This window comes from Rattus rattus, chromosome 17 (assembly GCF_011064425.1).
Source record: "Rattus rattus isolate New Zealand chromosome 17, Rrattus_CSIRO_v1, whole genome shotgun sequence".
NCBI classification, from domain to species: domain Eukaryota; kingdom Metazoa; phylum Chordata; class Mammalia; order Rodentia; family Muridae; genus Rattus; species Rattus rattus.
In genome coordinates this window covers 45,499,814-45,571,902 of record NC_046170.1, presented here as the reverse complement: position 1 = coordinate 45,571,902, position 72,089 = coordinate 45,499,814, and the positions used below count along the sequence as shown (strand labels likewise).

General features: G+C 47.9%; 1 protein-coding gene across 1 annotated transcript; it reads right to left on the bottom strand.

Annotated features, from left to right (window-relative positions):
- Positions 1–25,487: 25,487 nt before the first annotated feature.
- Kcnk1 (potassium two pore domain channel subfamily K member 1) lies at positions 25,488–63,159 on the bottom strand. The gene is made up of 3 exons (XM_032887602.1): positions 62,535–63,159; positions 30,934–31,329; positions 25,488–26,886 (listed from the first exon to the last, which is right to left on the bottom strand). The coding sequence occupies exons 1-3, from the start codon at positions 62,887–62,889 to the stop codon at positions 26,627–26,629; spliced, it is 1,011 nt and encodes a 336-aa protein (XP_032743493.1). The 5' UTR covers positions 62,890–63,159; the 3' UTR covers positions 25,488–26,626.
- Between the last annotated feature and the right edge of the window lie 8,930 nt (positions 63,160–72,089).

Sequence of the window (72,089 nt, the reverse complement as noted above, 5' to 3'; positions counted from 1 at the left end):
CCAGAGAGACTCCAAATGGTGGAAATAAAGCTCACACACGGACTGAATGAGCATAGAGACGAGATGGGACCAGCGTCTGAGAAGCCTCCACTCACTTTGCCTCATGGCCTGAGACTGACAGGCTTGCACGTTTGGACCCCTGACCCCAGAATAAGTTTCCAGTGGCAGCCAAACTCGTGTTTGAAGATGTTGACAAGTGAGTCTAGCTAGCGCCCAGCCATCGACCTTCCAAAATGATGCCTCGGGCACGGGAGGGCAAGGACGCCCCACACCTCTGCATCCTGTCTGGTGCGGAAAGTATTTAGCAAAGCAAGGTCTCCAGTGTGTTGGTCCAGCGTGATCGTTGACTCTGAGGGATTTAGAATCACCCTGGAAACACATACCTGGGGTACTTCTGTGCTGGTGTTTCCAGAACGATTAAACTGAAGAGGGACAGCCCATGCCAAACGGACCTTCCCAAATCCTGTGAGCCTGGGCCTTAGACTGAATATAATGTGGAAAACCAGGGGAGTGCATTGGAGGCGTTAGAGGAAGGATTGAAGGAGCTGAAGGGGTTTGCAACCCCATCAGAACAACAATGCCCACCAACCAGAGCTCCCAGGGACTAAACCACCACCCAAAGAGTACAGGTGGACAGACCCATGTCTCTAGTTGTGTATGTAGCAGAGGATTGCTTTCTTGGGCACCAATGGGAGAAGAAGTCCTAGGTCATGCCAAAGGTCCATCTCCCACTTTAGGGGAATGTGAGGGTGGGGATGCAGTAAGGTGTGGGTAGATGGGTGGGGGAATACCCTCATAGAAGAAGGGGGAGGGGGATAGGATAGGGGGTTTATGGATGGGAAACTGGGGAAGGGGACAACAGTTAAAATGTAAATAAAATATACAATAGAAAAGTTAAAAACAAACAAACAAACCAAAACCAAAACCAAAACAAAACAAGGGAGTAAACTGGTGACCACCTGCCATTGTTTTGCTCCCTAACAGAGGAGATGCTGTGACAGCCCCGTCACAGTCCTGACACTCTGCCTTCCTGCCACGATGGTCGGTGTCTGTACATGAACAGTGAGCCCAACTCGACCCACTTCTTAAGTGCTGTTTTCAAGAGCTTTATGACCTGAGAAGAGGAGCCAATCTACCAGCCTCTGCTTCTCCAGACATCGAACGTCAACCAAGGGGAAGTCCCAGCCGTTCAGTGAATTCAAAGCCGTGCTCTGTGTCTTTTCTCCTATTGGTTCTGTGATTCCATGCTCCCCACTTTTCCCACCGCTCAAAGGACTCTGCCCCTGCTCTCGGCACAGGATTCTGCCTTTAGAATGTTGCTGCTCCAGGCCGATGGTCAGAACTCCCTGGTAGGTCCTCACAGAATGTCTGAAAACAGCTTTGCTTCACCTACAAGTAGAGAGGACTGCTTCCTACAACACTACTGTATTCAAATACCACTGGTTAACTATTTAACTGCCTGAAGAACATCCTCCAAGAAGGGTATTTAACCTGGCCTTTCCCGTCACTACAAGACTCTGTCCTTCAGTCTGGCCAGATTCCCAGCGATCTGACACCGTCTTCCTCTCCAGGTCTGCTACTTTCCCTTTGGGTCTTCTGCTGATCCTGTTCCTCCTCTCTGGACTCCACGGCATTCATGTGCCCTCCCCCATACATGTCTGGGTTTCCGAGTGTCTGTATGAACAGTGTATGTTGGGTGCTGACAGCCCTCAGGAGAGGAGACCCCAGGAGTGGAGACCAGGGCTGACTGGGCAGCTAAGGTTTGAAGTATCTCTCAAAATGTATGGGCTCAGGATCTGTGCACAGGCTACCCTCAGATGCTAGTCAGCGCTATATGCTCAATTCCCGCAAAGTCTCTTAATCCAAGCATTTTCTGAAGAACTACTTAATTTTCCACCGTCAGAACTTACAGAGGAGTTTGGGCACAGGCCACCCATGTTGAGAATTGCAAAGAGTCATCACAAGCGAGTACAGCCAATAATTACTGAGCGCCTCCCACAAGTCAGCTGATTGGTGGGGGTGGGAGTGGGCAGCAATGAGGGGCCTGGCGTACCTAGAAATAAACCCTTTATGTCACAGCTGGGCAGAGAGACTACTCTGAAGTCCAAGTTTATGGAACCCACGCGGGATGCCGTGTTTATCCCATCCTGACCATAGAGGGTGAGGGAATTTCTTGAAATGGGAACCTGGACGACCCGGTGCTGAACTGGCACACAGGACACATTTAAAAAGGCTGTGGGTCCTCCATTCGCGACGTGCGTGTTGCAGCTCGGTCTGTGCACCCTAACTACCATGAGAGGCATGGGAGTAACTGAGAAGTGTCTCTGGACTGGATGAGATCTCTGCCTCTGACTGGAAGTAAACACAATTGGGTGTAACTCTGACGCTTTTAGGAAAAGGTATTTGATAACCAAAATGCATAAGGATGTTTGCTAAAGAAAAGCCCCCCAGGCTTCTAAATGCCTCAGCGAAGCAAGTCAAGAGTAGGACCGAAGAGAATTCATCTTTCCCAAGAGAAGCATGAAGGTCGAAGACCATCAGAATGACTGACAGACTCTTCTCTCATCTGTGAGCACCTTCTGGGGGCGGGAATCTGGTGTTAGGGCTCCAGACTGACCGAGAGGAGGACTGTGGCCAGAGATAAGGCCTGGCAGGCAGCTCTCTGTGCTGAATGTCCCTGAGGAATGACACCTCCCCCACCCCGTCTTTGCTGAACAGTTTCTCTTATCTGCAAAGCGAGAGCGTAAAGTATGTGCTTTCCAGATCTAGTGTAAAAATCTGAGGAAGCCAAACAGATCGAAGACAATTCTGCAGGAATTGACCACTGATCTCAGCTGCTCACGGCTGCAAGAAGACACAGAAACAAATGTGAATGGTGGACAGACTTGGTGTCCTGCAGTCCTTCACAAGCCATCAGCACCAGGACAGTGCCCTGTCCCTGTCCCTCTCCCCCTTCCCCCTCCCTCTCCTCTCTCCTCTCTCTCCCTCCCTTCCCTCTCCCCTTCCACTTCCCCCTCCCCCCTCTCCCTCCCCCCTTCCCTCCCCTTCCACCACTCCCCCTCTCCTTCTCTCTCCCCTCCCCTCCCTCCCCCTTCCCTCCCTCTTCCCCTCCCCCTTCCACCTCCCTCTCTCTCTCTCTCCTCCCCTCCCTTCCCTCCCCCTTCCCTCTCCCCCTTCCACTTCCCCCTCCCTCTCTCTCTCCTCCCACCTCCCCTTTTCTTCCCCTCCCCTCTCTTCCCCTTCCACCTCCCTCCTCCCCCCCTCCCTCCTCCCTCCCCCCCTCCTCCCTTCCACTTCCTCCCTCCCCCTCTCTCCCTCCCCTCCCCTCCCCTCCCTTCTCCCTCCTGGGTCTGTGGATGATAAAGAGGCTCCCAGCCAGCTCCAGCTCCTGCTGCTGTGCTGCCTCCCTCAGCCGTTACAGACTCTGATCCCCTCATAACCCAAACGACAACAAACAAACAAACAAACAAATCCTTCCTTAAGTTGCCTCTGTTCATGGTGCCTTATCGCAGCCACAGAAAAGCAACTCGCAAATCTTCTGCCGTTGAGTCTTTAATATATTCATAAATGTGCCTTGTCATTAGGTAAAGGGCAGAAAAAATAGGCAGAATTATGAAGTAAAAAAGAAAACTGATCTGGGTTAATTATGTACCTTGAGAATATGAGTGCAGTGCAAAAAAAGAAAAAAGAAAAAAAAGAGTCAAGAGGCCGGGGAGATGCTGTGAAGATTGCTCACAGGCTGAGGGTGCAAAATGAGGCAAGCCAAAATCTCTGTGGGCTCCATCTCCATCTCTCCTTCCCCACTCTCCATCCTGGTCCCGATTCTGACACCTTTGTAATGACAAACCACAGGGAAGTCATAATCAATATATTTATCGATTATGTTGATGGGCACATCAGGTAGGTGGGCTTCAGCAGAGCAGGGACTCCACGTCTGCAGATGTTAGATAAGGACTTACAACCTTGTCAGCTAGAGGAGACAACTGCTTCCCGGAAGTCACCTTCTTTTCTCTACATCTAAGTGTTGCCCGGTGGCACGGCAGATCCAGGGTCTGACAGATGCTACCCTGCTTTTAGGAGTCTCTGTCTCAAGAACTGTCTCTGAGTGGTTAAGCTCCATTATGGTCATTTTTGTCTAAAGTCTTCTTCTTTTAGCAACGGGAAGGAGTGAGGTAGAAAGGGTGGGAAGAAAAGGGCATCTGAGAGGAGAAGGGGATGGGAGGCCTCGGGTCTCTCATGACTTTGTGAAATGGTCTATACAAAAACTCAGCCCCTTCAAGCCCAGGCGCTTGCTCTACAGACACAATAGACAAGGCTTCATCCTCTAAAGGCCCCTTGGAGGTCAGCGCAGCTTAAGGATATGTTGTAAGAGCTGCGTCTCGTCGTCACAAGGATGATGAGTCAGAAAAAGAGATTGACAGGAAATGGGCATTACCAGTGACTAAAGATAGCCTGGGATAATTTTGGCTCTTGATCTTTAGTACTTCACCTCACCACAATCACGGTGATTTAGTCCTCCAAGGTCAGTTTGCAGGCTCTCCCACCGAGCTGTGGCTTCCCCAGGCAGGTTCGGCTCATGAGAAGATTTCTTTAATCACATTGTTTTGAAAGACAAAAAGGAAGCGTTAAACCCAATTTGGCCGTAATGATCTTCCATGCAAATATGTTCATATCCTTACTTGGCCCACTGCAACTGAGCCCTGTATGTAAACAAGTATGGATCTTAAGAGGAATTTGTCTGTCTTGCAGTTTGCTGAGTCTCAATGGACAGCAGCAGGGCTTTCAGTGAAGCAACACTGAATAAGGCAGAAATCACATTTAAAGATCTTTACTTTATTACCTATATGTATAGGTGTGTGTGCATGTATGTGCACATGCATTTTGGTACCCAAAGAGGCTAGAAGAAGGAGTTGGATATCCCTTGGAGCTGGGGATATAGGTGGTTATGAGCCACCCAATGTGGGTGCTGGGACCTGCATTCGGGTCCTCTGTAAGAGCGGGAAGTATTCTTGACCACTGAGCCATCTCTCCAGCGGGAGACAGGGCTTCAAGCTTAAGCAGCAAGCACTTTCACACCCTGAGGTGTCTCTATCCCCTAGAGTTACTCTTTAAAAAAAAAAGAAAGGAAAATAAAAGAAAAACAAGGAAGAGAGACAGGGAAGAACACGACTAACAGAAGACGACGCTTGTGTGGAACAATTTCTCACGAACAACTCCATGACTCCACACAAGTAAGTCAGTCTGAGAGTTCTCACATAGTAAATGGAAACAGTGATAGGTCAGTGATCTAGCTTGTCAACACTGTGTGGTGAGTCATACTTAATAACACTGAGGGAGAGCCAACGTCAGAGAGGTGCTTTTGTGAGCCGTGCGTTGGGAGGTACGTCGAACGTCACATTTGGGAATATTTTTTTCCCAATATCTGAAATCACTTTGCTAAAAAGCCAAAGCTACTTTAAAAAAAAATCAGAGAGAACAGAAAAATTCCTCCTGCTAATAAAACAATGATTAATCAATTCTCTTTATGCTCCTTTCTCTATGATTTTCCACGTTAACCCATATTTAATGAAAGACATTCTATCACATCACAAATGTAATGAACCCACACAAGGTACAGTAAACAAGGTGGCTCTTAAAGGTTCCATTCAGGTCATCGTTAATTTTTATCAAAATTCTACAGAAAAAAGTTATTTTGGCCTCGTTGTGTATCTTTAATACAGTCTCGGGCATTTGTAAGATCGAAACATAATTTCGATATTTTTATATTCATTAATTTTAGTCAATTTGGCAGGGTTGCATACTCCTCGAAGTGTACACATCAACTTATCTGTCCTGCAAACGCAATGCTAAAGCCTAGGGAGGAGGGCACTGGGGCAGAAGAGGTCACAGCAGCTTGACACAACACATTGACCTTGAACTAAGAGATCTCCTCACCTTAGTCCCCTGGGATTCATAGCCACTATGCCTTCAGAAAGGCCAGGTATGGGTCATCCACCATCCCCTGGCACCGTTAAAGTAACAATGACATTGTTTTTGCAATAGCTTTCCCTTTAGTGAGGAGATTGGCACCATTTATTCCATAGCCTTGGGAGGACAAAGTCTGTCTCCAAGACCTTGTTAATAACTTCACGATATATTCTTTTTCTTTGTTCTGGCTAAAAGGCCTCTAAATCCATTCCTATGAGCACACGGAGTTCATCACGCTATAATAGGGGCATTGTGAAATGAAGCATTTCCTTCTGAGCAGATAACTGTTTGTGGTGTCACACACCTGTAACCTCGGCACTGGGGAAGACTGGAGCAGGTTATTGAGTTCAACACTAGTCTGGGTTGCAAAGTGGCCTGGAAGCCAGTCTGGTCTGTAGTGGCCCAGCAGCTCCTGCTGAAACTCTCCATCCTTGAACTTGAACTCTCCATCCTTCTGTCTTCGCTCCCCAAGTGCTGGGATTGTAGACACGATCCACCATGCCTGGATGCATCATTCTACTTTAAAAACACATAAACCACAGGAAAAACAAAGCCCAAAGATGGGTAGATATCTCCGTGTGCAAATCGTTTGGTGCAAGGACCTGAGTTCAATACTTAGAATCCACACTAAGAAGGCCGCACAAGTTAGCTCTTGGCTTCCCTGTATTAATGTATACAGTAAGACTGTATTGTTGAAGACAGTACACACTGTGACTGCAGGACATAGGGGAACTGATCTTAAACCAACCAGGAAACCTCCTCTCTTCTGGGTAGCTGTTCATAGCACTGGGGGTGCTCTGAATAATACTGGGAAAGAGAATACATTGATAGTTTTACCCAGCTCTGAGCTCTGCACTCTACAAGGTTGGCCTGCCAGGCATGGTGTGCCCACTTGTGTAGCAGTGGGCATGGGTGTTCAAGATAACTAACCACTTTCCGATTGCATTTAAGACCTTCTCCAGAGGAGGGAACTCCATGACTGGTATTATAATCTTGGACATGGCTAGGTCAATGAGAGGCCCTAGGTAGAACATGCCTACTGTTACTTTGCTGAATGGTGATCGTGTCACACTGCCTTGTGAATATTTATGTTTAAATCCATATTCTGGACTACGGTCAACCTTGTCCAGAGAAGTTTCTTTCCACAGTGGGCAGCAGAAAGTGCTGAGACACAGATGTGGTCCAAGTGCAGAGAATAAGAGACCGAGTGCTAAGCTCTAAGCGGGGTGTATTAGTCAGGGTTCTCTAGAGTCACAGAACTCATGGGTGGTCTCTGTATGGTAAGGGAATTTGTTGTGATGACTTGCAGTCTGCAGTCCAACTCCCCAACAATGGGCAGCTGTGGATGGGAAGTCCACGGATCCAGTAGTTGCTCAGTCCCCAAGGCTGGTTGTTTCAGCTGGTCTTTCATAGAAGTAGCTTCCAACAGATGTGCTGGTAGATAAATGCAAGCAGGCAAAGAAGAACCAATCTTCCTTCCTTCAATGTCCTTCTGTAGGTTCCATTAGAAGGTGTGTCCCAGATTAAAGTTGTGTACCACCACGCCCAGATCTGGGACTTGTTTTGTCCCAGGCTGACCTTGAACTAAGAGATCTCCTCACCTTAGTCCCCTGGGATTCATAGCCACTATGCCTCAAGATCTCCATGCCAAGATCCTGGTCAGAAACTTGTATCTCTCAGCCTCAAGATCTGGATCACAGGTGAGCCCTCCAATTCTGGACTGGAGTTCATTCCAGATATAGTCAAGTTGACAACCAGGACCAGCCATTAAATGGGATATCTTCATCAACATTCGCCAAGACCACCTAGGCTCTTGGGAAATCACAGAAGACAGAAACAATGCAAGAGCAGGAGATTGGGAATGAATGTGTGAAATGCTGGTGTCAGCACACCACTGTTGTCCTCATGAACGTATGGTAGCTGGGGTTACCCTCACAAAATCAGTCCTGCCAAAACTCTGGCATAGATGGGGAAAGCTCTGTAGGCTCCACCCTTTCAAAGGAGCTGTTGGCAGTTGATAGGTACTGGGGGAGGAAGAATCATCCATTTTTGAATATGTAGCAACTGCAAGATTTCCCCTGCTCCAGTGGATGACACACACATCCATAAGCATTGATCGCAGGTAGTGAGTTATAAAAATAAAAAAGGATGTGGATTTTGGAGAGGGTCTTGTCGGAGGGAGGAACGGAGATAAATACAATCATGTTTCATTGCATACATGTGATTCTCAAAAACAATGTGTATATATTTAAAGATAGGTGTGGTCCAGTCAGATGACTTAGCGGGTAAAGATGAAAGAATAAAGATTTTAAACTATTCCCCACCAACCCTGCTGTGAGGACAAGTGCACCTCACAGCAAAGAATAACATAACATGTTTTGGGGATGTAGCCTGGCTATAGCCATCACAAACCATCTGGCCTCAATAAGGCCTGACTCAACAGTCCTGAGAAAAACAAGAACTAGGGTCAGCTTGCCCCAGAAGCAGGGTGGCCTAGAGTTGAACTGAGCCCAAGTTAGATCATGTGTGCCAATGTAAACCAACCAATGAAATTGCTTTGTGTGACTGTTGCCAACTGCCTATAAATACCTTCCCCCTAATTGGGCTTGGGGTCGACTCCTCTGCCTCCTGTGTGAGATACGTGTCATCCCCAGAGCTCTGGTTCCTCAAATACCCCTCTTGTTTATTACATCAAGACCGGTTTCTCGTGAGTTCTTGGGGGTTGCGTCGTCTCGAGATTTGAGTGGGGGTCTTCCCCACTCCGGTGGTCTTTCAAAGGCAATTGTCCCCAAAACTGATGGCCCAAGTTTGATCCTTAGAACTTACAACTTGTTCTCTGATGTACACACACACACACACACTCACTCACACTCACACACTCACACACATTCCACACTCACACTCTCACACACTCATACACACACCACACTCACACTCACACTCTCACACACACTCACACTCATACCACACTCACACACACACTCTCTCTCTCTCTCTCACACACACACACACACACACACACTCACACTCACACATACACAAACACACACACACACTCACAACACACACACACACTCACACACACTCACACACTCAACACACACACACATTCACACTCACACACTCACGCACTCACACTCACACACACAAACACACACACAACACACACACACCACAACACACACACACACACACACACACACGCCACAGAAAACACACAAAGGAGAGCCTGCTAAATAGAGCCTGTGGCAGCTGTCACATCTCTGCCAGTCCTCGAACGATGTCCTCATCACTGTGTCTGCCTTCATTCTCCACCCTGGCTTGACAGCAGGTCTAAATGTCAGAGGCAAACAACATATTGGAAGTCTGAATCACAACAGCGGAGGAATGAGAAAAAATATTAGCAGCTACAAGCCCAAATCCCCACACCTCTGCCATGCCTCCTCTAACTGAACGGAGCAAAGCAGGTGCAGGGGTTTGCTAGGAAAACATCGTGAGAGCTGGAAACCCTTCGTCGGGAGGCCTGGGAAGGTTGTAGACGGAGATGAGCCCCACATAGCCGTTGCACTTTCTCCAAGGTGCTCACACAGGCTAAGGACCACGGTGTATTGAAGATTCCCAAATCATGTTTACTTCTAGTGTGATACCTTCACATTTTGCATGATTTAAAAGGGAATCAGAACAGGTTGTCCTGGTAAGGTGGGAAGCCAGGGTGTGCATGTGGCTTTGCGCAGCTAGCAGCCTGCTATGGCCGGAATGCCTGGGCGTGCTACTCATTGCAAACAGCCCCCTGCTGTAGGAGAAGGCTTGACAAGAGCATCAAGGGGTAACAAGTATGACCTGTCTCCATGGGGCATTGCCATCCAGTATTTACACCAATGAATTTAGAAACAGAAATTGGTGGTGAGTGGGTTGGGTTCTCATGTATCCCGTAGGAGGCTGACTCGTGCCAACTCACACACGTTACTGGCACACCAAGAGGTACGAGAATGGTGGTAGCTGCTTAGCTTATAAAGCGGGCTGGGTCCCACTCTCTCTACCTCTCTGCCTCTGCAGGCATAGCAAAAGCTGAATGATACCAATCACCCCATAATCCCCCAGCCTCACTCCAACTTCTCTGCCATTAGCTCAGATACAGTCCTTTAGCAGAGGACTCCATGATATTTGTAGTCCCTTCTCCCCAGGCTAACAGACATTGACACCCTGACACCCTGACACCCTGACACCCCGTGGAAAGCACTGTGAAACTCTAGCTAGCAGGCTTCTCACCTGAGGAGGGTGGGGAGATTTCTGTGGATGCTGGTGGCCTTGCATGTCTCTTTCTACACCTTTCTTGAATTCTGTTGAGGAATCACTCTGGCTACTGACTCCCTATGAGACCACCCCCCTTCTCAGACACCTATAAAAAGGGACACCACAACTCTGCCATGTGGTCCTGATTCCTCTTCAGAACCCTGTCCATACTGTTTGTCTGTGACTCAGACCTGAACTTCCCTTAGAGACCCAGTCACGCTGTCTGTCTGTCTGTCTGTCCATGGCTTTGATCGCTCTTCTAATAGACCCCTTTAGCATCAATAGTCCATTTCAGTGCCTCTCTTGAGCACCACATCTGAGATCGTTCAGTCTGCCCAATGGATGGCCCTATTTTTACAGAGTCTGGACACATTCTCCTGTACCTCATCCCTTACCCATGCTCTGTGAGACCAAAAAACTTGCACGGAACCACACTGCCTCTGTCTGTCCTTGATGCTCTATCTGTGGTAAATTCATACCTGGTTGCGTATCCCAGGGAAAGTTAATGCACCAGCAATGAAGGCTGGGACTGAGAGGCCAGCAGAAGGTCATGGGAGGGCAAGAGGACTGTCATTTTGCTTTTGTTTTTTCTGGATTTAGGACAGCACCACGGTCCCTCTAGCACAACACAGCAATTACTTTTGTAAATTGCCATCCATTATAAAGCACCTTTGGATAAGAGCGCTATTAAAACATGTTAAAATGCTGGCTTTTAACACCACGTAATTAATAGTTTAAAAGCCTAGATGTCTAACAAAAGAGGAGAGAAAGCTAAGTTTTTCTGGGCCATGGAAATGAATCTAATCTTTGTAGCTAGTGAATGAAAGAGAAAAGGGCCTGAGGTCCCAGGAGGTCAGAGAATAAATCTTGCGTTTGGAATTTAACAAGTGGAATGGGATGCCTGTACAGTGCGCTGACAGAAATATTCAGAGTGGGCAAGGTGTCAACTGCAGACTGACTTACATAATTACATGGCAATTAAGAGAAGGTTAAATCCAAATAAGGTGTTATATACAATTAACTGAACACCCCAGAGGCCGAGACAGGTAAGCTCAAGGCCAGCCTGGGCTACACAGTGAAATCCTGTGTCAATCTTATCCTACACACACACACACACACACACACACACACACACACACACACACACATACACACACACACACAGAGTCTACAATCACCTGAGAAAAGGGTCCTCAGTGAGGAATTATCTAGATCAGGTTCACCTATAGGTATACATGTCAGGGGTTGTCTTTGTTCTATTGAGGTGAGAAGCTCTGTCCACTGTGGGGGCGGGGGCACCATTCCCTACGCAGGTGACATGATAATGGAGAAAATGAGCTAAGTGCAAATATGCATGCATCCATTGCTTGGGTCTGACCCTGAATGTCATGTGACCAGTCCTCTCATGCACCTCCTCAGTGTCTTCCCCACTCGGATGACGATAGCCTGGACCTGTGAGCTGAAACTCACTCTTTCCTTCTTAAATTGCTTTTGTCAGGATATTTTTATCACAGTGATATGAAAAGAAACCAAGACACTTATCTATCTGCACAACAGGATCTCCTCGCGTATCTGTGCTACCAACAGCAAGGTCGGTGTTGCCAGTTGATACATACTTCGATGACATACGTATTAAGTCGCCTTAATCTGTAAACCGATAAAATGGCAGGAGAGGCATTTCCATTGCTTCTCCTTGGACGATAAAAGAAATCGGCGCCCTGTCTCGAAAGCCTGATCCTCCGAGATTTACAACCCAGCTGAAGTCCCAAGGGTGGTAAGTTTCTCATCCAGGCTGTTGGTTGATACCTTTCCTTTGCCCTGTATCGTAGCTATATTTGGACAAGTTGCTGTTGCCTAAACGTTACGGCCATCCTAATGCAGTGGCCTTCCCCCTAAGGAAGTCTCTCGGTAGGAACTGTTGCTCACAGTGAGGTTCATCAAATATTTGCACAGGTGACCAAGCGGCTCACACAGCCAGACCTCTGCCACGGCAGCCAAAGACTTAGCCCAGTTGAAGCATTTGGTTCTTTACTTTCCTGCCTCACCTAGGCTTCATTTGTGAGTCAATGGAACATGCAGGGTAAGACCATCTCATGCTCTAATCACATAAACAGCAAAATGAGGGCAGGCTCAAGGTTCTCTCAAGGTCCCTGGTGCCCCTGGTACTGAAGTCTGTTGCTGTGTTTAAAGACAACAGTGGTTTTAGTCCTGGAATATTTGTTTGGTTTGCTCCTTTGTTTTTAAGGGTTTTGTGTTCCCATTGTGTGTGTGTGTGTGTGTGTGTGTGTGTGTGTGTGTGTGTGTGTGTGTGTGTGTGTGTGTGGGTGGGGGTATGTACAGGTGAGCACAGGAAGTGCCCACAGACGCCAGAAGAAGGTATCTGGTCCCCTAAAGCTGGAGTTGCCTGTAGCTGTGAGCTGCCCAGTTGTTCTTAGGAAACACACTTGGGTCCTCCGGAAGAGCAGCCCCTTGAGTGTTTGTAGGAGGCTAATAGAGCCTGCTCTTTCGTCCCATGCTTTAAGGCCAGGGAAATGTTTCTTTCACTCCAAGGACACAATTATGTATTTACCTTTTCTTTTCAGGAAAAAGCCTGGAAGTACTTTCTATGAGTTTACTGTTTGCAACAGAGTCCACTGGAGGACTTTTCAATACGGTAACGTTCCACGTTATATTAAAAATCTCCCTACTCGGGGGCTAGAATCTTCAAGGGCAGGAGAGATTTCATCTTCCTAAGCTTCCTGGTGATTCTAATGAGCACTCATTTGGGAGTGTGGAGCTTTGAAGAGCCCTCTTCAGTGCTTCTATTCTCCCCTCTCTCTGCCCTTCAAAACTGGCTGTCAGTCTTGTGTAGTCTAAGTGTTTCTTGCATTAAAATGTCTTTCCCTCCACGGAGTCCTTCTTATGCATTTAGCGTCTTCAAGTATCTTCCATTTTCAACAGTCAAGATCTGGGAGATGGCTTAGTCAGGAACGTGCTTGTCTCACAAGCATGGGGAGCCCAGTTCAAGCCACAGAACCCATGTAAAAACTCTGAGCATGAAGGTGTGTGCTCATAATCCGTGATTTATGCAGGTAGAGACTGGTAGACTTACTGATTCGCCAGCTCAGACTACGTGGCAAACGCAGGTCAGGAGAGACCCTGTCTTAACAAACAAGGTGGGCGGCTTCTGAGAATGATACATGAGGTTGACCTCTGGCCTCCACAAGCATCCACTTAAATATATTGTGCACTTACACACACACACACACACACACACACACATATAGGCACAGACATACACACACACACACACATAGACACACACAGACACACACACACACACACACACAGACACACACACACACACACACACACACACACACACACACACACACACACACACAGATACACACACACACATACACACAGACACACACATACACACATACAGACACACACAGACACATACAGGCACAGACATACACACACACACAAACACACATAAGCTCACACAGACACACACAGGCACACACACACACAGGCACATACAGGCACACACACACACACAGACACACACACACACACACACACACACACACACACACACCTGGAAACTGTATCTTCTTCCCTCAGGCCTATCTGACCACAGGCAAATGACTCTCCCAGCTCCCTCTTTCCCAGCTCAACCCCCACGTCCTGGCTACGCACTTTTTAATTATACTCCACCCTGGCTTCTTGGTGGCACTGCCCCGGCTGTTTCCATCTTCTTGAGTCTTTGGGACACCATGACTTTTTATGAATACTGCCTATCAAGAGAGGATGTGCCCAATTCTGTAGAGACTTGATGCCCCTTCTCAGAGGCAAAGGGGAGGAGAAGGGGGGAGAACACTCTGAGGGGGGACCAGGAGGGGGCAACATTTGGGCTGTAAATAAATGAGTGAATAAGTACTTTAAAAAAAAAAGAGTTACACTTCTTTTCCCAGACTACTCGTGTGTGTGTGTATGTGTGTGCATGTGTGCATGTACGTGCGTGCATACACCCATGAATATGCATGTATGTTTTAAATGCCTTTGTTTTTTTTTTTTTCTTTTCTTTTTTTCGGAGCTGGGGACCGAACCCAGGGCCTTGCCCTTGCTAGGCAAGCGCTCTACCACTGAGCTAAATGCCCAACCCCTGCTTTTTATTTTTAAGATTTTCAAGTACATTTAAAAGCAAAGAGAACAGTATAATTGAAACAAGAGTTAGTTGCCCTAAGCAGTAAGGGCTGAGCCCATGCTGTTTAGCACACAAGACCCCTGTCCCAGATGGACAAGTAACACTTGATCTCCCTAGCCACCCACTGTGTCAAGGGAGCTTGTATCCCAATAAAGACCACCCAGTCTCCACTTGCTTCTCTCCATACGATCCACAAACCTCTACTGGGGCAGGTGCTATTCCTCCCTGGAAGACCCTCCTGCTCCCCAGAGTTCTTCCTCACTTTTTCTTAATACATCTACCTTTGTCTCACCCACTCAAGAAAGGCTCCATCAAATCTACATTACAGTGAGGTTCCATGTGACCCCTTGGGGGCAGTTATCCATAGACAGACACATTGTTAATCTATACCTCAGTCGTTTCTTCCTCATGCCTAGATTGCTCTGAAGTACTTCCCAGACACCTCTCACTTGGTCTGGAACTGTTTAATTTCATAAATGTTTATAAAATATGGATGGGGCCTCTTACACGTTTTCACATCAGCGACTGTAGCTACTGCAACCCCCCCATGTTCTTCTGAGGACAGACTATTTTCATGATTCATTCTGTGGTGGTTGTCTTTTAATCCCAGCACTTGGGAGGCAGAGGCAGGCAAATTTCTGTGAGTTCAAGGCCAGCCTGGGCTACAGAGTGAATTCCGGGACAGACAGGGTTGCACAGAGAAACTCTGTCTCAAACAAAACAAAAGAAAACAAAACACAGCACTCTAATAGGAACGGAGCATGAGATTCACTGTGCCCTTCATTCCTTCCGTTCTTGCTACAATGTTTCCATTGTTCCCTATATCTTATACTGAAGACCCCGAAATAATACACAAATCTGCCCTAAAATTTTTCACAAGATCTACATCCAGGCAATGCCTTGGATCACATTTAATGTGCTTCTCTGTTCCTTAAGTCTCCTGGAAACAATTATTTTCATTTCCAGACAGCTGATCAGATAACAGTGGCATCTGAGTTCTCCATGGGAGTGTGTCTGCTCTGCTCTGCTCCTGATGATACTAACAAGCAGATGGCCACTGAATTGCGTGGACTACAGTTGCGTGTGTTTTTTAATAATTATTTTCAATTAAGAACTTTCTTTCAGAATGGATTTAGCCACATGACCACATATTACCACGTAGAAAAAGTAGGCTGGAGCTGGAGGGATGGCATAGAGCTTAAGAGAGCTTGCTGCTCTTGCAGAGGACCTGAGCTCAGTTCTCAGCACCTGTGGGAACTTCACAATCACCTGTAGTTTCCAGCTGAAGATCTGACATCCTCCTCTGACATTTGTGGTCACCTGCATTCATGTTCACATGCCCACACATAGACACGCAGAGACATATACATAATTAAAAACAAAATAAAACTTTCTATAAAAAAGAAAAAAGCTGTTTTCATTCTTTTCATTTTTCAGAATTCAAGTAGTACAATTTTTCTGAGGATTAAAGATGAGCTTCAAAAACTGTCAATAATTTTAAGAGCTCAGGACTAAGTATAGTCGACATTTATTAGTCCCGAAGGTTGTCTGGATTAATGAACTCATCAATCCACTCTGGCTTGTGGCAATGTCTCATGTCAGCAGTAGGGTCATTTTGACATGACTCCAGGAGTCTCCCACAATCTCCTTTACTAGAATCTGACAAAGTGTTCCAGGGTCATGATTTCCTGCCCCATACTGAGGACCAGACTGTTCCCCAAACTGCTGTGAAAACAGAGAGAGCATATGAGCTTAGATCCAACACACGCAGTGCTGGGGATGTTCCTTAACCACACCTACCTTCCAGCACTTGCAGAAATCTCATTTTGACAGCATTAAATGACCCCTTGGTGAGTCTCATAAAAGCAGCACCATTGTGTGGACACAATCATGACCGCACACATGTCAGTATTCTCTTAATTTAAATATCCCTCTTTCCCACGGAATGTATCCCTCTAGGGAGGAAGAACATGGGATCTGTGTTTTAAAGTCACTTGGATCTGTGAGGACCTGCCACCAACTAGACTGATTTGCACTTTTGGTTATTAAGGACTCTTAAATTTTCGATTGTATGTTTGTCTGTACAAGATCATGTGTGTGCGAGTTTCCTGTGTGTGTAGGAGCCACCAGACTGCCAGTCGTGATTATCACTCCTTCTGTGATTTCCATCTTGTTTTGTACAGACAGGGTCTCTCACTAGCCTAGAGCTCACCCTACAGGCTGAGCTGGCTGGCCAACGAACCCTCAGGAACCTCCTGTCTCTTCCTCCTCAGAGCTGGGGTTACAAGGATGCACTGCCATGCCCAGCTTTTCTCTCTCTCTCTCTCTCTCTCTCTCTCTCTCTCTCTCTCTCTCTCTCTCTCTCTCTCTGTCCTTTTATTTTTTTAAACTTGGGTGCTGGGTGGTTGAACTGAAGTCCTCATGCTTGCAAGGCAAGTATCTTACGGCCTAGCCATCTCCTCAGTCTGGAGTTCTTTTCTTCATTTTAATTCTGTTTTATCTTCCTTTTCATGTTTTTTATTTGTATTATCTTTGTGTGCATTGGTTTGTTGGCTCCCATGTATTTGTCTGAGGTTGTCAGATCTCCTGGAATTGGAGTTACAGACAGTTGTGAGCTGCCATGTGGGTGCTGGGAATTGAACCAGGGTCCTCTAGAAGAGCAACCAGTGCTCTTAACCACTGAGCCATCTCTCTAGCCCCCATTTTCAGCTTTCTTGGTTGAATTCTTAGCGGAAGACCCTCGACTCTCCTGTTCGGGAATCATGTTAGCACACCACCCAACTGGCTTTCTGGGTCTGCTGGACAGGAATCTCAGGCTTAGGTTTAGATCAGAACATCTCAATGATCTGATCATGAAAGGATAATATGAGATGTTCATGCCCTTAGACTTCTAGTGTCTGGTGATGAGGTGAGTCCTGGGTCCTGGCTGTCCTCCTCCATGGATGGTCCCAGCGTTATCTCAGGCATCTCACTGATGGGTTCTTTTTCACATAGTCATGAGCTGAAAAGGTTGGGAGGGGTTGTCCTCTTTGACTATGGTGGTAAATCTTGATTAACAGATTGACGGGGACCTAGACTCTCCATGGAGCAGACCCCTAGGTATGCATGCCTGTAAGGCAGTTTCTACAGTGAGTAGATTGAGGGAGGAAGACCCACCCTAAATGGGGATGACACTGTCCTGTGGGCCAGCGACTAAGCACCAATATCCTCTTTCTTCGCTTCTTGACTCCAGAGGTCATGATCAGGCACCTCATGCTCCCACCATCCTGCCTTCCTTCCATGATGGCTTGTAACCCCTCAAAGCTGTGAGCCCAAATCGACCCTTCCCTCTCACACAACGTTAGTCACATGTTTGTCACCACAGTGAGAAAAGCAACGGGTGAAACAAGATGTTCCAGTGGAGCTTGGGGACCACAGCCTGCAATATCGACATCTCTGGCTGTCTTTGTCTCGTGACCCCAACAGGCTCATCCAGGCTAGCTGCATCGGCTCCAGGACCCCATCACACGTGACTACAGAGTCACTGGATCTCATGACTGACATCTATAACCACCTCCAGAGCTTCATCAATAGTCGTCTCCCGGATATCAGCTTTAAACTGCTCCAGATGCTCTGCAAACCCAGCACACATCGTGCCCAGAGCAGAGGACCAACTCATCTTTTACTGCCCCCTCTCTAGGCATCTACTAGATCTCTAGATTTGATAGATATGGGGCAAGGACTTCATTTCCTTTGCCTTAGACACTTCTCAGAACTAATAAAATTTTATATCCCAAACACACAGTAAGCAATAATTTTTTACCTGAATTCACTCGGGAGCTTGTTGCCGTTCAGGTAGGAGGCAGAAATATTCTCAAGAGACACCTGCGCTTTTCCCTTAGGAACCAGACTATCTAAAGAAGCCTCAGGAAGCCGGAATTTCTCAGGAATCATACATAAGCTGGGAGAAGGAAAGCCTGAAGCCTGGTGCCAGCTGGAAGAGAAACTTCTCTCCCAGGAAGAGATGTCACACAGTTCTGACAACTCGTGAGACAGACAGGAGCTGACAGTGGTAGGCTGGTGATGGGCAGGGCTACACCTTGACCTGGACCGCTTAGCAATGCACACCTCTTGCTCTTTGTTTAAACATAAGCTTCAGGGTTGGGTGTAGTAGTCACATCTTTAATCTCCTCATCTGAGAGGCAGAGGCAGAGAGGCAGATGAGGAGCTTTGAGTTTGAGGCCAACTTGGTCTATAGAGCAAGTTCCAGAACAACCAGGGGGCTACACAAAAAGCCTTGTCTTAGAGGAGAGAAGGAGGAAAGGAAAGAGAGAAGAGAGAGAGAAGAGAGAGAAAGAAAAGAGAGAAGAGAGGAGGGGGGGGAAAAAGAAAAGAGAGAGAGACAGAAGAAAGAAAAGAAAGAAGAGAAGAGAGGAGGGATGAGAGAAAGGGAGAGAAGAGAAGGAGGGAGAGAAGGAAGGGAGGGAGAGAGAGGAAGGAGAGAGACAGGGGAAGGAGGGAGGAGAGAGAGAGGGAAGGAGGAGAGAGAGAGAGAGAGATGGAAAACATAACCTCATGTCAGTAACCTCCAGGGGGACTCAGGAGTCACTGGATCACTTTGTTTCCCTACTCAGTGCAGCCACAATGCATGACCGTCCTCCCCTGCCTTCCAGTCCTCCCCTCTTCCAGTCCTTCCAGTCCTCCTCTGCCTTCAGTCTCTTTCTCTTCAATTGCCCTCTAGAGGAAAGGTAGAGAGCCCAGCTAGTTGGGACTACCAGTTCCCAGGCTATGAGCCTAGCAGCTCTGGGAACAAGCTCTGCTGTTCAGTGGCCATGTGACTTTAGCCATTCTCCTCTGCTACTTAAAGGCATTCGACTTGCACTGACCTGCTCTGCTCTTCTGACCACTTGTTTGTTTTTCTCATCTGAAAATAGAGGCTGAGCAATCCGTTTCACAGCCCTGTCTGTGAAGGTAAGCTGAGAATTCACCTAGTAAAAATGTCAGGCAGAGAGAAGGCACTCGCCATTTATCAATGCTCCCCCTTGACACCGACCTCAAGAGGCGGACACCTGTCACAGATGGGAGACTGTGGACTCAAACAGGGGAAAGAGCATCCCCAATGCCATGCGGGATCGCACCTGCCTTGGGCGGAATATAAGGGGGTGAAATAAGATTCATAAAACAGCTAAGCTAGATAGGACATGCTTTGTAATACCTTTTTTTCAAAGGAAAGATCCATTTATTTTTATTTCATGTATATGAATATTATTCTGCGTGTGTGTCTTTGCCACATGTATGCCTGGTGCCCGTGTGGGCCAGAAGTGGGTGTCGGACCCCTGGAACCCGAGTTACAGACAGTTGTGGGTGAGGGGAATTGAACCCATGTTGTCTGGAAGAGCAACAGTTCTCCTAATGGTTCGTCCATCTCTATAGCCCCAGGTAAAGCCTTTTAAATCAAGCTCTTTTTTTTTTTTTTTTTTTGGAGCTGGGGACCAAACCCAGGGCCTTACACTTGCTAGGCAAGCACTCTACGGCTGAGCTAAATCCCCAACCCCTTAAATCAAGCTCTTGAGTTTGGACGGCCACTCAGTTAGTAGGGTACTTACAGAGCCTACACGGAGCCCTAGATATGATCCCAGGACCAGATAAACCAGACTTGGTGCTACATGCTTGTAACCACAGCGCCTGGACGGTGGAGGAAGGAGAATAAAAGTTCAAGGCCAGCCTAGACTGCTGAACTAATGGCAAGGAGTGACTTCTCTCTGTGTTCACTGGTGTGTCTCATGTATCCAGAATAACTTCTGCCACCCCAAGGGAGCACTTCTTTGTTGGTAACATAATAATTTACTTCCTCTTCTCATCTCCAGTGCTGAATCCACCATGGACCTAATACTGAGAAAGTTTTGCTTTCCAGACATCTTCCTACATTAGGTGTGTACCGAGCTTAGTCTCATCGGATACAAGAACTATTTCAGGCACGCTTAGACATGGCTCCCGCCTGGTCTAGTGACAGGATCACGTAATAGCAAATGCCGACATCCATCTGGATTAAAACAGGAAATCTCATGAGAGATGCTGCAAGGCCTGTGTGGGAAGGAACTGGGGAGAGTGGGGAATGAGGGACTGGGTTTGGACAGCATTTCTTCAAATAACATCTCTGAATTGACGAGAGACGGATCTGGAAATGTCAGGTTGGTGGAAAGGCAGAAAGGAGGGAAGGCAAGGAAATTAGAAACAGCAGGGACAGAGCTGCAACTGACACAGAACAGATATTGTGGCATAGGCTGGCATAGGACAGAACTAGGCCATCAGGGCACCGACTAGAGGCGGCAGGAGAGATGGCATCAAGCTAGTGCCAATGGAGGTGAATGAAAGCTGAAGGGGCCGCAAAAGGGGGAGAGACAGACAGACAGACAGACGGAGACAGAGGCAGACAGACGGAGACAGGGATGGAGACAGACAGCAGAGACAGAGACAGACAGACAGAAACGAACACAGAAACAGACAAAGAGACAGTGTGTGTGTGTGTGTGTGACATATAGCGATAGAGTATGTGTATCTGTGTGGATGTGTGTATATATGTATGTGTATGTATCTGTTTCTGTATATGTACATATGTGTGTATGGAGACCATAAGTACACATGGATACCAGCGATCAATATCAGGTGTCTTTTTCTATCATTCTCCATTTGTTTTTGTCTTTTTGTTTTTGTTTTTGTTTTGTTTTTTGAGACAGTGTTTCTCACTGAACATGGATCTCATTGTACTGCTAGACAGCAGAAAGCCTCTGCGATCTTCTAGTCTCCGACACTCAGAATATTGGTTCTGCCACTTCATCTTATTTCTAAGAACTATGCTTTGGGAACTCAAACTCAGGTCCACAGTCTTGCACGTAAAGTTGCATGGCCCAGAGGCAGGAATTTAACATCTGATCGGTGACGGTGCTGTCAGACCTGTTCACACAGCCACGAGCATTCATCAGCATGGGTGCTGTCTTGCTGTGTGCTCAGTACTGCAGGGCATGACCTCTGGGCCTCTACCTCTAATATGCACACAAAGGGTTTGCATCGTGCAGTCCTTTTACTCCAGCAACTGGCTGCTTCCCCTAGACATCTTAAAGGAACAAAGAAGTTATAGATTATGGTACCTTTGAGATGCCCAGCTCCAGGTACTATGGAAGGACTTAAAACTCTCTGGAAGAATGCACAGTGTCAGTGACAGGACCCACTGAGCAAAGTATCTGCCGTGTGGATGAATGAAGACAGGTGTGTCAACTCTTCAGAGAGGAGAGGGAGGAAAGTCTCACCGTCCCCAGTTCAGTGTGGGACAGTGCATGATCTGTGAGAGCCTTCAGCCAGTCGAAAAGGTAAAAGAAAATGTAAACAGGTGCTTAATTCTCTAAACCAAGGCCTGCCTGGTGGAGGAGGGGCTCTGTAAAGTTTCACTAGTTACAGTTGTTACATTAGTTACATCCATTAGTTACATTTGTGTATTCATTCCGGAGGGAAACACAGTCTGGGTCAAAGAGAAAACCACTGCCCACAGCACTTGATTCAGCTGCCCAAGTCCCCAGGTCATGTGCAGGTAAGAAACTGGGATGCTTCCTAGTGACTGTCACCCAGATCAAGTCTTATCACCTGGTCGAGTCTCATCTAGTAATCAGGCCTCTGAGTATGCCTGGGAGGGGCCTGCTAGATTATGTTCATGGAGGTAGGAAACCCCTCCTCAGCTGTGGGTGGCTTTATTACAGAGGCTCACCCAGGGGAGGAGCCCACCTGGGAGACCCTGAGCTTATGAGGCAACCCTTCCACTCTCCCTTTCCTGTCCGGTATTGAGGGAAGCCATGCTGAGAGAGGTGTCTATTTTGGAAAGTAAAGAAAAAGTCAATCTTCTGGGATCCCGGCCATTCAGTCTTGCTTTAGTCCAGGATGGCAGGATCCCCACTAAGATATGATTGTGCAGGAATATTAAGCTACAAATGAAGGGGGTGGTCCTAGCAAGAAAGGGCTGGCATGTCTTAATAGCTGAAGCTGTACTGACTCTCTCTGCTCACACCTGTCTTGAAAGGCCTCAGTCCCTGTTGTATCTGCACCATCTTTTCTCCCCACACGTTTCTGTTTGCTGCCTTCCTGGCTATCCGCTTTTTCTCACCAGGGATCTGTGTATCTGCAAAGACACCTCCCCCCGCCCGCCGAAAGCCCAAGGGCCTAGGGTGTACCATGAACTCCTCTTCTTTTTCTTCTGAATCCTTAAGACTGTCTGATGGATGCTCTGATGCTTTTGCCCTTCCTAAGAGTGGAGGCGTGTGGTGCCTGTTCCATTCTGAGGAAATAAACTAAAATTCCCGAAGCAGTAGATGGACCCTCCGCTGCCACCCAGAACCAGCTCTAGAACTGTTGGAAGGAGTGTATGTGGACTGGAGACTGGATTCAGCTATGCACAGAAGTACTGATCGCCCCCTCAGGCCTGCCCTCCCACAGGCAAGCAAGACAATGAGGAAAATCCGAGACACCAGGGTGCTGCCGCAGCAGTGGCATTAAGTAATTATGAATACTATACTCCAAGGTTCCCCTTCGAACCATCACTGTAGGGACACGGGGCTGAGGAACGGTGTGAAAATTTAATGAAGCCAGTGAGACTATCATCAAGGAACCAGTAGGCGGTGTGATTACGCACAACTGCAGCTCTCCCGGATGTGATATCATCTCTTCTTGATGGGTTGAAAGACACTCAAGGGCCGGGGAGATGTCTCAGTGGAGAAGCGCCTGCTGTGCAAGCCTGAGAACCAGAGTTCAGCTCAGTACACGCTGCCTGTGGGAGCACAATTCGAGAACGCCAGCACTGGGGGATGGAGACAGGTGGAGCCATGGGATTTGCTGGTGACAAACCTAGGTGAATTACTGAGGTCCAGATCTGGTAAAAGATGCTGTCTCCAAAAACACAGTGCAGAGCAACTGAGGAAGACATCTAAACTCACTGGACTCTACTTGCACACGCGTGTGTGTGTGTGTGTGTGTGTGTGTGTGTGCCTGCTATCACACATGCATATACCACATGCACACATGCATACACTACATGTACACACTCACACACGACACACATACATTCACACATACATACACATACACACACCACATATATACAGAGACCACACATGCACACATATACACACCACATGCACACATACATACACACCACATACATACATATATACATACACACACATACCACATACACAGAGACCATACATATACATACACATGCACAGATCACACAGGCACATACACATACACATATGCCACATATACACATATGTATATATGTCTCCTCCTCCTCCTTGTCCCAGCAGAGCTGTTGTGAATATCAGTATCATTGCACAGCAAGAGCTATGAAAAATAAATTCACATTTTACAGCTAGTTTGTTATTTCCTGGGCAGATGAGGTCATAAACCGTAGCATTTAAATACCAACAACACATAAAAAAACATTGTTTTAAATTTCTGAGGGGAAAAGAAATTTCTCTTGTGGTAGCTGATTTTAAAATAACCTTCACTATGATCAGAGTTCCCCCTATAAAAATGGCGCCCGGGTTCTCCTATAGACCATGGGGGCAACTACTGTCATGTGTTCACAACAGTACTGTAGTTATGGGACATGGTCTCAGGGGTGCTGGAGGTACACAGACAATTTTGGAAATGGGTACATCTGTGTACACTTATCAGAGGGCATGTGCATGGGTGTGGCATGCTTGTGTTGGTGAGTATATGCATGTGCATGTGCACACGTGAGTACAGGCATCTGGAGTTCAGGGGACAACTTCAGATGTCAGCCCTTAGGCAACAACACCCCTGTTCTTCAAACAGGGTCTCTCACTGGCTGGGACTTTGTCAAGCAAGCTAGGCCAATGGGCAGCAGGCCCGAGACCCACTTCTTTAAGCTTCTCTAGAATTAGCGTTGAAAATGTGCAGGTATACCTGGAAATGTCTTGAACACAGATCCTGGGGGCTTGAACTTGGGTCCTAATGCTTGCGTGGTGAACACTTTACCAACTGAGCTATCTCTCCAGCCCAGAAATGGGTATATTTGACAAATAACCTTAGCCAGTTAAATGCCGTAGGATAAAACAAACAAAATATTCTACGGAATGTTATGAGAAAATATCCATGGTTGTGTTGGGTCTGTAATTATCCATCGTTCTACAAAATTAAGTCTTCTGAAGCCAAGAGTAACCACCCAGAAATACATTAGAATGACACAGGTATCAGGTTTGGAAGACTGTAATATGAGAATCCAGGCCATAGTACCTCATAGTAGCCTTTTTCACAGATACATTGTCTGAGAGCTCTTAGCTAACAGACTTCCGGGTCCCATGGTCTCTCACCTACAGAGAAAGTTAAACGTAAGGGACTAGTAGTGGATGAACATCTTGTTCCCTACCCACTCCTACCTGAGAATCAGACAGCCTGGCTGTAGGCTTGTGTCACGGCCCCTCCCTAAACCTCAGAAAAACTGTAAGACAGGAGCCCACTTCCACCACCAGAGCCTTGATTTCTTTTTTCAGGGGCCCAACCATGCTGTCTGTCTCTGGTTGAGGCCTGAAGTTTCTTCAGAACCCCCTTTTTGCTGTTGTCTATCTGTCTGTCTGTGTCATAAATAACTCTTCTAATAAACTCCGCACTCTAAAACCATCCCATTATCTCTCTTCTGTGAAGGGTCAGGCATGTAATGTGACAGCCATTGTATTAAATAATTTGACCGCCCACAAGGCATCTAGACCCTGAGGACACAAAGGGGCTTTCCTGAGCCCTACACTCAAGATGTAGCTTGAGTGACAGAGCCACAGGTGTCCACTCTGCTGGCTTTTAGACTTGGACTTTACCTGGTCTCATTAAATGTCCTGATAAACCAGATACGCCAATGAACTGTTACTGTACAGTACCTATCCTGACATCCCAGACACACCGGTGACTTGTTACTGTACAATATCTCTAATGTGGGGCATACATGGACAATACACATAGAGGAAAACATCAGATGTAGTAAGCCACAAGATTGCAATCTGCCATGATTTTATTGATTTCAGCTTCTAAACGTAGAATTCTCAGATTAACCTGACATAATTTGTTCGGGGGAGGGGGACACTGCCATTGTGCTTTAGTGTGAGGTGGGTAGAACCGGTGGTGTGCCCTCCGGGCCTGTGAGGTGGGTAGACCTGGTAGCATGCCTTCCATACTAAATAGATTCACCTTCTCACCAACCCTCTTCCTCACTTGTCTGGTCCTACGCTGTCGCAAGAGAGTAGAAATGTATATAGGAACAGAATATCATCCTGATTTTCTCTTGAGTTCGTTATGCCTCCTAGCTTGCTGTGGCATTTCTGGGTTCTTTAGTATAAAGAGAAATCAAAAAGAAAAAAAAACTCTTATCTTGACTTAAGAAGTACAGGGAAATCTGGTAGCCTACACATATGCACAGAATATAAACATATTTATATGTTCTATGTACACAGTGGATGGTGACCTATTCATTATAAATAGAGTTAATTTAGACTTCTACAAAAATAATCATTTTGGATAGGCACATGCAAGCCGGGACACTTAAGCCTATTTATAAAATACATCTCTATAGATTTTTTTTGTTTTGTTTTTAAATATAAATGTTGCTACCCAGCTGTCGGCAAAATGATTGGAATGCAAACCCAGAGTCCCCAGTTACAAAGAAAACCTGCCTCCATCCACTGCAGTACACTGTTTCAAGTATTCATCCCCAGTGTGTGATGCCAGATGATGACATCACCTGTGAGTTACAGGTGCAGGATGCCAGGTGATGACATCACCTGTGAGTTATAGGTGCAGGATGCCAGGTGATGACATCGTCTGTGAGTTACAGGTGCATGATGTCAGGTGATGACATCACCTGTGAGTTACAGGTGCAGGATGCCAGGTGATGACATCGCCTGTGAGTTACAGGTGCAGGATGTCAGGTGATCACATTGCCTGTGAGTTATGGGTGCACACCTCATTTGCCCAGAGATTAAAACCCACCCCCCCCCAAGGATCCAAAGTTCCGTTATTTTAAAATATTGTTAACAGTAGATATTTCTTAAAATAACATCATCTTAGCTTTGACTTTCTTGTAAAAATGAACACAGTCAAGGCTCTGCCTCATGTCCGGGGTCTGGTGGCCCATGCTCAATGGTTTGCAGAGCCATCCTCATAGGGTGGTGACTGGGAGGCCACAAAAGGCTCGTTTTGCTTCTGCTCCTCCTTCAGGCCGGCCGCCTGCTCAGTGATGGAGGAAAAGGACAGCTGGTCATGCTCCATGATGTGAACTTGGTCTTCATCCTTGTCTTTCTTCACATAGAACATTTTCCTGAATTTCTTCAGCTCGTGGAGCTCACAGAAGGTTTCCAGGACAACCAACATGGCTATGAGTCCCAGGAGCAGGTAACCTGGGAGGCAGAAAACAGGCACCATCTTAGTTTGACCTAAAATAAAATCAAGATGGAACAACTTCGCCCCCTCCCATGCCACACACACAAGCGTTCTCCCGCAGGTAGGTCCACTCCAGCTGATGTCTAGAATGTTCGAAGTCCACAGAGCTCATGGAGGAATGCAGAGGAAAGGAATGAAATGACTTAGCCACCCATGAACTCGGATTAGTCACACTCACAGGCCTCAGATGTGTGTGACCGAGCGTCGCACAAGTAGGAGGGTGTACCCAGGCACGTGAGTGCAGAGGCCAAAGGACACTGGATGCCCTGTCTGTCACTCTCCACTTTATTTCCTTGATTCAGTGTCTCTCACTGATGCTGGCATTAGGCTGGCAGCCAGCAAGCCCCAGGATGGTCCCGCCTCCACCTCAGCCAGCTAGGGCTTGCAGGTACGCAGCCTGCTTTTTATGTGGGTGCTGGAAATTCAAACTCGGGTCCTCATGCCTGTTGCGGTCATGCTTACCCGCCGAGCCATCTCTCCAGGCCTGGCTTCAACAGTTGTCTTTAAGTGTTAAATACTCTTTATTTGACACCATACATAAACCACACCAAAATGGCATTCGGTACTAAAAGACAGCAACCGTTGACATAGGGAATTCTAATTAAATCTTAAATCAGCATCGTCGAAATAGACAGCTATGGGGTTGGGGATTTTAGTGGTAGAGCGCTTGCCTAGGAAGCAAGGCCCTGGGTTCGTCCCCAGCCTGAAAAAAAAAAAAAGAATAGACAGCTGTTTCCTGAGGCTTAGCCACTGCCTGTACAGGCTAGTGAATACAGACCGAAACAGCTTGGTCTTCTATGTGGTTCTGAGGTAGTGAGGGGCTCTTCTCGTGTTTAAACACATTCGTGTTATACTAAATCTAAATATAAAACCATTCTATTGCTTTTCCACTGACACCTCCTCTTTGTAGAAAGTTGAATGTTCAACAGAAACATTGTTATCATTCATGATCTGAATTCTAATGTATGAATTGAATTATGGTACCCATTAAAAGACGTGAGACAGAGTTTTGTAATAAATAAGGCAGGTGGTATTACTCGTTAGGATAAGCCATTAGGTCTGTTCTCTCTCCCTTTTTCTTAATCCCAGCGAAGATTATTTCTGTTCCAGGGTGGTACTTCTTGGGGTTCTCCAAGTAATCGGCATAGCCTCTCCCCAGGTCATGCCTTTGCTCTTGTTAGCACCTTGTGTAAGAAAGCCCAGAGGCCTGACCTGTCTTCTGCCCAAACAGACCTGGGGATCTGGTCCATTCTACACTTGCCTGACCCTTCTGCCCTGGGCACACTTCTCAACAAGCATCGTCTTGCTTTTCTCAACAGCAGCCAGTTTTAATTTGCTCCCCGCTGCTCAACACCACTAATGCCTCAGCCTGAAGCCAAGCTCTCTCTTGCTTCACTCTTAGAGGAAGAAAGCAGTCAATTGTGGCTAGTGTGTCTTTCCTTAGGTCAAATGGCTTGTGACAGTCACCCTGTTTCATAAGCACTTTTCCAAGCACTCAATAGTATTGTCACAATTTCTGCTTCCGAAGCCTCCTGACGTCACTGTCAGTGTTTGGGCACATGGACCATTCACTGGGTAAACAGTTTTCTCATTCCTGAAGGGTAGCCACCATTTCTTAGAACACATGATGGGCAAAGAGTGACCTCAAGTCAGTTTTGACATAAAAAGAAAGTCAGGCAATCTGAACATCTGAGGTACTCATTCCATGTTCCAGGAGTAGATCAAAAAAGAAAGGTTTCCAGAAAATGCAGACAAGGAAAGTTAACGTTTGCATTGTCGGGGCTTGGGTGGGCCCTGGATATGTCGGGCACAGTTTAGGCATCTCCAGCTTTGACTGTTGGTTTTGGCAGTAAGCTGGTGCCACGGGGCCTTTCTTGTGTTCATGAATCTACTCCCTCCATGATTATTATTTAACCAGATTCTGGAACGCTGTCAGAAGAGCCCACGGGGTTCCAGGCAGGCGGTGGGATTTTATCCCACCTACATTTTCGGAACATTCACTCCTTACATGATCAAGTCCTGAACACTCCATGCATTAAATCTGTCCTGCTTGGCTGCTCAAGAAAACATGGTCCACACTGTAACAAGGAGAGCAGGTTGGGGGAGAATTCGGTATTCTGGGGAAAGCTGAGAGAGTTTGTGTGCCAGGAGAAAGAAGAGAATTATTTACACAGAGAAAAGTTTAACTAGAAGACACTGAACATTCTATATCCCTAGTTCATGAAGAAATTAGAAAGCAAAAGGAAGTTAAGCAATTACCTGCTAGCTTTTAAAAAAAAGTTAAGATGCTATCTTTATTGTTATCGAAGTCACATACTTTTTTTTTTTTTTTTTTTTTTTTTTGTCAATGCCCCCTAAAAAGGGTGGGAACTCAGATACCAGTGATTGCATAGATGTGTGTTCCATTTGAGGACCTCAGAGTTGTGATCTGAGAGTCATTAAAAAAAAAAGTATATTCATTTGGGACTCGTGATCTTATTTCTTAGAAAGATCTCAAATATAAGAAGTATAAATAGAAAACACTGAGGTGCTTTGCCATGCTACCGAATTACAGGCAACTTAGTCAACAGGCAAGAGGGTGGGCTGTGGGGTGGTCTCTGGGGTGGTCTCTGAGTCACACACAGACTCTTTGAGTGTGAAACCCTCATTGCAGGACCCTGGCAAACATTTACTGGGCTTGGACTGGAGCCAGAAGCCATGGAAAGCACTGGGGTTTTATGAGTGGTGGCTTTGTTCCTGGGGAGCCTACCATTTCATGGAAATATTCAAAGACACACAGTTCAACCAACCACTCTGTGGGGTTAAAACAGTAAGATAGGGTGAGAGCACCAGCTGTTGAAGAAGCCATGACTTCCTAGAAGCCATGACGGAGCTGGGTCACAGAAAGAAAGATTCCAGAGAAAGCAGAAATGGAAACTGTGTTACATACTGCTAGATACATGTCCTGAATGAAGAGCTCGCACAGAAAATAAGCAGTCTCTTCCAAGTGGATGAGTGACTTTTTTTCCAGCTTGTGTGTTATATGTGCATGTGCATGTGCATGTTTCCATGGAGGCGTGTTTGCTGGTGAATGAGGTGAATGACATTCTATGACTTCCCTGGCTCTCCCGCTTGTTTTTGAGATAGACTTTCATGCTGAACCTGGAGCCTGCACTTTGAGCTAGCCTGACTAGTTAGCGACCCTGGGATCCTCTGGTATCTGTCCCATTCCCGACATCTCACCACACCTGGCTTTTTATGCGGAGGCTAAAGGCACTTTAATCTAAAAGTCATTGTCTACTTCGTTTCCCACACTAAATCCTAAAAACAATTGATGCCCGGTAACTTTGAAACAGAATAACGTAAAACTGAGGTCAGCGACCACTTTGAGAAATTTCCTGGAAAATTAAAGAACACGATGTTAGTGACAAGGGGTTTGGGGGGTTGTAGGCCTTATTTTCTTGTGTGTAAAATGTTTAACGGTGTAAAGTAAGTTGCTTTAATCAAAGTTGGCTACCATGCCTGTGACACCGTTAGAGGTGTCAGGGAGGGAGATGGCGAGCAGTGAAGAGACTCGCAAGTGTGAAGCCCTGAGTTGGATTCTCCAACCCCTTGGGGAAGATGTTGTCCTGGCCTGTGTTGCCATCCCAGAGATGGCGAGGTGCCGGTGGGGACAGGAGGGTCTCCGGAGCTCACTGGTCAGCAAATCTAGGCTTGATGAAATACCGAAGAGCGAGCCTGCAGAAGGCGCCAGAGGAAGGGCTAGGGAGGTTGTCCTCCGACAAGCAGGGATACGTGCGTACCCCACATGAAAACGCACAGGAGACGCAGAGCATTGGAAACCTAACTAAGCAGTAAGAGTTGTGAAGGGAACGGTGAGGAGAGATAGCCGTGGGAAGACAGGGGCAGAAAGAAAATACTCCAAAGAGAAAGCAAGCGGGCACTGAGGCGCAACCGTCAATCCCCAAAGTGGAACGTGGGGGACGGCAGAGACGCACAACGTGCCGCCTGCCACGGGTACTCACACGTGATCCCGATCTTGTACAGCTCCCGGAACTTCTGGTTGTAGCCTTCCCCTGGAACGTAGTCCCCCAGGCCGATGGTGCTCAGGGAGATGAAACAGAAGTAAAAAGATTCGAGGAAGTTCCAGTCATCCTCCAGCACGGAGAACACGGCAGCCGGGATGAAGAAGAAGCAGGACACGGTGACGAATCCCAGCAGAACGGCGTGGACGATGGCCACCACCTGCTTGGAGAAGCCCCAGCGTATGTGGAAGTAGAGGACCGGTCTGCGGGTGACATGCACGGTGACACGCTGGACCACGGCCGTCAGGAAGAGGAGGGTGAACGGGATGCCAATGACGGAGTAGATGATGCAGAAGGCCTTGCCCCCATCTGACAAGGGTACCGTGTGGCCATAGCCTGTAAGGAGGAAAGGCTCTGTGAGTGCACTGGAAGCAGAAAGCAAGTTAGGAAACAACATGCACGTGCGCGGTAAGAAAGAGAACACAAGATGTTGGGTGTGAGCCTTCATAGGCTCTGGCCTCTGGTGGTCTATAAAACTCAGCATGGGTGACAGTCATTTGTGAGGCAAGATATGTGAATCACGAGAAATTTAAAGGGAGCAAACAAGAAAGGCTTCATTCAGACTGTTCCCAACCACCCTAAGGATTGGACAAGCATGCTCCCACAAACAGAAAATCAATTACCTACAACAGCCAAAGGAAGATCCACCCTTTCAAATAACTCCTCTCTGGTCTTGGGTAAGAAGGAGCCCTAAACCCTAATCCAGGGTTCCTCACACATGCTGTGTGTCTGTGTGAGCCTATGTGTACATGAGTACAGGTCCTTACAGAGATGAGCCACTTGAGGTGAGCATTGAGAATTGAACTGCTCTGTGCCATCTCTCCAACCCCCATTCCTACTTTTTAATGAATTTACAGTTTCATGGCTGTCATTCTGTCTCATGTGCATTTCCTCGTTCAAGATGCAAACAGCTAGGACATCATGTCATGGGACACCCCCAACATCCCCTCTGATGACATTTGAAATGCCCCTCCCCCTTTCTTCATGCTATCGAACCAGCTCCTTTCATGCACAGGTCTCTGGTTTAAGACACACTAGAGGGCTGAGCAGGAAGTGTTGGGTGCTAAGGGACGAGAGCCACATCACCTCAGACCACCCAGGAAAACTCACACCAGGACATCCCACTCATCAGGGTTGACCCCTCTCTCTCCCTGCTCCTCACAGGATCCCTGTCAACCTCTATCTGTAAGATGAACTACACTCCCATTTGAGCCAGATGACTCATGGAATGTCCCAGCAGGACAAACAAAGGTGTGTGAAGACAGCAGGCTGATAATAAGGGGGTGGGGTGGGGCAGACACAGTAAAGGTATGGAAAGCAAAATCCCAGTCAATCAAGGGCTGGGTAGTTCTTTCAGAGAACCTTAGTCCACTCTGTAGCTTCAGAACTCATCAAGAACTCCACACTTTTCCCTCTTGCCATTTGCAGACAAGGAAAACTTGGCAATCTGCCCCACCAGTAAACCACACCAGTTACTTTAGGACTAGCGATTGATAGATTGTTACTTTACACTAGCAACTGTTACTTTAAGATTAGCAATTGTTACTTTAGGACTAGTGACTGTTAGTTATTTAGGACTAGTGACTGTTAGTTATTTAGGACTACTGACTGTTAGTTACTTTAGGACTAGTGATTGTTGCTTATAACACGTGCCTGTTTTTCTTTCCTCAAAATCATTATGGAAAAAGCCTACGAGGGAACAAATACCAGCATGAGAGGACTCAGCCAGGCAGGAGGCTCTCTGAACGTCTGAAATCCCATAAGTGCTTCCTTCAGAAATGACCAATGTGTGTGAACAAGTCCATTCAAGAGAGCTAGCTAAGTGCATTTAAAAAAATAAAATTAGGTTCTGAAAAAAATGACACATTAGTGTAATTGAAAAAGGTTTCAAAATGTAGTCTTGGGAATATATCTTGCTTTAAAAGAACAGTTCCACAATCCCTCAGTAGTAGATTCAAATTCTATTTCATTCTCAAGTATTTGATATTAAAAAAAAAAAGACCAAAAATAAAATCTCTCTTGGGGGTCAAGTGATGACATAATTGCCCTCAGCTCCTGAGGAGCTGAGTTCAAATCCCTGGTGCCCATGTTAAAGGCCAAGAATGACCACACATGTACCTAAAACCCCTGCTCAGTAAGGGGATGGGGGAGCAAGAGAACCACCGATGCTTCCTGGCAACCAGCCCAACTCCATGTTCAGAGAGAAATCTGGTCTCATGGGAATTAAACCAAGAATGATAGACCAAGATACCAATATCCCATGTCCTCCGGAGACCTCTGAACCCTGTGAGCACATCACACACACACACACACACACACACACACACACACACACACACACACACGAGAGAGAGAGAGCCTTGATTGTCCTGATAGTCTACCCCAGAGGGTACACGGCTCACGAGTGAACCACAGATCATCTTCTGAAACCTCGTGCAAATGTACACATCCACCCACCTATGCATGCTTTTGTGGAGTTCTCAAGAGTGGCACACGTCTCCAAGTGGTTAAGAACCATCGCTCTGAGCACCAATTCCTGAACCCATCTGGTCCCCACGCAGCCAACAGCTCCTGGGAATGCTGAGGCTAATTTTGAGCTTGACATTTGGAGAGCTGGGGCTTCCACACAGCGTCAAAGATGCCAACGGTGTGCCACATTCAGTCAGCATATAGAACAGGGAAAAGTTGGGTGTTTCTTTTAATGGAAAAGAATGAGACCAGTTGCCAGGCAAGCAGCCCGGCACACAGGGCCCTGGTCTCCAAGAAACTGGAGCTTATGCTAGGGGACAGGTTCCAGTGATCAGAGATAACCAGAAATAGAGTCTGGACATAGCTTTTTATTGCACCACAGCAAAGCTGAGATTCAGGAGTGGAGTTGCAAACTTTTGGCTAAGAGTACAAGGCAATGAGAGCATCCACAGGCCAAGACAGTTAAGCAGAGATTTCAGGGATGGAAATGACTTTAGCAAGGAGTTTGTAGGGGAAAGGAACTGATCTGAGGTAGGAGATGAAAACGTGTGTGCTTGTGCTCTATTCCCTTTTAGGGGTTGTTTTTATGAATTTGCTGTTGAAAGTGTTAAATGGGGCTGGAGAGATGGCTTAAGAGTTGAGTACTTCCTGCTCATGCAGAGGACCTGAGCTTTGTTCCTAGCACCCACACGGTAGTTCACGACTGCCTGCGTCTTCAGTTCCGGTATACCCAATGCCCTCTTCCAGTATCCACAGACACTGCGTGTGTGTGGTGACACACACACACACACATACCTTCCCATGCACAGTAAAAATAAATATAAAAACAAATACTTTTTAAAAAGTGTGCCCACATCTACGCCACACAGCCTAGGACTTCCGTCTCCTCTGTCCCAATAAATAATGTGCTTTAGGTTTTTATGGTGGGGGAGTAGAAAAGTAAACAAAGTTCTGGGGTTAGGGGACCGGAGACATGGCTCAGGTGGAAGTGTAGCTTTAGTAGCATGAGGGCCTATGCTCCATCCTCAGAGCCCATGGAAAAAAGTCAGGCACTGTGATGGTTTGCATAGGCTTAGCCCAGGTAGTAGCACTGTTAGGAGGTGTGGCCTGGTTGGAGTGGGTGTGGCCTTGTTGGAGTGGGTGTGGCCTTGTTGGAGTTGGAGTAGATGTGTCACTGTGGGCAGGGGCTTTAAGACCCCATTCTAGCTGCCTGGAAGCCAGTCTTCTGCTAGCGGCCTTCAGAAGAAGATGTAGAACTCTCAGCTCCACCTGCACCATGCCCACCTGGATGCTGTCATGCTTCTGGCCTTGATGATACTGGACTCAACCTCTGAACCTGTAAGCCGGCCCCCAATTACATGTTGTCCTTATAAGACTTGTCTTGGTCATGGTGTCTGTTCACAGCAGTAAAACCCTAAGTCAGGCACAGAATATATACACGTGTATTCCCAGGGCTGAGGCTTGAATTGGTAAGGCCATGGGCCAGTGAGAAACTCTGTCTCTAAAACAAGGTGACAGGACCTAAGAAACAATACTCAAGCTTGTCCTCTACCCTATGTGCATGTGTACGTGGTGTGCACACCCGTGCACCACCCCCCACATACACACACACACTTACTGACACATACACACACCATCTATGCATGCACACCTTCACACACGTGCACACGCAAACACAGCTTGAGGACAAAACTTTTACTCTGTCTTTTTATTACTGTCACCACACAGTAACAGGATCTGGCTGCAGAAAGATATTTTTATGGTTTTAATAGAATCCAGCTAAGAGGCTAAAAATTATGTGCATGTGTGGGATCCTGACCAGGGCCATTTCTTCTTACCCCCTTGATGTTTATATAAATCAGTTTGTATAGTGGAAAGTGTGAGGGTCAATTTTAATTACCAACTTGACGCAGTCTAGAGTCACCCGAGAAGTGAGTCTCAGCTAGGGATTGCCTAGTTCAGATTGTCCTGCTTGGAGACATTGTCTGGATTTCATCGTTTGCTGTGGGAGGACCCAGCCTGAAAGTGGGTGGCACCATTCCCTAGGCTGGAGATCCTGAACTTATGAGAGAAGTCAAGCTGAGCACGGCGAGTGTTCATCGCTTCTGCTCTTAACTGGGGGCTTCAGGTTCCAACCCCAGTCACAAACTGTCATGGTATCGTGGGGCTCCAAACCCTTTCTCCTTTAATTTTCTTTTGTTTTTGCTTTTATTACAACAGGAAATGCAACTGAGGCACAAACTGCCTCCAAAAACAGCAAAAGTTAGATTCCTAGGAAGATGAACTTGGTTCTTAAGTTCCACTCTCTGGCTCCTTGGCTGCTCCGTTTGGTCGCAGCTTTGCACCTTTGAGTCTCAGGAGGGTATACATCAAAGGTGGCCGTCTGAACATCACCCTTCTTCCGGTTTGGGTCCTGTAACTACAGGCTAATCTCTTATCTGGGGCCGTAATCTTCTCTCTTTACTTCGATGGAATCTCTGAAGGAAGCATTCTATAAACAAACCCGGGCTCCCAGCTTGACAGGGCACAGTCCACCAAGGTGGGGACAGTGTGGTGGCAGACAGGACCAGCTCTCGTGTGCTGGTGGTGATGGAAGTGTCTCGTATTTGGGAATTGGGACAGAAGACGAGGAGCCTGGACCAAGAATTGGGTGCCCAGGGTAAAAGAAGGGAGACTAGAGTGGGAAGCAGAGACCGGGCAGTAGGAAGCAGGGAGACTAAGGGAGGAAGCAGGGGACCTAGGGCAGGAAGGAGAGATGGACTTTCCCCTCTGGTAACTCAATTTCTCCAGGTAGGATCAGATCCACCCATTATAGCATCACATCTGAGGGGCAAATCATGCAAACACATGAGACCATGGGGGACAGTTCACACCTAAACCCTAAGGCCATGCTGATGTGGGTCTTCAGGTATTTAAATTGCCTTCACGATATCTCAGAGAACCTTTGTGAACTCTTACACGGCACACCAGAGCAAGCAACTTTCTCACCTGTCCCAGATGCTTCTGAGAGTCTGTAGTTCAGCCAGTGTAGTAACTATCCTTGTTTCTTTAACTAGCAAGATATGGAACAATGTATCTTCTGTATGCTTAGCCTGGTGCCTGCTCACTGGGGAAGCAGGCCCAGGAAGGAACTCTAGGAACTGAAATCCACCCTAATAGACACACAAACCAGCAGCTTCCTGACTGAGTTTGCAACCCTGGACTCTGCTTGTTTGGTTTTTCTCAGAACTGTGTGTCCCTATAAGGTGTTGGAAGGAACACATCCTTCTCTGAAGCCTCCAGGCTTCCAGCCTACAGAGAGCAGAGCGCATTGGCCTGAGAAGCAAAGCCTTTGATATCTAAGAGCAGAAGCTCCAGCACAAGGAGACAGAGAGAATTAATCTTTTGTTCAACATATGAAACATAACCAGATACACTGGTGGGTAGATCTCCATAGCCTAACCCTCTGCTGGCCTCCTTTAGAAACACCCTCCCAGATAGACCAAAAATCATGTTCATAATGTTCAACCAGTGGACCTGTGCATCTTCCTGTCTGCCCCAAATAGTACTGGAGTTCCAGGTACACACCTAGCTTTTAGTGTGGGCTCCAGGGATCTGAACCCAGGTTATCATGCTTGCACTGCAAGCCCTCCTAGACACTGAGCCACCCCTCATCCCCCACCGTGACAATGTTAGTAACAGGACTATGCTGGGGGTGAATCAAAGCAGCCAGTAGGAACAACAGACAATGCTCTCTGGCAGCACAAGAACATGAATGAGGCCTGCTGATCTACTGAGTAAAGTCTTATATCCCCCACCTGCCACTTCCCTGAGGTCCCCTCTGGGTTTAACATAACGGCCCCGAAGCCATCACTACCCTGAGGTTTCAAAATTAGTATATTGTAGAGGCTTCCTAGATGTGCACTTTCAGAACAGGGTGCACCATCCCTGCTGCAGGCATTCCCCCAGGCACGGAGGCTGCTCAGACAACTCTGGATTCAATCTTTCTTCTCCTGGGAACTACTAGGTGCTGTGTGCCGGGAAGACAGACTGCAAACGTAATTCAGAATGCTGAAAGACAAGGAGGTGAGGTTTTCTTTGAGACTTATTTTATTTCTATTTGTGTGTACGAGTGTGTGTCTGTGTGTAGGTATGTGTGCATGTGGGCAGTGTGCATGGATGCCTGAAGTGTGTGTCAGTTCCATGGAGGTGAAGTTACAGATGGTCGTGAGCTACCCAATGTGGGTGCTGGAAACCAAACTGGGTCCTCTGGAAGAGCAGCCAGTGCCCTTAACGATGACGCCATCGCTCCAGCCCAGATGGAGTTGGGTTTTCTTGATGCTGTGCTTGCATCCTTGATGATGGGTCCCTACCCACAGAAAAGTCGCAAGTAGTCAGGAGAGCTCTCTCACTTGGGCCCCGAACCCCAGCTCTAGAATAGAAGGTGAAGTGGTCCTCAACCCCCATTATGTGCGAAGGGGTGAGGGTCCCCAGGCACTCTCCAGAGGGAACCATCTGCCCGCCTCCATTCCTGAGACTCACAATAGTCCTTCGTCAACATCCCTAGTGGCTACAGGAAGATGTCCACTGAGGCTGAATGGAAACTCAGAGGCAGAAGTTTCTAGATTAGCATACTCTTCTGCTTCATCATCCAAAGCATTCCCTGTGGACTTCTTTAATGCTTCACGCAGGAATCCCGAGAACAAAGTGGAATGATCCACGTGCTGTCTGTACTGAGCTCATATGTGTGCCTGAAACAACAGGCAGCTGTTTTCACTGTTGCTGGAAGAAACAGCGCCTGGAGCTGTCCCCACCCCCCACAGCTCCTAGTAGACCACAAAGGAGCCACCTGCCTGTTCCACTCTATCCTCTGCACACAGTTTAGTCCCCCGACATCTTTATGATAACATCCTCCACAGTGATCCTGACAGCAATTGATCAGGGAAAAATTCTGAGCTGCCTTAAAATTAATTGCACAGGCTGGCAGATGGGAAGAAGAAACAAAAAGGCGACATTTAATCAGCTGCAGGTAAAGTCAACAGTAAGGACTGTGTGGAAGCTCTGGCTTAATTCCATTGCAGCTGACCTCGAGGGACCCGCACCCTGTTCTCCTATTTAGAGTATAAATTTTCGAGACTGTTGCTCTAAATTAACAGCTATGAATCTCCTCTATGAACCACTGTACTGTTCCCCCTGACATCTCCATGGGTTATCCTACCCCTCTCAACGAGAGCCAACTTAGCTTGCCATACCTTCTCTTTCCAGAGGTATGAATGTGCTCTAGGGCTGGGGAGAATTCTCAGCCACTGAGGTGTTTGCCATGGAAACATTAGGACCCAAATTCCATCCCCTGCACCTGTGCGAAACATGGGCCCAGTGCCATGCATTGTAACCCCAGGGGGCTGACGGGTGGATCCCTAGGGCTTGCTGGCCACTCAGTATAGCTGAGCAGTTTTGCCCTCCACTTTCTCATTACCATGGTGTTGTTCTCTGCCTCATCAGAGGCCCAACACAAGGACAGTGGGTCAATGAGTCAAAATAGACCTTTTCCTCCTTATAAGTTACAGTAATAGGACATAATATATATAAATATATATACATATATATATAAGTATATATATATATATCTCCTTATCTCCCATTTTGAAGCAGATGTGTGTGTGTGTGTGTGTGTGTGTGTGTGTGTGTGTATCCTCTTATCTCCCATTTTGGAGCATATATATACATATATATATATATATATATATATATATATATATATATATATCCTCCTCCCTCCAAACAAAGAAACTACAAAGGACTCTTTAGCTGAAGGTTATCAAATGCTTTATATCTCCCGTTTGCCTAAAAGCAAAATAGAACACACACACACACACACACACACACACACACACACAATGTCATTTTGACTTCCTCCTGCCTTTCTTCCTAAAGGCTGCAGAAAAATTTCAAGACTTCTTTATTGACTCAGAAACTCAGGACCAGTGCGACCTGCAGCTCCTGCCATGAAATGTTTTCACCTTGGATACCTGGGACAATGTCACCTGTGTCCCTTTGTCTCCCTGAAATGTGCTGCTCTTTGTGGAAATACTTTTCTCCCAGGTGATGTACCTGCACGCTTAGTAAACTGATGAACTTTCCCCTTATTAATCCGCCTATCACTATAGGCTGTGTCTCAGCCACAAACTCATGCCAGCTGAGGAGAAGTATGTTTTTCTGTGTCTCGCTTCGGTGACTCAGGTGGGACTTCCGGGATATCCCAGTTACCCCAGAGGAACCAAAAGAAGATGAGTCCACGCCAGGATTCTTGATGATCTTTGTACATGACGTCACTACTATCTGGAGCGGACCTTGATCGTTGGTACACATGGCTGGCTTGCTCACCAACTCCAAGGCTTGGCCAAAGTGAATGTAGAGAACCTTACATAAAATCCCTATGCCACAGCGAGCCTTATATGAAATCTCTATGGCGGAGAGAGCCTTACATAAAATCCCCATGTCAAGGAGAGCCTTCGTAAAATCCCTATGCCACGGAGAGCCTTACGTAAAATCCCTATGCCACGGAGAGAGCCTTACGTAAAATCCCTATGCCACAGAGAGCCTTATGTAAAATCACTATGCCACGGATAGCCTTACGTAAAATCCCTATGCCACAGAGAGCCTTATGTAAAAATCTCTATGCCACGGAGAGCCTTATGTAAAATCTCTATGCCACGGAGAGAGCCTTATGTAAAATCCCTAGGCCACAGAGAACATTATGTAAAATCCCTTTGCCACGGAGAACCTTACGTAAAATCCCTCTGCCACCCTCGGTGTGATCCTTGAATCACCCCCACTGCCTTATTCCTCCTTTCTTCAAGCGCTTATTTTATGGGAAAAAAAATTTTGCTTGTTTATGTTGATCGTCATTCTTTTTAAAAATACATGCCACGATGTCTGCCCGCTTCTTTTAGAGTGCATCCCAATACCCAGAAGCCCTGCTTCATATTGGTTGTCAACTTGGCAGGATCTAGGATCACAGATACTGAAGCAGCTCCTGGAAAGGAAACACAACGTAGGTTCTTGCTGACCTTAGCTACCACGAGAATCTCAAGTTTAAGGCTGGGTGGAACAATGACAGACAGCACCAGAGAACGGCAGGTATTTGAACACTCTTTGGTCTTTCTGAGCTGGGCTCAAGGGCACAAACAAGCCTTGTCCAGAGGACGCATAGAACATGGCCGACGGTTCCCTGGAGGGCACCTCTGAGGCTGGAGGTTTTGCTGTGCCACACGTCCTGGGTGCAGCGACCCCAGGAGCCCGGGCTCTACTTCGTACTACCATCCTGGTGATCACCTGTCGGCAGCTGCAGCAAACCCTGACAGGAGCAGCTTAGAAGGCGGAGAGGTTCCCGTGGGTCACAGCGTGGGAAGGCGGGGATCAGATGGCGGTTGTCCCTGCTGCTTTGGGCCTGTGCATCACAGCAGCATCCCCAGGCCAAGCGGGCTGCTCACCCCACGCACAGGAAGAAAGGGGTTTGCCTTCTCTGCTGCTACCCTTCCATCTCAGAGTTTGTATCTAGAATGTTCCTGCAGACCCTCATGTTGAAGGCTCGTTTCTCTAGAGCAGCACTCTGGGGAGGTGGTGGGGTGCTGAAGAGGTGACTAGGAAGCCATTTTCAGATCATGGGGAAAGGTGCCCTTAAAAGAGGATAGTGGGTTACTGGATCACTGGGTCACTGGTTGGTTTTCCGATGTTCAATTCCCAGGGCCCACACCTCGAAAGAAGAGAACCGACCCCCAAATGCTGCCTTTTGATCTCTACATACATGCTATGGCATGTGCCGCCCATGAATGAATGAATGGATGAATGCAAGTTTTAAGAACGATTGTCAAAAAAAAAATTGTCAAAACCGAACAGATGCATTTTAACCCTGATTGATAACAAGGCTTATCTGTGCCCTCAGAATGTTCTTGATTCAAAGCACAGCTCCCATCAAGCCTTGCAAACTCAGAGCCCGCAGTCCACTGGAGGTAAGTGCATTTGAGTCCCCGCCACCTTCTAACGTCTCACAGGAGACATTGGTGTGGTGTGGCTTCAGCTTTTGCATCAGAGACTGAAATAACAAAGGGCTGGCCATCTGTCTGTCCGCACGGATGCCAGAGAACATGGAAGTCCTGCAGCAAGAGCCACCTGTCACGGCACAGCCCCAGGAAGGTAGATATTGCACTCTGCTTCCTGTCCCCTTCTTATCTTGGCTGCTCTGCCAATCACCTATATTTATAACTTCTCACCCCCAGCGACTAATAAATGAACAAGTGGGCCACTGTTTCCTGAGCACACAGACGAACCTGAACAAACCTTCAACATAAGGGTCTGCAGGAACATCCTAGATGTAAACTCAAATGGCAGGGGAGCAGCAGAGGGCAAGCCCCCTTCCTTCCCGTCCATGGGGTGAGCAGCCTGCTCTGTCCAGAGATGCTTTGATGCACAGGCCCAAAGCAGCAGGGACAACAGTGACCTGCTGTCCCCTCTCCTTGCTCTGGAGGGAACATTCTCCTCTGGCAAAGAACAGAGCTCCCTTCCTGAGCCCTCAGATTTTTCTAACTCTTTTTAAAATATCTGCTCCACCCCAACAAGAAAATCACCTGCTTACAAACAGAATGTTCCACACTAGAAATGATTAAAAATGGCTCCTCCTAGGGCTATCTCTAAACTCTGAATTAATGTGACATTTTGCAGGCGATGAGTGGGGGTTTTAGACACATTAGAACCATGATTTGATTTTTTATTTTTTTAAAGCAGAGAACATTTTCCTTGACACTAAGACTACAAACCACCTCTTAGGAACCTGGCCACTTACGGGCAGCAATGCCGCCCAGCATTCCTAGATTCAATGAGATTTCCTGAATCCCTCAGACATTTGTATGAGGTGCCAACAGTTCTCAAACACACAACGTTAGTTTGGTTTATTTAGATGGGCTGGCCTACATGGAGACACCCTGAGGACAAGCTCCATGACACACACTCTGACAGAATGTTCTTCTAAAAATACACACACAAGAGAGAGAGAGAAACAGACAGAAAGAGATGCATTTACACACACACACACACACACACACACACACACACAGAGGGAGAGAGAGAGACAGAGAGACAAAGATGTGCACAGAGAGAGAGAGAGACAGAGAGATAGAGAGATATGTATGCACACACACAGAGAGAGAAAGACAAAGACAGAGAGACAGAGACAGAGAGAGACAGAAAGAGAGGCAGAGAGGCAGAGACAGAGACAGAAAAGGAGACAGAGACAGACAGAGACAGACAGATAGAGACAGAGAGATAGACAGAGAGGCAGAGACAGAAGAGACAGAGACAGAAAAAGAGACAGAGATAGACAGAGACAGTGACAGAGAGGCAGAGAGACAGACAGAGACAGACAAGAGATAGAGAGACAAGAGATACATGCACACACAGTCCTGTTAGGTAATTTCTAGGGAAAATAGTGGGGTTTCAAGGGAGAGGATGTGTGGCCACGTGTATATATACATACATGTGAAGTATACAGAGGTGCTGGAACAATAGCTCAGTATTTAGGACCGTTAGCCCTGCGATCATGAGGACCACCATTCAGGTCACCGCACCCACATAACAAGCCCGGCAGTCCCCAAATGCCTGCAACCCCATTTCTGAATGGGGTGGAGACAGAAGGCTTATTTGGGATTATTGACTTTTGCTCTAGTGCAGACACAAGCTGCAGGTTCAGGAAGAGGATCTGCCTCAGGGGACTATGTGGAAAGTGGTAGAAGAGGAAGCTGATGTCCTCCCCGGTCTCTGCACTCAAGTTCAGGCATGCGTACCTGCACACCCAGGTGTGCATATACACTGCATGCACATAAATAAATACAAAGTACATATTACACACACATCATATATATATATCATATACACATACATATATACATATATTATAGATACATCACTGTACTGGCTGGTTTTATGTGTCAACTTGATACAAGCTGGAGTTATCACAGAGAAAGGAGCCTCCCTTGAGGAAATGCCTCCATGAGACCCAGCTGTAAGGCATTTTCTCAATGAGTGATCAAAGCGGGGAGGGCCCAGCTCGTTGTGGGTGGTGCCGTCCCTGGGCTGGTCTTGGGTTCTATAAGAGAGCAAGCTGAGCAAGCCAGAGGAAGCAAGCCAGTAAGAAACATCCCTCCATGGCCTCTGCATCAGCTCCTGCTTCCTGACCTGCTTGAGTTCCAGTCCTGACTTCCTTTGGTGATGAACAGCAATGTGGAAGTGTGAGCTGAATAAACCCTTTCCTCCCCAACTTGCTTCTTGGTCACGATGTTTGTGCAGGAATAGAAACCCCGACTAGGACAATCATATACATATACACATACACATAGACATCTAAAACCTTGTTTCATTCTTGTCTGAAGAGGCACCCATTAAAACTATTTAATATAGGAGTAGGTTTTTTTTTGTTTTGAAAATTTGTGTGTGTGTGTACACCCACATGATGTATGTGAATGAGCATGTATGTCAAGGTGCACAAGGAGAGGCTAGAAAATAACTCTGTGGAGTCAGTTGTCTTCTTCTGCCTTGATGTGGGTTCCAGGAGGAGAGCCCACATGTCAGGCTTGGAGGACTAGTTAGAGCCTTTACCCGAGATGAGCCATCTTGCTGACCCAGGACTAGGTTTCTAAGGTTCACAGAAGGAACTGCTATTGGCCTGAATGCTACTGTAGGATGATGTCATCACGCAGATGTAGGCAGGTATAAGATAGAATGAGGCCTGTCATTGGACGAGAAGGAAGGATAGGTGGGAGAAAAGTTTTAGAGAGAGGAGGAGACTGGAGCGGGGAGAAGCAGCAGAGGAGAGAACATGGAGGCTGATAAGACTCCTCTCTGCACCTTTACAGGTTGTTATGAATATTTTTAAAGGATGGATGTGTACAGGGCTTTGTGTGTCTAGGTGGGCAATTATATCTTATCAATTGGATCAGAGGTCATTGTGTTGTGTGTTCTTTCATGTGGCGATTTAAGTCTAAGAGAGTATGTGGTGACTGGAGACACTAGGCTGCCATGGAATTGGGATGTGTGTGTCTGGCATGGTGGCAACCTGACCGGAACTGGATGGGTAGAGAGATTGCTGCCAGGCTCAGAGAGAAGCCATCAGCAGTGTGATATGAGATGGAGCAGAGAGGATGAGACGCTTTGCCGACTGAGATGAAGAGATCTACCAGGTATCTTGCAGCACTGTGGTGCCAGACATAGTGCAGGATAAAAGACAGCATTTTTAATAATTTTACAGCAAACAGCTACCTTCCCCAAACCCAAGTTCTTCAGGACTCGGGGCTACTGTCCTACATAAAGCCAACAACACAGAGAACTTAAGATTATCTGAGCCTCTGGAAAGGCCAGGGAGCAATGGAGACAGAGAGTTATAGGCAGACCGGAGACCAAGGAAGACAGATTCCAAAGCCTTTTTAAGGGTGGGGACATTTTCCTAGCTAATGTCTTTAGTGAAATGACGGTGAAGAGATAGGACTGGTGAAATGGCTCCACTGTTAAGAACACTGGCTGCTTTTCCAGAGGACTGGGGTCCAATAGCCACCACCCTGGGGTGGCCTGATGCTTGGGGAGGTGGAGAAGAGAGAATCAGGTTACCTGGCGCTTGTGAGCCCCCTCCACCTTACGTTTTGAGACAGGGTCTCTTACTGAAATAGAAGCTCACAGATTGACTCAACTGGCTTGTCAGCAAGCCCCAAGGATCCTCCTCTCTCCTTCACACTCAATCTGGAATTACATAGCATGCCCCCTCACCACAACTTTTTTGTGAGTGCTAGGATCCACACGCGTGTCCTTGTGCTTGCACGGCAGGCGCTCTGTGCACTGAGCACCCTACCGACCTCTCCCAGCCACCTTTTGAGGCCAGCAAAGGAGAAGGGGCTCAGCAGATTCTACAGCTCACAGCTCTCCTGTGCCAGACAAAGCCCACAGCTCTCTGGTCGGTCATGCTTCTGTGAGAACCTTAGCCCGACAATGGATGGGATCATCTTCTGCATCACTGCTTTGATGCAGAGCGCAGGCCGAGATCAGTTCCTTCTGCCTTTCAGTCTTCACTGCTGATTGGCCTTGGTACCTGTCACTCAGGAGAAGCATCATGGCCGAACTGCTGATTGGCCTTGGTACCTGTCACTCAGGAGAAACATCGTGGCCGGGACCCAGCCAAGCCCTGACCCTTGGAGCCTTGGTTCTCACCCTATTAGCCAAGCAAATGTGAGGCGCCCAGTGAGTAGCTCCCCTGTAAGTCATACCCTGTTCTTTTTTTTTTTTTCTTTTTTTCGGAGCTGGGGACTGAACCCAGGGCCTTGCACTTGCTAGGCAAGCGCTCTACCACTGAGCTAAATCCCCAACCCCATACCCTGTTCTTTTCAGGATGACCTGCTTGTGACATCTGCTCACCACAGCCTCTGTCAGAGTTAACACTTACAACGCAGGATACAAGAGACGGGCTAAAGACAGAGCCGTGGATGTTGTGTGTGTGTGCATGAACATATATTTACATGTGCTAGCAGAGGCCAGAGGTCAATGTTGGCTGTCTTCCTCAATCACTCTGCTCCATGTTTTTTGAGACAGGATCTCTCACTGACCCAGAGGTCAATACAGAGGCAACTCATGTCCATCTTCCCTTCAAGAATCCTGCGCTGGAATGCGGGCAAGAATGACGTCATAGCAGACTAGGGGTGCAACGTTCAGCAGCCTCTGGTTGATCAATGAGTGTTCAGGCAATTCCAGTACTCACCCCTGGTTAACAGCACGAGTTCAGTATCAGGTTTCTGTGGTCCTCTAACTGCCTAGAGGTCACTGGCCAAACACATCTCTGTGTCACACGCTGGATGTCAGAATATCTGACCTTGACATTAACAGAGGGATATTTGAAGGTTACACGGCAGGCCTCTACAGAGTCAAAAGTGTTAGCCAGGTGGCAGCTCACTCTTGTAATATTAGCATTCAGGAAGCTGAGGCAGAAGAATGATTACCAGTTCAAGGCCAGCTTGGGATACATGGCCAAACCTTGTCTCAAAAGGGCGGGGACTCCCTACCCCCAAAACTCAAACAAGTTTGATGGATCTCACTTTGCACTTCAAACACTTCTTTGGACCTGCTTGGTCCTGAACTGTGGGAGGATGTGCCTGTCCTACATGTCGGGTCGGTATGATACTCAGGTCCCTAGTTCACACCTTTCAAAGAAAGTAGCAAGAAAGAAAAAGAAACTTTGCAGGTTTGATCCTGTGTGTGGTACTAAAAAATCGCATCTTTTGAAGATGCTGGCAGATCATTAACGTGAAGGTGAATGGTGATGGCACGAGAACTGCATGGATTCCATGCCATTTCAGTGGAACTGGGGCAGGACTTGAACCTGTGACATCCTGTGTTCTGAGAAACAGTGAGACTAACCAGATGTTAGAAAAAAGCCAACCGCCCTCTCTCTGAGTCTAGAACACTAGGAAATTGCCTTGAACAGCTACACAGTACAGAGAATTGTATGTAGAATCCCCAGTTTCAGGGTGGCTCAGTTGGTAAAGTGGGGACCTGAGTTCAATCCCCAGCACCCACAAACAGCTACAGTAACAAACAGGAGTGGTACATAGGTCTCAAATCCCAGCACAGGAGAGGTAGAGACAGTGGGACCCCTGAAGCTTGTTTAGATAAAACGTGGATCTCCAGGTCAGTGAGCGATCCTGTCTCAAAAAAAAGAGTGGAGTGGTTGTGGAAGACAGCCAACACTGACCTCTGGCCTCCACTAGGACACAGACACACACACAGACACACACACACACACACACACACACACACACACACAAACACACACATGCACGCTGGGTGTCCTGATAATAAAACTCCCCACTTGACAAGAACAAACATACACACAGCCCAGACGCACACAGAGTGCCATGTCTTTAGGGGGTGGGGACATCAGGACTCATGTAAGATGTCACTGGTTTTAGTTGTGGCCTCACTGTGCTGTCATGGTTTTACTGGGACAATTACGAGCGTAGCAATCAGATGACCACCCACTTAGACCCACACCAACCGTGTGGAGATACCATCCGTGACTCATCCTGGAGCATACACTAGTTTACGCCCTTGAGAGCGTCCCCATCACCCCAGAGCTGGACCCATGAGAATCTGGGATTGTGAGTCTGACTTCCCATCGAGACCTGCACAGAACACCCACAGTTTAAGTCTTGAATAGCCTGGTGGTGGTGGTGGTGGTGGTGTGTGTGTGTGTGTGTGTGTGTGTGTGTGTGTGTGTGTGTGTGAAAGCACTCAGAACACTCTATTCTCTCTCTCTCTCTCTCTCTCTGTGTGTGTGTGTATGTGTGTGTGTGAAAGCACTCAGAACAAATACTCTATTCTCTCTCTCTCTCTCTCTCTCTGTGTGTGTGTGTGTGTGTGAAAACACTCAGAACAAATACTCTATTCTCTCTCTCTGTCTCTGTGTGTGTGTGTGTGCATATGTGAAAACACTCAGAACAAAGTGCTACTCTATTCTATAACCCTAAATCATGCATAGTCTCAAAGGAGGTGTACACCTGCTGTCAGCAAACAGGGAGGCTGCATTCAGTCCTTTGTTCTATCAGTAATGACCTCAGAGGGGTGGCCCAGGAGCAAGCCCCATACCTGTGGTTTCCTGGACCCTACATGCATGTGTGCATGCATGTGTGCATGTGTAAATGTGTGTGTGCATGTTGTATTTCATGCTGTATGTTGAGGTCAGAGAACAACTTTTTCGGGGTGTGGTTTGTGAGACACGGTCTCTCTACATAGCCCTGGTTGGCCTGGACCTCACTATAGAAACCAGGCTGGTCTTGAACTCACAGGGACAGAAAACAACTTTGTAACCATCCTGTCAGGAATGGAGATAGTCTAAAGAGACACTGCACCCTCCCATTGCCTATCAGACTACTGAAATAATAGACCCCCAAGAGACTGGAGTCACTCCAGGAATCTTAAGAGGAAAAGGCTACAGCATGGGCCCACTAGATGGAGAGTCTATCTCCTAAGAAGAGAGATCTCACAGTTCTGACCACCTGTCAGACACCTAGAAGAACAGACTGGGGCCAGAAAACAATGGTCAGTGATGGGTGAGACAATACCTGGACCAGATGTAGTTCACTGTATCATCTTGTCCTCTGTTTAAGTCTAAACCTCCTGTTAGGGTCCTTAAGAGGGACTTGGGGGCTCACTTGTCCTAAATGTCCTTTCTTGTGTGCTTTTCACTACTCCTGGTCTTTTTCATCAGCCTGCTGAGGTCAGGTGGCCAAGCCAGGTTCACTGGGGAGCTGCCAGGGCCAAGACTGTGACCCTAACAAATCCAATGACAGTGTAATGTTCTTTTTACATTTGCCAGGACTCTAGGGAAGCTCTATGCACAGTTCGGCTCCCCCATCCCACCTTTCTGACCTGTCACATGCAGGGCCTGTGAGCAATGTCTCTTCTGTCTCTTCAGTCTCCTCAGAGCAAGGCCCTTAGTTTAGTGCAGCACAAGCCAGTTTTGCTTGATTTCGCTTTCCCTGTTCTCGATAGCGTGTAAGCTAGGCCCACGCATCAGATAACAACGATGACTCCCACGGCCTGTGAGTCAAGGCCCAGCCCTTCTTTACTTACCTGTACCTAACTGCAGCTGGCTCCTGTTGCCGTTGGCGTGGGTAGTTCTGGACTCTGGACTCGGGAAGACTACACTTTCGCTCTCTACGGACAGCCTCATGCCTGCCTCTGGACATGCGCACTGCGCAGATGTCGCGACAGAACAGCCTTCCTTCCGCATGACCAGCCCAAGCCCTCCCGTGTCTGTAAGTCAAATACCATTCCTGCCCCAAGACAGCTGCTCAGGTCGCTGCTCCCCCACCCCTGCCCCCCGCATCAAGTCCTGTAGAGTCCCACCCCTGTTGCCAGGGGCCTCGCTCTCTTCCCATCTACAGAGAGTGCCATTGGGGGCTCTCTGAGCCTACATGATTGTCTCTGTACTGTGAACTCAATAGGAAATACCCGACTCAGAAAATAGGCCCCTGTGGCCCAAGTGGAACAGTGAGCTATGGAGAAACCAGGTTGACGATGACCCTGAAGAGAGCTTAGCCCTTACCCTCGCCTCACGATGCCTTCATACCTACTGTCCCTGCATTTGGTCTCTCTAGCTTCCTCATCATGTCTGAATACATCATTACGTCAAGATTAGGCATGAAGCTGGAGATGTAGCTCAGCCCAGCAGAGTGCTTGCCTGGCATGCAGGGATCCTTAGGTTCCATCCCCAGCACTGCATATCCTGGGTGTGGTGGCTCACAGCTCTGAGGCCCGCCCTCAGGCAGAAGCAGAAATATAAGTCATTCTTGGCTGTGAGATCGAGGTCATCCTAGTCTCAAATCCGCGTCTCAAAAGATTACATTAAACTAAATACTTAACAATAATGACTAAAATTAGCAGTTAGTGTTAGCTAACTAAAATGAATCTTGCTCTTTGTGAAATCGCACCGGATCTTTCTAGCAGTGTCGGCCAGACTGTCTCTTGATGATGTCGCTTCACCGTGTCCTTCCTACGGTCTTTGCCAGTGACACTCAGAAGGGACTGCGGACAGACCCAAGCATCACGGAGAGCAGCTGACAGCCTTGTGTGGCAGGAGACACTCGCAGGAAACAGTGAGACAAGAGGAGACAGCCCAAGGCTATCTTTCCTCGACTCCCCTCTGCTGCCAAAAGAAAGAAAGTGGACTCATGTCTTCCATATGATGTGGCAAGATCACAAGACTGCTGGCCTGCTCTTTCTGGTTTTTCCATTTTCAGTCTCTCTCTGTCTTTGACTGCTAAGCTTCAGCTGCTCTGACACCGCAGGAGGTGAGCTACACCAGTGTGGCTGACAGATGGCTGGTCCACACAGCAAGCCCTTCCCTTCTGCAGGGGACCCTGCCATCCCATGCCCACTAGGAGGCCCATCTGTGTAGGCCGCAGGCTGCCTCTGTGGCCTGGGCGGAGGGGCCCTTCCCTCAGCTCCCAGCCTCCAGGAGCCACTCTGCAGTGACACATAGGCAGGCAGCTTGGGAACAGCTTCTCCTGTGTCTTTAATTAACTTAATCCACCTCACCATGTTCTTTAAATAATTGAGCACCTTGGTAACCAGGACTCAAGCACTTGAAGAATTTTGGTTACAAGAATGCTGGAACCTTTTAATTTTGGTTTAGGACACTTTCCTTCCCCCCTGTTCCTATTCCAAACCAAGGCTGCACCCAGAATAGTAGGTGGGGAAGGAGGAAGCTGCCCTAAGAGATGGAAGGCAGTGGTTGAGGAGAAAAGATCCCTTCAAACTGTGAAGTGGCCCATGCATCTGGAGGGGGTGGGATGTGGCCCAGTGGTAGAGCGCTTGTCTGGAATATGTGATGTGAGGTCCTGGATTCAGGCCCCAGTACTGTAAGAGGAGAAGAGGAGAAGGAAAGGAAGGGGGATGGAGGGGAAGAGAGGGAAACAGAGAGAGAGAAAGAGAGAGGGAAACAGAGAGAGAGAGAGAGAGAGAGACAGAGACAGAGACAGAGAGACAGAGAGACAGACAGAGAGAAACAAAGAGAGACAGAGACAAGGAGAGACAGAGAGACAGAAGCAGAGGGAGAGAAAGGGAGAAAGAGAGAGAGAAAGAAAAAGAGAGAGGGGAGGAGAGGAAAGAGGAGAAAGGGAGAAAAACAAAAGAGAGGAGGTAAAGGGGCAAGAGAGGGAGCAGAGATACCAAGATGAGACAGCCAGAAAGAAGGGAGAGGGAGTGGCATCTGCAGGCACTCACAGATACTCATAATTAAATCTTTTTTCAACATTTCCAAAAGTTTAGGAATAATTTGTGTGAATCCTCTAATTTTCTCTGCTACTGATTAACGTCCACTTACACGGCAGAATGTCCTAACATGTCACATTAGAAACAGATCCAAATCAAAGTAGCATGCAGCTTAATGACCGGACCCTTGGTCTTAATTTAAGGGCCTGGATCGTACAACCCAGCACTGCCTGCCCAGCATGGGGAGGGGTCTTCTAGGAATTGTAACTGAGTAAAGTCTGAACAGCAGCCCTGAACGCTAGAGCTGTGTGGTGGAAGCTTCCATTTACCACGAGGTTGGAAATGCTCCAGGAAGAGTCTCACTATGTAGTTCTTAGGTGGACCTCTGTGAGTCAAGGCCAGCCTGGTCTACATTCTGAGTTCTATGCCAGCCAGGGCTACATAGTGATAGTCTTAGTGTGTGTGTGTGTGTGTGTGTGTGTGTGTGTGTGTGTGTGTGTGTGTGTGTGTGTCTCTCTCTCTCTCTCTCTCTCACACACACACACACAGAGTAGGTGTTTTTTCTAAAAGTTGGTGCTGTTTTCCTGTCCAAGACTGTGACCACATGTTTATTTGACAATGTAAAATGCTTGACCTTCTTGAAAAAAAAAACAAAACAAAAAAAAAAAACCTTCACATTTGCATTATTTGGCTCCTAAGAGCAAGCTGCCTAGGTCAGCCCTACGGTGTCCTTCACGTTATCCAGTAAAAATTGTGCTGGGCGTATTTATTTGCTAGCATTCTGTCTGCTGCGTGGGTGTGGCATTTTATGACGCATGTTTTATACGAGCTATCAAATATTTAAAGCATCCTCTGTGGGCCCTGTAAAATACAAAGCTCTAATTTTTTCAACCCCTACGCGTCGCTTTTTCCGATATCAAATTAGAAACAGAAGCAAACACTAGATACTCTTCACGAGCACAGAGGTCAAAATATTTAAAACCATTGTAGCACAGCATTAACTTACCCAGAGAGTCACACTCTTCATCTAAAATCCCTCTCTCCTCTTGTTGTCTGTCTCCCCTCGATGGTGAGAGTCAAACCCATCTCTCAAAAGCATTCTGCCACCTTGGGAAACTGGGGACCATGGCAGGTGAAGTCTCCCACAGTTCCAGGAGTGACCTTTACTGTACCCTCATCGTAGCTGAGTATACCTGATGTAACCCACCCTACAAGGACCCCAAGTTCAATGGCTGTGGCTGGATGCCAGACCTCACATGCCAAGCCCCCTCTTGGTCATATAATATCTGTATGGAGGGGCCTTATCCCAGTCAGTGTCCTCCCCTCCCTCCGTCATACAACCCTGGCCCCTCCCACACACACACACCCCTTCAGACCTGCTAGAGGAAACCTTCTGGAACGTGTCACCTGTTCCCTCAAAATCTGCCGGGACTTCCCACCCCACTGCAAGCAAGGACGGTGCCACCATGTCTGTCTCCTGGTCCTGGAGCCTCACTCAGCTCTGGCCAAAATGGCTTTTTGGCTGTGCCACCAATTACAGATGGCGAGCTAAACAGCTGGGAGGAAGGGCGAGAAGCAGCATAAGGTTAGAAGGGCAAAACCTCAGGTGAATTCCCTTCTAAGAGGAGCCGAGACCAGGGTGCCATGCTCAGAAACTCTTGGATAGGGTCTTCTGGGGAGGTGGGTGTTTCTTCCACCTCCCCTATAACCTCTTTTAGCCTTTCCTACAAACCTAACCAGAACCAGAAGAAACTTCAACAGACTTCAAGAGAACGAGAAGAAACTGTAGAGCCCATGAATGCATGGATACAGAAGGCGCATTACAACGGGGACATCTAACCTTGTCTCCACAGAACGGTTGTTACCTCAGGCACTGTCTTATTACATAGCCTCAGACTCAGTAAAGCCCTCTTGCCCCTGCCTCCTGAGTGCTGGGATTATAGGCCCATGCCAGTGCTCTAGGTCTGTGCGGTGCAGGGGATTGACCAAGGACTGTGCATGCTAGGCAAGCACTCCACCAACTTAGCCGCCTTCAGAAAAAGTCTGGGAGGCTGACCGTGAGTTGATCAAGCTCTCCTCTGAGCTAACCAACTGTGTCAGTCACAATCCTCATTGCTATGACGACAAAAGTCACCAAAGACAGGTCTATCGGGGCTCAGCGTGAGGGTACTGTCTGTCATAGTGGGAGGAGAATGAGGCAGCTGGTCACCGGGCATCTATCTCCAGGAGGCAAAGAGATAGCGGCTGGTACTTACCTTCTATCTTTTGGTCAGTCTAGGGTCCCAGCCAATGGAGTGTCACCCCCATTAATTAACCCAATATAGAAACCCCTTTACAGACAATGCCAAAGGTATCATGGGCTGTCCCCCATCAGAGGCACGTCACAAGTTAACAACAGGACCGCATGTTCTTGTAAACAACTGTCATGAGCCTTCGGATTAGTGACAACAACTTCCAGCTGCCATTCATTAAGGGCCGCGAGCCACCCGTGGTTCTGACCACTTCACTCATATTATCCTTGGGGACCGTGCCTCTCCAGATTGGGGAAACTGAGTCACAAATCGAGACTTGTGCTCTAGGTGACTCCAGATGTGTTACCGACGCTATTTAACCATGAGGCAGCCTTCTTGGGGGCAGGCTTCTAATTTCCAACCTAAGCAGAACGGATAACTCAGAATCTCAAACTGTCTGAGACCCAGCAGAGGCAAACTGCAGAGGCAACCTGCAGAGCATGGCCAGTGTCCAGCAGGAGCCCGCTGACCTTGTCAACACAGCGGTCGGCCGTTTCGCGAACGAAAGTGAGTAAGCACGGTAGAGCTGGAAAAGAGCAGACACGCTTGCTAGCCCAGTTCCCCACTTCTGACCTTCTTATAGACCTCGGGTCAGCATCACATCCCAGCAGCAGGCCAGTGGTGAAGTGGCCACCAACTGCAAGGACACAGTCTCCCTAAAATGAACAGGAAAGGCCAAAGCCTAGCTGAGCACAGGACAGAGGAGAGGTTCAGGAGAGGAGAATACTCAAACACTGAGTGTTTCACCACCTGGACCCTACTCCACACTGCAAGGGTCTGGGTGACCCTATTCTCTACTACAAGGGTCTGGGTGACCCTATTCTGTACTGCAAGGGTCTGGGTGAGCTTACTCCACATTACAAGGCTCTGGGTGACCCTATTCTGTACTGCTAGGGTCTGAATGACCCTACTCCACACCACAAGGGTCTGACTACGATTGTTGTGATGACTGACCCTGAATGTCAGTTTGGCAGGATCTAAAATGCCCTAGACTATGAACCTCTGGGCATGCCTGTGACAGAGTTAAAATAGAATAATTAAGGTTAAAAGAAAAAAAAATCTGCCCTAAATGTAGGTAGCATCATCCCATGAGCTGGGGTCCTGGAGTGTATAACAGTGAAAAAACTCAACACCAGGACCCACCTCTCTCCTCCGAATCATCACTGTGTGACCAGCCGCCTCACTTCCACCATCAGACCTTCCCTGAAGACCGCGCCCTCCAGCATTGAGTTGAAATGAACCATTCTTTCTTTACCTTTCCTCTGTTGGATATTCCATTACAGTGGTGGGAAAAGCCACTAATGCAGCTGCCATTTACGGACGCCACTTGAGAACAAAACCCAGCAGATCGCCGCTATCGCCATGCCAAAAGAGCGTCTAGTGCCAACTGTGGGTCTGTCCCTGAAGATCCACTCATGGTGGGAGGCACCTTTTGAAATACGTTTTCTAGGAATGGGTCAAAAGAACTGACGGAGGGTAACTCTACCTGCTTCAGTCTGGATAATGTCAATTGTGTCCTGCAGGTCACAGACACCTCCCCCCAGCACCAGTCAATGTTGTAGATACTCTCCGTTCCACAGTGTCCTGAGGGCCTTGCTGTTCCCACTGGGCTAATGGCACGAGGGAAGATTCTATTCCTAACAAGACTCGAAGTTCTGTTATTAAAAGCAAGGATGGAGTTGCCTGAAATCCATGGCCACCGCTTGGTTGTAACAGTATGTTCCAAGTTCTATAAATAGGTACAGAAACAGCAAGTTTGGGGCCGAAGGAGAAAAGAACCCTTTGAGATACTGAGAGACTGAAGATTTCATGTAGAACAGATAGGATGGGTTTATACATTTAAGCCTAAGCCTTTGTTCTCTATCTTTGACCAATGCTGGCCAGAAGCTCTCATAGAGTTTATTATATGCAGTGTGTGTGTGTGTGTGTGTGTGTGTGTGTGTACCTATATTCAAGTGGATGCCCATGTGGGCACAGAAGCCAGAGGAGGACATCAGATGTCCTCTTTATCTGTCTCCATCTGACGCCCCAGAGACAGGATCTCTTACTGCACCTGAGGCTGGACTGACAAATAAGCAAGTACCAGAGATCCCCCTGCCTCTGTCTCCTGAAGAGCTGTAGTGGACTGTGTGGGCTTTTGATTTGAATGCTGGGGGATTGAATTCAGGCCCTTAGGGTGGCACAGCAAGAACTCCCCACCCCCCCACCCACACACACCCTACACAGTGTTCTTAAGTAGGAGCATGCTGAAGTGTGGTTTTTGGCTCAAGGGCATCTGTATCTATATTTAGCTCAGCAGGAGTGATGTCCTCTTTGAGAGCCATGCATAAGGCTTACAAGAGCAAAGACTCAGACATTTTTGTCTTTACTTTGTGTACTGGCTGGTTTTGTGTTGTCAACCTGACACAAGCTGGAGTTATCACAGAGAAAGGAGCCTCCCTTGAGGAAGTGCCTCCATGAGACCCAGCTGTAAGGAATTTTCTCAGTGAGTGATCAAGGCGGGAGGACCCAGCCCGTTGTGGGTGGTGCTGTCCCTGGGCTGGTGGTCTTGGGTTCTATAAGAAAGCAAGCTGAGCAAGCCAGGGGCAGCAAGCCAGTAAGTAACATCCCTCCATGGCCTCTGCATCAGCTCCTGCTTCTGGCCTGTGTGAGTTCCAGTCCTGACTTCCTTTGGTGATGAACAGCAATGTGGAAGTATAAGCTGAGTAAACCCTTTCCTCCCCAACTTGCTTCTTGGTCATGGTGTTTGTGCAGGAATAGGAACCTGGACTAAGACACCCAGCTTCCCTTCCACAGTGCCAGGACTACAGGTGTGAGTCCCACACCCTGGAAACTTTTGTTTCTTCCACTCCTATGTCTGACCTTCCCCCTTACACTCTATCTAAAGGACAAAAACAAAACAAAACAAAACAAAAAAACAAACAAACACAAACCAGACAGAAGACCCCTGTTTCTTTGCTAGGGCTATTTCTGCACAAGACCACAGACTGGTGCTCTAAAACAGAAATTTACTTTTTACTTCCTCCCAGCCCTAGAGGCCGGAAGTCCAACATCAAGGTGTTGTGGAGCGAGTTTCTTCTCAGGCCTCCCTGGCTGGCAGGTGGCTGATTTCCAGCTGGGTCCTCATTTTCCACTTATCAATCTTTCCAGTTCTATCTCTAAACCCAGACCCTGCTCCCTCCAGGTTTCCGGTTAGGATAGGAGCCTGGGAGCTTGTGGGAGACTCGGTCGAGCCCTTAAACAGCCTTCAGCAGGCAGAGGGTAAGAGAGATTGAACTCCTCATCTAGTTACAGCTGGATCACTTATGGCTGTGAGCTAAGCAGAGGACTCAGCCTGTGGGTTTCAGTCCCCACCTCTGTGCTGTGAGGAAGTGACCCTCTCCGCAGCCCGCGGTCTTTAGAACTTCACTTTAGTTTTGTAGGTCGTGGTCTGTCTGTCTTTCCGCTGCCTGTCTCCCGTGTTGGCCTGCTTTCGTACCTTCCCACTTCAGCCTGTGTGGGCTCACAAACCACACAGCTCAATGGACGAAAACCAAGACCAGGGCTGGAGAGATGACCCCATGAGATGAGATGAGTTATGAACTGTTGGCATTCGATCTAAGCTCCACCCCTACAGCTACCTGGCAACTGCCAGGTATGCTCCGCCCCACGGTTGCCTGGCAACAGCCAGCTGTGCCTGACTATAAAGGGGGCTACTTGCCCCCTCCTCTCCCTCTTGCTCTCTCTTGCTCTTCCTCTTCTCCTGCCTTCTTTGTCCCTGTCCCTTCTCTTGCCATTCCACCCTTACCCCACGTGCCCATGGCCGGCCTCGTTTTCTTATCCCCTCGGCTACTCTTCGTCTCTCATTAAATCTTTCCACGTGGAGCCATGTTGGTTTGGTGTGTTCTGTCTGGATGCGGGCCGAGATTTAAACGCCAACAAGAACCTGTTCTGTTCTCGCGGAGGACCCAAGTTCAGTTCCCAGCTCCTGCGTTAGCAGAGGGCTGGCAGCCAACTACACCTGCTGCTCTTGCTCCAGAGATTCGAACCCCCTCTTCTGGCCCCTGAGAACAGCTGCCCTCCTGTGTATAATTATGCGTAGACACAATCATATACAGACACATAATGTAAGACAAATCTAAAGGAGAAAGACCGACATGTTCTTCAGAGAAGCAGGAGCCTCCACTCGGCCTCCAGGGTTACACCTCCACCCTGGCTAATGGAGACTTTCTTGTGGGTTGTTTGCTTTCATCCCTGTTCTGGATAGAATACGTATTCACCACGCTTTGATTCGGTCTGGTTTCTTTTGAGGCAGGATCCCACGTAGCCAAGGCTATCCCTGCCCTCCAAGCCCTCCGCTTCTGAAGTGCTGAGGTAATCAGCATGCAGCACAATGCTCTGCGCTCACTTTGGGTAAATAATTCCAGTGTGACCCATTGGAAAGTACGGGGTTGTGCCACAGACTTGCCTGAGTAACTTGGGACAACCACCTATAGCCATAGGTTTCCCAGAAGGCTTGTGAGGGATCAGTATTTCAGAGGTGACATTCAGCTTAGCAGCCCCAAGAACTGTGAGGGGCACCGTTCCAGCTGTCTTATGGCAAGGGTGCAAAAGCCAAGGGCACTCACAGCAGCTCCCAGAGCTCTTTCCAGAACATTCCTAACAGGAGTTACAAACTTGCTTTGTAAAGACACAGAGAACAGGTGTGTAGCCCTGTGGTTTCCACGACAACCTTTCGATTGTTCCAGAGAGCAGCCATAAGGAACGCAGAAATAGCAGGTGTGGCTGGGGTCAGTAGGCTTCTTACGCACCAGGAAAGTGGATTGTTGCCAACTTGTATTGTGCTCAGAATATTCTACTTTTGCTGTTCTCCCAGCTGTTTGAAAATATGGGGACCGTGCTTCAGGCCCCAAAAGGCTGTGGGTATAGCTGCACACCAGGTGCTAATGTTCCCTGTCTGTCCTAGACATTTCGCAAACCCTGAAGACGACAGGCTTAAAAGAACCACGAAGCACCCCCTTAGTACCTGTTTCCATACCATTTTTTAAAACCACTAGTGATCCAGTAGTTGCCCTAACTAACCCAAAAGTCTGGTGTCAAAAACACCCCCCAAACAACTCTCTCTTGGACACTTTTTTCTCTTGATGTGTATGTGTGTGTGTGTGTGTGTGTGAGTGTGTGTGTGTGTGTGTGAGAGTGTGTGTGAGTGTGTGTGAGTGTGTGTGTGTGTGTGTGTGAGAGTGTGTGTGTGTGTGTGTGAGAGAGAGAGTGTGTGTGTGTGTGTGTGTGTGTGTGTGTGTGTGTGTGTGTGTGTGTGTGTGTGTGTGACAGAGTTCTACTCTGTAGCCGGTGCTGGCTATGAACTCTCAGCAATCCTTCTGCCTCAGCTTCTCTAGGACAGCAGGGAGAGCAGGGAATACAAGCGTGTGCCTAGTTTTCCTGACTTTAGATGAGTCTCAAAGCAAGAAAGGGTATGTATCTGAAGATGGTGGAACAGACTTTGTCATGTGACCCACACACACTGAGAAGAAGCAAAAGGTAGAGACAGCTCATGCGCTGTCTGAGTCCTAATAGTGCGGTTACAAGACACCCATTATCACGCTGTGGCCACGCCTGCAGGCGAGGAGGCGGCAAGCCTGTAGTCAGCCCATGGCTCACATCATTCCTACGAATGTAGGCAGCTTAGCCTGAGGCTCCAGGTCTTCCACCCCAGCTACTCCAGAGGCTGGGACAAGTTGATCTGGAGTTCAAAGCATGACCATCTGGGGCACAGAAAAGGCCTGGGCAGCCTAGTGAGATACCATCTAAAACCAACCAACCAACCAACCAACCAAACAAACAAACAAAAAATCCCAACGGTCTTGGGGTGTGATTAGTGCTTTCCTTACGAGCAGTGTAGAGTGAGGCCTGGAGTGTGGGACCTAACAGTGAACAAAGCAAAGCACCAATGACAAAACAGAGAGGGAGGGAGGGAGGGAGGGGGAGGGGAGGGAAGGAGGGAGAGAGGGAGGGAAAAAAAGGGAGGGAGCTAAGGATGAATAACACGGCTGAAAGTTTTACACAGTCACTGATGATACCAACAGGAACCCAAATCTGATCTCTTTGTATAAAAGTTGCATGGGTGCTCTGCCCTCTTCCCTCAGAAAAGCCTGGCGCAGGGCACCCTTTCCTCAGTTCTCACAAGATTTTGAGACGCTGTCCTGAAATCTCACATTTGTAGGAAGGGCAGATGTGGGAAGACCGTGGTCGCTCTGTTCTCTTCCCTCTTATCCGGGAATAGGCCTCCTCGGAGGACCCTCATAGAAAGTGGGCAGGAGGCTTCTGTGCCCCTTCTGGGAGCAGCAAATAAGTGGAGAGGCCTCTCCTTGTCTGGTGCCTCAGCCAAGAACCTCGAAGTGGGAGAAGCAACCATCTTGTCTCCTCTACCGAAGAAGATAAAAACAGACTCAACTGTTTGCTAAGGACAGCAGGAGGATGTCCTCTTATCCAAGTACTAACCAGGCTCCACCCTGCTTAGCTTCAGAGAAAAGGCACATCCAGAACATGGCTGTAGACCGGTGAGGAATTTTGTTATCCTCAGGCCTCTTGTGAAAGGGATGGGGGTATTTTACCCATTTCCTTCCATTGATGGAAGCTGGTGCCATGGGGGTCAGCAAACACTGAAACAAAACAAAACAAAACAAAACAAAACAACCCCTTGCTAGTCTATGCTCTAACAATGGCAGCCAGCATCTTAATGGGGTTTGCTATGGTTTGCGTTTAGTAGGGAATGGGAAACGAGGTCTTACTACCTAATACACACTAGCCTCAAAAGCATAGCAATCCACCTGCCTCAGTGCTGAGGCCAGCAGAAATGTATCTTTGTGAAACCTGCCATGACTGTTCCAGACAAGCCTGGGAAGGACCAAACTAGCTGACAATCACCTACTGAAAGAGTTTACTGTTAAAATCACGTGACCGGTACCTGCCCGAGAGAGGGGTGACTGCGGGCCATCTGAGGTCTTCTCTTGCAGAAAACAGTTTCTTAGCGATGAAACCCCACCAGCTTCAATCCTAGCACTGTCTGCGTCTCTGCCCCAAAACTACTTTGGAAACCATAGGTGCTATCAAATGTGTCCCATGATGGCATCGGCTCAAAACAGAGAGAGGAGGGACTTTGACTCACAGTCGGTACTCTGTTCAGAACACCGGCTCACTGATCAGCTGGTTTCAAACACTGAGAGTCTCCTCCTTTGTCTGGCCTATCCCTAAGTGCCCCCTGCTCTCTTTTCTTAAATGAACCCTTGTTCCAACACCACAGCACAGACTTCCTTTCTCAGAAGGACAATGCAATACGAATACCAATACGATCCCCCCACGCCACCCCCGAATATTTCGGGAGTTGTAACGCTTCCTAATTATAGGGCCCACGTTAAACAGACAAATATGTCCCAGAAGAAATAGTACCCGAACTAGGATACCATGATTACACAAGAACTTCGGCACTGCCACCTAGGAAAAGCATGCATTTCGGCCACTTCTTACCCCTGCTGTCTCCAAGCCCCCACCCCCACCCCCAAAGGCAGTCTTCATTCTCAAACTGCTCAGCCCATGTGTGAGCCGGTTGTGAACTTTCTGTAAATAGTCGTGTCTGTGCCCGAGGAGGGATTTACACTCTGGCACAAATAAAATCCAAAAAGACCTGACTGGTCTGGGTGATGTTGAATTAAAGTTGACTGTGGGCAGCGGGGGAGGAGGAGACTTTCTTTGGAAAGTGAGCCAACAGGTTTGTCTTGTTCCGGCATCCGTTTAGCACGGTTTTAAAATACCACAACACACAGCCTGGAACTCTCCTTGGGTTTATTACAAGTTCGGGAACTCACCCCCCCCACCCCGAATTCTGAGCAATAAATTTACCTGATCTGGCTGGAGACTGTGTGTTTACTCATTATTGGGTAATTAGTAAAAATAATTTACCGGGCCACAGCCCAAAGGAGGTTGTGAAGAGCCAACCTAAGAGGCAGAGAGGAGGGTGAAGGAGCCTCCTGGAGTAACCCAGGTGCCCGTTGAGTCACTTGTAAAGGTGGGGCAGGGGCATAACACACTGTTCCTGGCAGGAACTCACAAGGCCCAGATTCCACAGTGTCCCTGGGCACTGTGTGTGTGACCTTGTGCCTGCCAAAAGGGACCGTTTCAAAGATTGGATCGCATGCCTAAGAAGAAGGGACGGTACTGAAGCCCTTGGAGAGTTCCTCTGGCTGTCAACGCACCCATTCATGTCCTCCATAGCCTGCACGCATGGCTAGCTAGCACAGACAAAACCTGGCCTGTCTTCATCTAGGCTAACTGCTGTGCCCCGGGGCGTGTATGCTCGGCTGGATTTCTAAGTCTCCTGCAGACGGTGGAGCCTCGAAGTAGAAGAGGAACTCAACCCACCTGAAGTTGAAATGACAGCTGAATCAGGAAGCCCCACCATGTGGCCCGGGTCAAGTGAAACTCCCTTCCCTTCTCCCACCCTTCCTCCTACTCTGAAACCCCCATAGGCCGGTCTGCTTAGAGGTCACCTGCAGAGAGCAGCGTGATGTCACCACTGTCCCCAAAACCGATCCAAATAAGCTGAAATAGGTCTACGGTAGGGAAGGGAGTCACGGTCATGAAGGTGACCCATCCAAGGGTCATTGCTAGGTTCCTCAGACTGGGGTCTCTGGGATGAGGCCAGAGGAGGTGATGGCTCCTTACTCTCCTGGCCCCTGGCCTTGCTCATCCCATGGCCTTGCTGTTTAGTTGCCAGGACAGAATGTCGGGGACCTATCCTCCCATCAGCTCAGGGTCCTCACAAGTACAGAGCAGGGAATGAGACCCCTGCAGCCTCAAGGTCCAGGGAATTAGAGACTGCTCCCAAAGAGTAACAGCTGCAACACCCACATCGTGCTCCGAGGTCACCTCGCTGGCTGCCGCCACTGCGAGCCACCGCAGGATGCGCCCAGGGGAGGCCTGGGGACGCCGGGGTTCGGGGTGAGGTGGCAGCAGCGACCCTACCTGTGGTGGAGAGCACGGTGCTGGCGAAGAAGAGCGCCGAGGTGAAGTCCCAATTCCAATTCCCCGAGGCGTTGCTGAGCACCGACACTCCATAATTGCTGGCTTCCAGCACGCGGCCCAGGAACTGCTCCAGCTGGGGCTCCGACAGGCACTCGTGCTCCTCCAGGAAGCGCCGCTTCAGCTTGCGCAGCTCCTGGCGCAGCAGGTCCTCATAAGGCAGCTCCACGGACGAGAAGACCACGGCGCCGAACACCAGGTAGAGCAGGTAGCCTAGCACCAGGAAGCCGAAGCACCAGGCCGAGCGGTGCCGCTCTACCAGGCGCACGCACGAGCTGCCGGCCAGGGACTGCAGCATCTTCCCGGCGCCCGCGCTCCGCGCCTCCCGCCGCCGCTCCCTTTCCTGGTTCCGTGCAAATACAAGAGGCCAGATGATGTGGCGGTGACGTGGTTGCCGGCTCAGGTAGCGGGAGTTGGTCGGGCGGAGAGCTCTCACCCACTTGGCGGGAGCTGCTGGCTGCCCGCGCCCCCTACCTGGCTTCCGAAACCGGAAAGTGCAGGTTTGGTGGCGCCAGACCCTGGCCAGGCTACCCTGAGGCTGCCTGGCTCCCTCTTCCCTTCCTCAGTGCAGTCAGCAGGCCTGAGTGTGTGTGTGTGTGTGTGTGTGTGTGTGTGTGTGTGTGTGTGTGTGTGTGTGTGTGTGTGTGTGTGTGTGTGTGTGTGTGATTTCTGAGCAACAACACTTGATCACTCAAGTCCCTATCCTAGCCATTTTTGTCCCCCAGGCATTCCTCCTGATTAAATAAATACCAAGGGCACAGATAGACCCTGTCTTCCGTTGTCTCATTGGCCGGACAGCTGAGCCATTTGCTACCAGGACTATTGAAATTACAGTAATCCTCACTCTACAAAGCAACTTGAAACCTCTCCCAACCCCAGCCTCTACCTGGAACAAAAAGGGTCTGAGGGTAAAGGAAAGGTCTAAGGCTTTAAAGCACGGCCTCAGGATTTTAGCTTAAACACCACCCCAAACTCCAGGGACTTCATGGTCAGGAGGACAGAAAGGGAAATGTGTCCTGGGGCACCAAGGAATTGATGGTGGATGGGGATGTGTTATGAGTTCTACATTTCTGCACCGACGTGTGTGGCTGGCTGTGTGTTTTTAGAGTCACAGAGGGGTGTATGTGGAACCTGATTGTGACACTTCCTAGGGAACGATAACTGTCACATGTGTTGAGACTCCGCATTCCCCTGTCCTACCCAATGTCATGTCATATATCGTACCTATTGTCTTAGAGTTTTTATTGCTGTGAGGAGACACCATGACCACAGCCATCCTCATAAAGGAAAATATTTACCTGGGTCTGGCTTACAGTTTTAAAGGTTTAGTCCATTATTGTCATGACTTGGGAACATGGTGGCACACAGGCAGACATGGTGCGGGAGAAGGAGCAGAGGATTCTACATCAGGATTGGCAGACAGCAGGAGAGAGAGAGAGAGAGAGAGAGAGAGAGAGAGAGAGAGAGAGAGAGAGAGACTGGGCCACCTTGAGCATTTAAAACCTCAAAGCTCAACCCCCCAATGACACACTTCATCCAACAAGGCCACACCTCCTAATAGCGCCACTCTATGAGCCCGTGGTGGTCATTTTCATTCAAATCACCAAGCCCACACATGAACGTGTATTTATGTCATTATATGCACATGGGGTAAAGAATCATGGACATTCTAAAGGCTCCTGAATGGGGGAATGGGAGCAGGAAAAACGGTTTGGTGGTAAAGTGCTTGGATACCTAGACTGACGGACAGATCCTCAAGACCCGCATAAAAACAAAACAACAACAACAAAATCCCACAAATGTTGTAGTAAGCACCTCAGGGACCCAAACAGTGGGGTCCCTGGGGATTGCTGGTCAGCTGGCTTGGATAACTCAGGTTCATGGAGAGGGTTGATGAAAACACTTGACACTGACCTCTGACCTCCACAGGTACAAATATACAGGCACATAGGAAAACATTTATATATATACAAAAACACACAAATAGGGAATGGCTAAGTAAGCTATCATACCTCAATAGTATGAGGGATTAAAAAAAACCTTTAAAACGTATTACTGTTATTATATTATTATCATTATTATTATTACCATCCACTGAACTCCAGTTGTCAGGAACGTGGTTAGCACCTGGACTGCTAACCACTCCCCGCCCAGGATGACATCCACTCTTTAACGATGAATTTGAAAACCGTGGAGGCATAAGCACAGCTGTATGGAATCCCAGATATGCGAAACACTTATGCCGTACCCTATAACAGAATTGTGTCTGCACGGAGAAGTCGAACTGCCTCCGGCAGCTGTCTCTGAAAAAGTAGAAAAGAGAGGTAGCTTCAATTTCTTACATTTTAAAAATATTCCTCATCGTGGTAGATGGTATCAGTAAGGAAAATCATTACAGTGAAACCAAATTGATCTAAATACTTAGAAAATTCCATCATCTGCCTACTGAACAGACGTTCTTAGAAGTCGTATGTTCATAGAAAGTGTGCAACCGATTCACTTTTTTTTTTCATTTTAGTGAATAATCTCGCCTCCTGCCTTCCTCAGCGATCCCTCCACATCACTCTTTGTGTTTCAAAGACTCCCCGTTGGTCATCCATTCTCTTGCCTTCTTCCCTTCTCCCATGGACACACATCTTATTTTCCAGGAAGAGGCGGTAACCCACCACCTTGAGTGTTTGCTTTCTGGGACATGGAGCCAACGCTCAGCTCTCTAAGAACCCGAGTCCCCTCACTGTCCTTTTCTCCTCACACACTCTGTGAGATGCTAAGCTGTGCTTGCCTGCCCTGTTTCCGGTCCTCTTTGTCCCTGGGGTTGTCCCTTCCTGGAGGACACCATCAGAGACCTCTGGCCCTTGCAGTGCTACCTTCCCCTCCATTCCCTGCTGCTGCTGCTTCAGGATGCCCCCTCCACCTCTGGGGCCTGGGTTACACGGTTCCTGCTAGTACCTTGTGGGTATGGGGTGTGGGGGTGCTTCTTCCTTCTCCCAAGCCCACCACCCTCCCAGTATCCTGGATGCTGTGATGCTAGTGAAACTGGACGTCCAGGTACAGTGGCGTCCTCATGCACACAAATGCACAACGCAGCAGATACAGACCTGCAAATTCTCAGACTCCTCTTGCTAGAAGGCAGAGCTGGGTCTCCTGTGCTCACGACTAGGTTAGCTGAGACTGTCCAAAACCAACAGATTTCACTGGAAGACACTGGGTGACTTCTAAGGGTGGAGCATTAAAAACTGCAGCTTCTGACCTTGACCCCTGGAACACTCGTCCAGTCAGGGAACCCTGAACCATGGTGGGAAGGCCATGTGGTATGTGTCAGGTGGTAGTTTATTTGAGTTCAGCCTCCTGACCATTCAGTGAGACAGCAAAATAGGACTGTAGTTAATCCCCAATTCCCCAGACCCAGCATCCACGGGACATGTATCTGCACATGTCCCCTGGACCACATAAATCTCTCATCTGAGCTCTGCCTGAGTCATGAGCGGTTCCTGTCTTAAGTCACTGAGTCTTGTATTAACTTGTTGCACTCTAATAAGCACCTAGAACTAGGAGCACCTTGGCTTTTAAAGGTCATTCTTAGACATTTTCTTTTAGATGGGTGGTACATAGTTGTCACCCAATGCCTCAGAGGTAGAAACGGGCTAACCCACGGCACTCATTGGTCAGCCAATTTAACCTACTCGGTATAAATTCTAGCCCAGGGAGAGACCCTGCTTCAAAAGTCAAAGTGGCGAGCACCTAAGAAAAGACACCTGAGGTTGTCATGTTTGTCCACTGAAGTATGAGCAGGTGAGCATGCACAACCACACGTGCACGTATACATGTGCACATGCGTGCACACACAGCAGTTTTCATAGATGAACTCTCTTCTCCCTTCTGTCCCTTATTGGTTGCTAATTATCATTGCTGTGACGAATGCTCAAGAGTGACAACTTAGGTGTTTCTTTGGCTCGTGGTTTCCGTTTTCAAGCCTGTTTCTTGTTTATTCCTTTCAAGTCTCTCTCAGGCAGTGGCCATTAGCAGTACAGGATTGTGACCTTGAGGACAGGAGGCAACAGTGCTCATAGCCCCTTTAGGTAGAGGGGCCAGAGATTTAAGCGAGTTCTATGACATGCACATGTTGGGGAGAAAGAGGAGTTTGGGGGAGCTGCTTCTGGTTCTAGAGATTCAACTCAGGTCATCAGGTTTGGCAGCAAGAGCCTGTACCCACTGAACCCTCTCACCTGTCCCAAAAGACATGTTTTAAAAGATGTTTTGGATCAATGAAGTTGAGAGATTTGGTTATTCTAGGAAAGCTGGATGATAGGCTTCAGACAAAGAACATTGTCACCAGCTGCTGGGATTAGCAGAGAAAAACCGAACACACACACACACACACACACACACACACACACACACACACACACACGTATTGTAAGACAGTCAATGCAAGAGAATGCATTTTCTTCCCCTTGTAGTAACTTACTTAGAGAGAAAACCAAAAGTGTAAGGTGAAGCTAACACACTGTGAGGAGCTTGAGGTGTACCTGGAAGCAGCTCACACCATTATACTGGGAAACAAGAAACGCAAATTAAAAACTAGGAGATGTGTTAGGTAGGAATAAGAAGCGGGAGAAGGAGGGGGAGGTACAGAACATCTGGTGTCAGCTATAAGTGCTTGGTGCAGCAAATTTAATGTTTGCTATATTGCCCAGACTGGCCCTGAAATCAGGATCCTTTCGGCTCCGCCTCTCCAGAGCTGAAACCCTAGGCATGCACCATCATCCCCGGAGGACAAAGTGATTTAATGGAGAATCCAGAGCAGATAAACAATTGCTGTGATTCAATATCAGAAGTCAAGTCATCCAGTGAGAACTGGTCAAGTGGCTTAAATAAATACTTCAAACACCCAGCAGGGACAGTGGGAGATGGCTAACATAAACCATGTGAAGACTCCACCCATACTCCTGGGGTGATTAAAATAAATATTAGCAAGAAAGTAAGGGAAAGCTTTGGAGACATTTGAAAAGACATAGAAATCAATTTGGAAATGCCCCCAGATGCCATGAAACAAACAACAGTGTCATTACATCATAATTGATAAGGCCTAGGGAACTTCCTGGTTCTTCTCAGAGTGGTGGGTGCACAGGTGCAAATGTTTACAAAGTTGCCACTTTGTAACTTACATGAATGCTACTGCACACAAGGTATCCCTTAAAAGTGAGGGAAGGATTTTTGTTCCAGAATAAGGCCATAATCATTGTGTTTAAAAAGTAAATGAGTCCCTCTACCCTACTAGTGAGATAGTCCATCTTCCGTGTTCATTGCTGTTCAGCTAGGCTCGCAGTATCCAGGAAGTGGAAGCAGTGGCGACGCTAGTCACCTGACTAGTGGATAATGAAAATGTGGTGCCTATACACAGCAGGGTTTTATACAACTGTGAACTGAACTGAAATGCCAGGTAAATGAACGAATTGAAGGTAAATAGGTGGAACCGGAAACACATTGTACTCAATGAGGCGAAGACCCAAGAGGACAAACGCTGTCTGCTCTCTTTTACATCTCTTTTACATACAGGTACCGCTGTCAAAATGTATGCCTTTCATTCCCACCCCACCCCCACGCACCCCCCGCCGCCCTTGCATTGTCTTGGAGCTTCCTTGATCTCGATATCTGGGGAGGACGCTGCCTGCTCCTGTTGCAAATGAATCCTCTGCTTTAGCACTCCCAACAGAGGAGCACTGTGTTCTCACTTCAGATCTCTGCTACTCAGCTATCCTGACAGCGTCCGCTCCTCTGCCTGAAGGCCTGAGGTCAGAGCTTAGGGTGACACAGACCCCAGATGCTCCAATGCTCAATAGTCTATTGCGCTGAGATTTCTGCTGTCAGAGGAAGAGATCATTGATTAATGGCGCCCGATCTTTAAACGCGGGGGCATTTATGTTTACTGAGCAAAATCTGTGTACTTATGGGAAGTAAAGACATGTTTCAAACTTTTTAAGAATTTATAGATGTGTGTGTGTTTAACTTGGGGTGCATTTAACTTTGGGTGCCTATCTATAGAGAGCAGAAAACTAAAAAGGGACCGTGGCAGTTAATGAAAGAAAGACCTTAAGGAAGAGAGGATGGTAGAGCATGGGGGAGGGGGGACGGTAGAGCATGGGAGGGGGGGAGTGTCTGAAGGTGGCAAGGAGAACAGGGGCTTAATGGAGGGCATAATGGGAGGATAGGGCAGGGGAGGGGTAAGTAACACTACAAACAGTCAGAAAATCCACATGGAAGCCTTCTCTGCTGTCCCCTTTAGCTATGGAATCTTCTGTTTGCTCGAAGAGCCTTTCTGTCTTCAGAAGGGTCAGGCAGGCTAATTGTCTCCTTTCTTTTGGGGACAAATCTCTGCCTGGAATGAACACAGTTTCTGTCTCTGCTCATCTCCAGTCCTGTGCCCGACTCCTCCCGCAAAGCTTCCCTAGCGACTGCTGCTTCTGACCTTGAACTCACAGAGCGTCCATGGAAAGCCATTCCTGTGGCACCATGCCTCTTGCTTCATAAGATGAGATTTGTCTCTTGGTCTCTTCTCCTTGGCTGAAGAGGTCTCATGAGGTTCTCAAAGAAAGACTGGGGGCTTAGTTCAGTGGAAGAGTACTTTCCCACCACATCCAAGACCCAGGGCACTGAAAACAGAAAGACTAGGAGAAGAATGTAGACATCACTCCAGAAACTCAAGAGAACACAACATCCACCCCACAGAAACAAAAATCTGGACACAGAAGAGCTGATGGAGCAAAAGAAAACAGAAGATTCGACTAACAGTGATTCTTCCAGAAGTAGAGAACAGCTTTTCCAGGGACACTGGAATGAGGGACAACGACGAAGGGAGTTGTACTCACAGGGACACTTCAGTTACTTTTCTGTTTCTGTGACGAAATACACAACATGATCGGCTCAAAGGATTGCTTGGTCTCGGTAGTTTCCATCCACACCCTTGCCCTTCACCGATGCTGGGCCCGAACTGTGGTGAGGGGATGGGAACATATGGTAGAGACAGCTTACATCATAGTGGATGGGAAGTGAAGAGAGGAAAGGACTGGGAACCAGATGGACCCTTGACAGGTGAACCCCCAGGGAGTACTCCCTCCATTTAAGCACTACTTCCTAAAGTGTCCAGAACTTTCCAAATAAAAGTAGCTCCTTGATAGCCATGACCACACCAGTTTGTTCTCTTCTTTCTTCTCCATCGTAGTTAGACAATGATAATTCTCTAGGTAGTTCCAGCCCCTGAACTCAAGTTTTTGTAGATTCTTCTCCTCCTCATCATCCACCCTCATGACGGTGGCCACCAGAGATGTTTTTAATCTCCTGATATTCTTTAACTCACTGGTTACCCCAGCAACAACTAACCTCGGGTCCAAAAAGGAAACCGCCTTCCTGTTGACTCTCCTTCCTTTCCCCATAACCACAGCAGCCTGTAAGCATATAGCTGGCTCTGATCCTTACTCCAGGGACGCCTCTGTAGGTCTCTCAGTGCAGGATAAAGGCCTGCACTGTGTCCAAGTCACTGGCTTTCTTGTTGGTCTCCAACCTGCCCCTGGAGACAAAGTATTCATTACACAGGCTAGTGGGGATGTTTCTAGATGATAGGACTCCTAGGGTCCAGCCTTTGCCTTGGTGGAGAGAAGACTGTGCTATGAGTACTGGCATCCAGCGTAGAAGACGGGGACCACTGAGGTAGAGAAAGAAGCAGTATGTGCCAAGAGCAGAGATTTTCAGGGCTTGGAAAGCACTGGAGAGGATGAGTCCTCTGAGGAGGATGCTGCCTGTTTCTTTATTCTAGTCACAGATCACCCAACATTTCTCTGTCTTTGAGCCTAGTCTCTATATTTTTCTGGCATGTGCACGCGCGCGCGCACACACACACACACACACACACACACACACACACACACACAGCCACTGCCACTGCCACAGACACCACCACAGTACACCAGATACAGGTGTCAGTAAGACTGTCAGTACTGCCTGATTGGGGGTGGGGGAATTTTGCTTCTAGATAAGCCATGAACTTCAATTCAGAGACTTCTTTTCTCTGCAAGTTTCCTTTACTCTGTTCACTTTTATTTGGTGCTTTGAAGTCTGTAGATCGTTCCCAAAGAAAGAATTCATTAGGCAAATTCCTCCGACTAATGCCATGACAATAACTGCGTAAGTAGGCCAGACATTGTTATCCAATTTCCACGGCTGAATGAACCTGGAGACCTTGGGCAATGCCCTGTCCAGAGCACCCTGGGTGGATGCTCCCAGCTTGGGCCTGTCCTCCTGAATTGCAGCAACACAGGACACACTGACAGGCCTGCAGGAAGCGTGCTTCCCAGACAATCACCATGCACTTGGCATTAGCTTAAGAACTGAGTGAGAACAGCTCTCTCTCTCTCTCTCTCTCTCTCTCTCTCTCTCTCTCTCTCTCTCTCTCTTGCCATGGCTTTGTCATCTTTCAAGGACCCTTGCATCCTGGAGAAACACATCTGACCTCCCCTGAGAACCATATGGTCACAGAAGGACATTCAGGAAGACAGAGAAGAGGAACGCTTCAAAGCACCAGAAGCAATAAGCTGGCGGGGGTTGGAGAGGTTGCTGTCTGCTTGGAACAACAGCAGAAGCTAAAAGAAAACAGGCATTGATGGGTCTTGGCCAAAACTTGTAAGCGTTAACCATCTGAGTTTTTAAATAGCAAACCATCTTCCTGAGAGGGCCCCAACCATGAGCTTGGCGCTTTCACATGAGGGGCTAAGGAAAAAGAGAGGCTTCTGAACCCTCTAAGATCTGAAGGGCAAACCTTCCAACGTTCTTCAGCAAAACAGACACAAGAGCAACAGACAACGCATCGCGGACCCACACCGTCTTCAGCTCACGGACCTTTTCGGATTTTAGCATTCTGTGATGCTCAGTTGAGTCGTGTAAAATTCTATTTGCAGAAGGACAGTAGCCATCCCTTTACCCTCTCTCATCTTGACAATCTCCCCTCACCCCCTTCTCCTCTCTGATTATAAAATGTGTGCTATGCTGTTTTTTCTTTTTTAAAATTATTTATTATGTATACATCATACAGCTTTCTGCCTGCATGTATGCCTGCAGACCAGAAGAGGACACCAGATCCCATTACAGATGGTTATGAGCCACCATGTGGTTGCTGGGAATTGAACTCAGGACCTCTGGAAGAGTAGACAGTGCTTTTAACCCCTGAGCCATCTCTCCAGCCCTAAAGCAGAGCTGAAGCTGAGGACGCTCTAAGACATTGATTCCCAAATCACGTTGACTGTGTATTGTAACCAGGGGATGGAGTACTGGGGCTTCTCTATCCTGAAGCCGCCCCCGCCCCCTTTCAAGTGTAGAGAGACAACAGGTCTGCCCTGGACACAGCACACTTGCCTGAAGTGGAGATGGCTTTGCTTTCCTGGGGCTGCGAGTCAGAAAGGGTTTATATAAAGAACGTGGCATCTGTGTTACCCTGTGCTGGCTTCC

Coding starts and splice junctions, on each gene's coding strand:
- Kcnk1 (XM_032887602.1), bottom strand. CDS start 62,889: ATGCTGCAGTCCCTGGCCGGCAGCTCGTGCGTGCGCCTGGTAGAGCGG. Junction 31,330..62,534: donor CACCGTGCTCTCCACCACAG/GTAGGGTCGCTG, acceptor TCCTCCTTACAG/GCTATGGCCACACGGTACCC. Junction 26,887..30,933: donor GTACAAGATCGGGATCACGT/GTGAGTACCCGT, acceptor TCTGCCTCCCAG/GTTACCTGCTCCTGGGACTC.